Raw genomic sequence first — 72,089 nt, 5'->3', positions numbered from 1 at the left:
GGTAGGAGTGGAATCACTTCTCCAAGTGGAAGTGTGGTGGTGATTGTTGGTGTGTCTTAAAATGAGACCCCTCCCTCATATTTATAGGCACTTGGGGTCAGCCCATGAGGGAAATATTCAGGGAATCTTCTACAACTGTCATTGCAAGGTCGGTAACTGGTGACATGTGGCAGCTGGAGGCGAGTAGAGCTAGTAGGGCTCCGGCCGAACCAAGGGTTCGGCCAACCCCTGGTAACTACCTTAGCCAACCGCCTTTGGCTGGGTGGCTGCCTGGTGGGTCCTCACTTGGGTACGGGGTGCTTTGCAGTGAGTCTTGTCATTTCACTCCCATTTGTGGGCCCTTCAATCCGTGTGCTTGCTCCTGAATGGTTGAGAGTGTGTTTCCTTGCTCCTCAGGTGTGTTTTCTTCTTTAAATGGATATGCATACAAATATTCACAAACACTTGTGGAATTCGTTAGTAATAACTCCTACCACTACTGTTGATGTTCATCTTTTTTGTGTTTATGCAGGAGTCGACGACATAGATTTAGCACTTAAGAGCCATCAACAACACCCCCACACTTAGCCTTTGCTCGACCTCGAGTGAAGGAGAAAACAACTAAGGTGAAACATAACTTTCAAGGTGCGAAGCAAGCATAAGAGATATTCCAAGCCTTACCTTGCACTTGTGGACTTGAAGTGTCTATCATGCCATCTTGGGTAGTTGAGGTATGGAATAATCTTGAATAAAGTCACCTCAACTTCTTGTGTCAAGTAGCTTGGGATTTTTCAATTAGTTTTCAAAACAAACCTTGCTTTTCTATCAGATCGCTCAACGTGTATATGTCCTCACCAAGGCATTTGACCTTGCTTTTCTTCATCCTACTTCTACTGATGGGTATATGTGGAGCTCAAGGTGGGATATGAAGGATAAGGAATACTTGCATCACATATATTGCAAAGTCAAAAACTAGATCCACGGAGAAAAGCAAGTCATACAATCAGATCAAGATGTGCACGTATAAGGATATAGTGGATGGAATGGAAACTCCTTTTTGTATGATCTCTCTCCCTTTGTAAATATTTCTGAGGACATGGCTATCTTTCTTTTTCTTTTTCTTTTTCTTGGACCTTCATGTGTCCAACTTTTTTTTCGATACTGGGACCTTCATGTGTCCAAATTTTTTTGGATAGCCCATGTCTCTTTTGTAATAATAGCTGGAGAGAGAGACCTACACTTATGGTGGAGCATTTATTTTGTGGATTGAATAGATGGTACAATGCTAACTTCCCATAGAAGCATAGCATGGGGAAAATGGTGTCCACGTGAGTCTTGATCATGAAAGCACGAAAAGAATTCTCACAAGGGTCACAACAATTTGACAAAGCTCAATGCAAAGACAAGTAGCATATGCATAAAGTTTTAAAGATAACTCATCATCTGGCTTTGTAGGACTTTGGCAAATCAAAGAGGAGCTTTCAAAAGGCTTTTTCAAGTTTTCAAATAAATTTTCCCAAGCACTTAAACATTAAGAGCAAAGATCATATCATAAACCATATCATACACATCATCTACTTAGATTAGCATGTTGTCCTAAAGATATTTGTTCACAAGCATAAAGACGATAAGCATGGAATAAAACATATGCAAGCCAACCTTAGAAACCATGTAGAGCATGTGGACCGTGTTGATTCATTTTATTTGAGTTTGATTTAGTTGATCAGATTTAGAATTCATTCAAATTCATGAATCAGGGGCAGGGATAAAGAGACACAAACTGACGCGATGGATGAAGATGGGCCTGAGTGGGCTAGCCCTTGGGTTGGCCGAACCATGGGTTCAGCCGAACCCTTGTGGGCTCGGCTCTAGCTCCCCTTTCGTGTACGTGCTGGTGCAACATAGTGTGCTCTATTTGTGGGTGTTTGTACATTGTTTCAGCTCTGGAGAGTCCATGGCTCTCCCCTCCACTTATTTGGTACCTAGCTGTTTCTTCTGAAAGATAAGTAAATAACACAAGGACTCTACTGGGTTGGATGACCAGTGCATTTGTACTTTATTGATATCAAAATGGAGGTGCTTACAATTCTGAACTGGGAAATAAAATGAAAGGAAAATAAATAAACCTATTCTAAAAGTGCCTAAGGGAAAAGGATACAAGGGGCACGTTTATTGAGCTGCATCGTAGAGATCATCGTGCCCCGCGGCCTTGTACAAATGCTTTATCTTAGCGCAAAGACCATGGTGGAGAACTCGGAAGTTGTCCTTAAGTTCTTCTATTTCTAACATTTGTTCCGCTAACACATCGCTAAGCCTCCTATTTTCTAAATGCAAGTCTACGATCATGGAGGTTAGCTGCTTCGTGGGGGCCTTTGGAGATTTCTAATTCTCATCCTGGAATTGGCTCCCCGACCTTCTGATCGGCGGCGGTGAGAGGTGCCGCCTGACCTTGTCACCTCTTGGAGATGTACCAAAGAATTCGGCCAACTCCTTCTCCAAGAGAGTGAGGTTTGGCTTGACTCCCTTTCTGCTTCTGCCATTCGGGGTTCACACTCCAAACACCTCAACGTGAGAGGCTGGCGTTGGCGTCTCCGACGAGTAGGACACTGCATCGGAGCTCCTACGCCCTCCTGCCTTCGATGGCCCCAGGTTGTCAATCTCGTGGGGTGGCTGGAGTCTCGCTGCCTCCTTGGGGTGAATGTTGCCCGTTGACGGCCTTCTGTTAGGGCTCGTCCTGTGTGCCATGACTTTGGTGTCTTCCTTCGTGAAGGTGAGCACGCAGTCAAGTGGGCGGCCGACGTGGCACCAGCCTGGTTAGGCTGAACACCCAGCGGTGCCCCTCACGCCCCCACTTCAACCTTCAGGTGGTATGACGGCCAGGGGTTCGACCTCTAGTGCGTGGACCACCTCCATCACCAGATCGCCGATGGGGGCAATGGCATTCGACGGAGCGATTTTCCCCTTGAGATCAAAGGTCGAGCCCATGTTGGTGAAGGGAATGAGACTTTTGCCAGCCATGGTGGTGAGCAGGGGTTTCTGGTGTGGATCTTGAGATGAGAGTGAAGTGGATTAGGAGAGGAGGAAGATGGGGTTTTAACGAAGTGACTCCTCTCCAGCAACGTCGAACTCAACAGGATTTCAAGGGACGGGTCAAGGAACGTTGGAGGAGCGTCTGCACAAAGGTTGGGAGGCGGCAGCACTCAAAATGGCTCGGCCAAACCTGGGCTCTGCCGGGCCTCCTATTGTGTGTGTGCGTGCGTGCAGTAGAGGGGGAAGCAGAGAGAGTGGACCCAACAACTATATGTGCTGGGACTTTGGTAAAATCTAGGATAGAGCTAGGGTCAATGACATTGACCTTTGCTTAATTTCACCTTATCTAAACCGACATAAATTCCTATAAAGATCGTAGTGGTGGACATACCTTAACGACATACCTTGGTCGTCGCGGGGTAAGAATGCCCCATGTGACGATGGTGTGTTGATGATATGCATTGTGCTTGAGATGGTGATGTTGTCCTCTCGATGCATTCCTCCCTTGCTTCTCTCCATCCTTGTACGCTCTCGTAACCTATAAGGTTAGTGTCCCATTATACCCAAAGGGTAGAACTTCCTTATAGAATTAAATCATTTAAATTTCAAAGTAAGATTATGATCATGGGCATCTCATGATAATCCCTTGCTCAACCACATGTACTCTGCATTGCTCCAGCGTTTGGAATGGATTGGTAAAGTCTTGGCTGCAAGGTTAGTGCACAAATACAACTACAAGCCCTGCATTGATATTATGATAAAGAAGAACCACATCCAACGCGGTGATGAGAAACCCTAAGATGATCGTACGACTCATAGTGCCTTGGCACAACGGACGATAGATCTTGGAGATATCTAGGATGAGCATGATCGTTGTGATGAATCGAGATGAAAACTTCATGCTCATGGAGTAAATGGCTTGATCTCCGGATAGAACAACTCAAGAGCTTTCATGACCCCATAATGAAAGAAAATGTGTAACTCTGTGAGCCCAAGGAACAATCCGAGTTCGGGTCATAAGGGAAATGAGTTTCTTTCAACTTATCCCCTTGTTAGGTAGAGAGCTTCGCATTTCATCAAAGATGAGTGTGGTGGCAAAGAAATTTAGCCTAAGCTTCCAATATAAGTTCATTTGATATGGAGGGTGGACCTAACTTCTATTGGGCATCAATCAAAATCAAGGAATGAGATGTAAGTTTTGAATCACTTGACTTGATTGATATCGATTGGTAATCGAGGATAAGGGTGTGAGTTTGGTTCACTCGATTCGATCGGTATGGCCCCTATGATCCCTTGACCAAAAAGGATAAGTCCTAAGGACTATGATACGGTTGTCAATTTCAAAGCATATTCCTCGGTGTATACGAAACACCTTGGATGTTACCTTGACACGGGAACATGATGGGCTTCCTACAGTTCCTCTTCCAGGAAGTTGTGGTTGAAATAGATGAGTTATTAAGAATGATCCTCCTCTTTCAACCACTCCTTCCTCAACCTTCCTCGAGACATGGTGTCGAGGAAAATTTAGAAGGAAACACCGTAAGGGAATCCGGGTGTAGGATTCGCACGTGTCGAGAAGAAAGCTTGAACTCTGCTAACGATAGTCCTTGGTTGCTCAATGTACTGTCCTCTTGACGGGGCATCATCATGAAGATCAACTGGAGGAGTAGTTTCTCAGATATGCTCCAAGATTTCCTTCCCTTCTATCGGATCCTTAAGTAAGAACGAGCCTTCGGAGAGGGCATCTAGTTGCAGGCCGACATCCTCCAATAATCCTAACCGAGGGCATCAAGTTGCAGGCTAGCGTCCTCCAATAATCCTAATCGGAAGTGTTGTAGCAACACATGGTTGGGTATGGATAAGACTGGGCAAATCTCCGTAAGAGCAGAGAAATGAGCCTATGCTATGCCTAGGATTCATCCTCTTGCTGCTTGAAGCAATGGACCTTGACTCGCAAAGAAGCGATGCGGGATAGAGGGAAGAGGGAGGAGCAAAATCTAGCCCTCAGCTCTTCCTAATTATCAATTGTTGGAGGTATTCCCTAGAGGCAATCATAGAGATCATGATAGCTGATTGTATCCATGATTTGTATATTGTGTTCATTGAATATCCATTAAAGGCTACTTCAATTGATATGCAATTATGTGAATTGTATGTGGAACTCTTTACTTGTATGGTTATTCTAAAAGTTATCCCTAGTCGAAGTTCATGTGTGGACACACATGAATATTAGACTAGTACATGTATTAGTTGATGACTATGTTCCATAAGTCATGGACATGGAGATGTCAAACTAATAATGTAGGCATATGTAGAGACATGTGCTAGGACTGACCCAACGCGAGAAGTAGTTCTCTCTTTACACAACATGTACGCTTTATCCTTGGACTTGAGATTGTCGCATGTACTCAAGATGTGGATCGACTTACTTAGGGGCTATCAAACGCTACACCGTAAGAGGGTAGTTAAAAAGGTAGTTTTCGGGTTTGTCAGGAAGCATGCTGTGAGGCATGGTCAATCAAGATGGGATTTGCCCCTCTCTGATTGAGAGTGATATCTCTGGGCCCCTCGAGTGATCGGACCCGGAAATGCATGGCCATGCTACGTACGGTTAAGAGTTAACCTACAAAGGGATTCCTTATTACAGGATCGATAAAGAGCAGTCGGCTTGAAGCTAGACCAAATATCGTGAGGCAAAGGGAATAGCATGTACATGATGTTGTGACAGTTCGTCTGATATGATGTTCGTGTGCATACAGGAGTTGGCACGTCTTGCTAGAGGCCGCTACCGACTATTGGGCTGAGTAGGAGTGCTCAGGCCATGTTTATACGTATCCGAACCCATAGGGTCACACACTTAAGGGGTTGGAAGCCCAGTTCGGATATGATCCGAGTTGGATTAGGTTTAGAAGTACTAATGGGCCTCGGACCCAGAGGCCCGTCAGGAACCTCTATAAATAGTGGGGTGGGATGCCCTAGGGTTGAATCCCCTTTGGCTGAAAACACATCTGCTGCGCCTCCCACACCCTCACCCCGTTGCAACTTGAGGACCTAGCAGTCTAGCTTGCGACGCTTCTTCCCTGCACGTGTGAATACCTTGGAGGTGTTGCACCTGCAGCACTTGGACGAGCCGCTGACAAGCCACGACGAGCCGCCGACGAGCCACGACGAGCCGACGATGAGCCGCGGCACGAGGACGACCTTGCTGCACGAGGACAAGCTGCTCGACGTCGACATGATCGACTACGTGTTCGACTTCGCTGCCCTGACATGATTCTACATCTTCCGCACCAGTGCGTCGAGTGGTAATCCCGTGATCCATATACGGCAGTTTTCCTGGTTTACGCAGTAGAAAAATTGTGTTTTGCGCTAGCGTAGCCTATCTCGTATCCCAACAGTGGTATCAGAGCCGTAGCTGTTTTGTTATGGATTTGGGATGTGTGCATATGGAGATATGCGAGTTTTCAGATTGATCTATGATCTGGTTTCGTATTCTTGCTGCAATTGTTGTGTAACGATATACTCTACCGGTCGAATTTCCGCCATTGGAGTTAAGTGATACACGTAATGCCAGTTGCAGCGAGTGAAGATCAATGTGATTGATCGAATCGAAACCCAGGTTCATACGCCAAGCGCATGAGATGTGCAATAGTAGATTGGATCTACTACCGGGTCGGAATTTTGCCGTGTGCGTGTGCTTCGGTAAAATAGCCGTAACTTTTTGGTACGATCTCGGATCGAGGCGAATTTTATATGAAAATTGATCTACACAAAAAGTTACACATGATTTTGTCAGTTTTCGACGAAATTAGATTTCCCAAATTCAGCCTCTAAGATGGAGTTTTGGGCCTCTGAAGTTTGGAACGCTAGAACGCCTAACTCTGTTTTGCAGGATGGATGGATCTTGTGATCAGTATGGCCCCTTTGTGTATGTGATGCATGTGTGTAACTCATTTGTGACCTGCGTGTCACGTGTACGGCAACACGGCTGGAGCCATATGTGTTGTCACTTTAATGTATTTAATGATCTGCGTACCAATCTGTAATAATCCAAGCAACTATGTAATCTTCATTAATAGCTATTAGGTGCAATAGCATGTTCTAGTTCTTGGAGGACTCATCACCAGGAGGATGGCGCACATGGAACATGGAGATGGAGATCACCATGGTGAACAGGTTCTATGGAGATGGAGATCACCATAAGAAAACGGGTCATACTGTGTCACAACTGTGTGAATGCTATTCTTTATGTTTTACTTCCTGCATAATGTGATATTAGAAGTAGAAAGATCCCTCGCAAAGTTTGAGTTTGTATGCCCTCCCAACTAAAACTTGCATCGTCCCATGTCTTGTACAATTGGTGGTGGGTCTATGAAATTAGTGTGCCACTAGTTTTCCTTGACTAGACGGGTTTGTGTCGGACACTTACACGCATAAGGGTTGGTTTGCTTAACACGGTTATCTTAACGGTTAAGGACCTTAGGGCATAAAGGTTGGGTGCCGAGACATGGAGATGTCACCCAACAACAGGAGTCATATGTGATATGATTAATAAGAAGTTGCTTACTGATCTACCTTGTTTGCTAGCGGTGATGCTAAAGCTCACTAGTAGACTTGTTAGTTGTGGATTCTGAATCACTAAGTATCAATAGAGGTATATTGATTTCAGTGGGAGTAGATTCTGTTAAATAGTTTAATATGATTTGCTCTATCATGGATACGTTTGTCTTAGTATATTTTGCATTACTTTTATTGTAGATTAAATGGCACCTAGCAACACCACACCATTTGCTTTGCATTCGGTCCTTGAGAAGGACAAGTTGAATGGAACAAACTACTCGGATTGGATCCGTAACCTGAGAATTGTTCTAAGGGCCGAGCAAAAGGAAGATGTTCTAGACAACCCATTACCAGAAGAACTTGCTGATGATGCACCTGCTGCTATTAAGAATGCTTACAAGAAAGCATGTGATGCTAACCTCGAAGTAAGCTGCCTTATGCTTGCTTGCATGGAACCCGAGCTGCAGATGCAGTTCGAAACAAACCATGAGGCACACGATATCATCGTGGCACTTAGAGACATGTTCCAAACACAGGCTAGAACTGAAAGGTTCAATGTGTCTAAGACCTTTGTGGAGAGCAAGCTAGCAGAAGGCGCAGCAGTAGAACTACATGTAATCAAGATGGTTGGTTACACTCAACGGTTGGAGAAGCTAGGCTTCCCACTGGGCCAAGAGTTGGCCACTGATTTCATTCTTTCATCTCTTCCATCTAGCTATGGGAACTTCATCTCGAACTACCATATGCATGGGATGGAGAAGGGTCTGAATGAACTGTGTGGCATACTTAATACAGCAGAGGCTGACATTAAGAAAAGTGCTAGTAGTAGCCATGTCATGCCTATACAGAACAAGCCTAGCTTTAAGAAGAAGGGCAATTCTTGGAAGAAGAAGGGCAAGGCTGCCAAGCCAAACCCAGCGCCCAAGGTTAAAGCTGGACCTGGACCTGCTCCAGACAAAGAGTGCGTTTATTGTCATGAACTTGGTCACTGGAAGAGAAATTGCAAGCAGTACCTAGCTTCATTGAAGAATGGCAGAAGTAAGAGTACTTCCACCTCAGATACGCTTGTTGTTAATGTTATAGACAACATATTTCTCGCTGATACAATTATTAATTCTTGGGTATTTGATACAGGATCGGTTGCTCATATTTGCAATTCGATGCAAGGAATGATAAGAAGTAGAAGCGTTGAAAAGGGAGAAGTTGATTTCCGCATGGGCAATAATGCAAGAGTTGCTGCGTTGATCGTCGGGACGATACAACTCCACCTCCCATCAGGATTTATTATGGAATTGAATAATTGTTATTTTGTTCCTAGTTTAAGTCGAAATATTATGTCTCCTTCATGTTTGATGAAGGATGGTTATTCATTTGCGAGTGAAAACAATGGTTGTGTGATCTCTAAGAATGATATGTTTATGGCTTTTGCACCCATTGTGAATGGATTGTTTGTTTTAAATCTTGATGGTTCACCTGTTTGTAACATAAATGCTAAAAGGCCTCGACCTAATGATTTGAGTACTACCTACATGTGGCATTGTCGTTTGGGTCATATAAGTGAGAAATGCATGAAGAAGCTCCATACTGATGGACTTTTAACTTCGTTTGAATTTGAATCATACGAGACATGTGAGGCTTGCTTACTAGGCAAGATGACAAAGGCACCTTTCACAGGTTTTCTTGAGAGAGCATTAGACTTGTTGGAACTTGTACATACTGATGTATGCGGACCAATGAGCACGACAGCCAGAAGAGGGTACCAATACTTTATAACTTTTACTGATGATTTTAGTAGATATGGATATGTCTACTTGATGAGGCACAAGTCTAAAACCTTTGAAAAGTTCAAGGAATTTCAGAATGCAGTTGAAAATCAGCGTGGCAAGAAAATTAAGGCCTTGCAATCTAATCGTGGAGGCGACTATTTGAGCCACGAATTTAGCAATCATCTGAAGAGTTGCAGAATTGTTCCACAACTTACGCCGCCTGGAACACCTCAGAGAAATGGTGTATCCGAGTGACATAATCGAACTTTGTTAGACATGATTCGATCAATGATGAGCTAGTCGGACCTACCGTTATCATTTTGGGGATACGCTCTAGAAACAACAGCTTTCACACTTAATAGGATACAGTCTAAATCCGTAGTGAAGACACCATATGAGATGTGGACTGGAAAAACTCCCAGTTTGTCTTTTCTTAAGATTTGGGGATGTGAAGTATTTGTCAAGCAACTTCAGTCGGACAAGATTACACTTAAGTCGGATAAGTGCATTTTCGTGGGATATCCAAAGGAAACTTTAGGATACTATTTCTACAACCGATCAGAGGGCAAAGTGTTTGTTGCTCGGAACCGGGTTTTCCTAGAGAAAGAATTTCTCAAAGGGGAAAAGAGTGGAAAGATAGTGCATCTTGAAGAAGTTCGAGATGAGCCGATCGGGCAAGAATCAACGAGTGATGCTAACGTAGCAGAACAAGTTGAGACACCCATGGCAAGAATCAACGAGCCTGCAGCATATGCAGAAGCAATGATGGACCCAGACTCCGAAAAATGGCAGAGTGCCATGCAATCCGAAATAGAGTCCATGGGAGACAATCAAGTTTGGAACTTGGTTGACCCGCCTGATGGTGTTAAAGCCATAGAGTGCAAGTGGATCTATAAGAAGAAAAAGGACATGGATGGAAATGTTCACATCTATAAAGCACGACTTGTCGCAAAAGGTTTTCGACAAGTTCAAGGAGTTGACTACGACAAGACCTTCTCGCCCGTAGTGATGCTTAAGTCCATTCGGATTATTCTAGCTATAGCTGCATATTTCGATTATGAGATGTGGTAGATGGATGTCAAGACAGCTTTCCTGAATGGAAACCTAACTGAGGACGTGTATATGATACAGTCCGAGGGTTTTGTCGATCCGAAAAATGCTAGAAAAGTATGCAAGCTTCAGAGATCCATTTATGGATTGAAGCAAGCATCTAGGAGTTGGAACATTCGTTTTGATGAAGTGGTCAAAGGGTTTAGCTTCACCAAGAACGAAGAAGAGTCTTGTGTTTATAAAAAGGTTAGTGGGAGCTCTGTAGTATTTCTAATCTTATATGTGGATGACGTATTGCTGATTGGAGATAACATTCCTATGCTTGAGTCCGTAAATACTTCATTGAAAAATAGTTTTTCGATGAAGGACTTAGGGAAGCGGCATATATTCTAGGCATTAAGATCTATAGAGATAGATCTAAAAGGCTTATAGGATTAAGCCAAGATACTTACATTGACAAAGTGTTGAAGCGGTTCAGCATGGAAGAGGCGAAGAAAGGGTTCTTGCCGATGTCACATTGCATACATCTCAGCAAGACTTAGTGTCCTTCGACTGATGATGAGCGAGATCGCATGAGTAGAGTGTCATATGCCTCGGCTATTGGATCTATCATGTGTGCAATGATAAGTACTCGCCCAGATGTTTCATATGCGCTAAGTATGACAAGCAGACACCAGTCTGATCTAGATGAGAGTCACTAGACAGCGGTGAAAAACATTCTTAAGTACTTAAGAATGACTAAAGATATGTTTCTCGTCTATGGAGGTGAGGAGGAGCTCGTTGTAACAGGTTACACCGATGCTAGTTTCTAAACCGACAGAGATGATTCAAAGTCACAATCAGGATTTGTGTTCACGCTAAATGGTGGTGCTGTTAGTTGGAAGAGTTCCAAGCAGGAGACGGTGGCCGATTCTACGACAGAAGTTGAGTACATCGTGGCTTCAGAAGTCGCGAAGGAGCGTGTTTAGATAAGGAATTTCCTTATTCAGCTTGGTGTGTTCTCGAATGCGTCCAGCCCATTGAATCTCTACTATGATAACAATGGGGCAATTGCGCAAGCAAAGGAGCCAAGGAATCACCAGAAGAACAAACACGTTATGCGGCGATTTCATCTCATTAGAGACTTCATTAATCGGGGTGAGATCAAGATATGCAAAATACAGACGGATTTGAATATTTCTGATCCGTTGACAAAGCCTCTCCCGCAGTCTAAGCATGATGCGCACATAAGAGCTATGGGTACTAGATATCTTCTAGATTGACTCTAGTGCAAGTGGGAGACTGTTGGAGGTATGCCCTAGAGGCAATCATAGAGATGATGATATCTGATTGTATCCATGATTTGTATATTGTGTTCATTGAATATCCATTAAAGGCTACTTGAATTGATCTGCAATTATGTGAATTGTATGTGGAACTCTTTACTTGTATGGTTATTCTAAAAGTTGTCCCTAGTCGAAGTTCATGTGTGGACACACATTAATATTAGACTAGTACATGTATTAGTTGACGACTATGTTCCACAAGTCATGGACATGGAGATGTCAAACTAATAATGTAGGCATATGTAGAGACATGTGCTAGGACTGACCCAATGCGAGAAGTAGTTCTCTCTTTACACAACATGTACGCTTTGTCCTTAGACTTGAGATTGTCGCATGTACTCAAGATGTGGATCGACTTACTTAGGGGCTATCAAACGCTACACCGTAAGAGGGTAGTTAAAAAGGTAGTTTTCGAGTTTGTTAGGAAGCATGCTGTGAGGCATGGTCAATAAAGATGGGATTTGCCCCTTTCTGATTGAGAGCGATATTTGTGGGCCCCTCGAGTGATCGGATTCGGAAATGCATGGCCATGCTACGTACGGTTAAGAGTTAACCTACGAAGGGATTCCTTATCACAGGATCGAGAAAGAGCGGTCAGCTTGAAGCTAGACCAAATATCGTGAGGCAAAGGGAATAGCATGTACATGATGTTGTGACGGTTCGTCTGATATGATGTTCGTGTGCGTATAGGAGTTGGCACGTCTTGCTAGAGGCCGCTACCGACTATTGGGCTGAGTAGGAGTGCTCGGGCCATGTTTATACGTATCCGAACCCATAGGGTCACACACTTAAGGGGCTGGAAGCCCAATTCGGATATGATCCAAGTTGGATTAGGTTTAGAAGTACTAATGGGCCTCGGACCCAGAGGCTCGTCAGGAACCTCTATAAATAGAGGGGTGGGACGCCCTAGGGTTGAATCCCCTTTGGCTGAAAACACATCTGCCGCGCCTCCCACACCCTTGCCCTGTTGCAACTCGCGGACCTAGCAGTCCGGCTTGCGACGCTTCTTCCCTGCACGTGTGGATACCTTGGAGGTGTTGCACCTGCAGCACTTGGACGAGCCACGACGAGCCACGACAAGCCGACGACGAGCTGCGGCACGAGGATGACCTTGCTGCACGAGGATGAGCTACTGAGCAGCTGCTCGATGTCGACGTGATCGACTACGTGTTCGACTACGCTGATCGACTTCGCTGCCCCGATGCGATTCTACATCTTCCACACCAGTGCTTCGAGTGGTAATCCCATGATCCATATACGGCAGTTTTCCTAGTTTACGCGGTAGAAAAATTTTGTTTTGTGCTAGCGTAGCCTACCTCGTATCCCAACATCAATCACACTCTCCTCTAAACGAAGGTACAGCTTTCTTGCCATCCCTGAGAAGGAGAACAGAAAAAGCTTCCTCTTAAGAGTGTCCTGTGTCAAGCTAGGTAATCTCTAGCAAGAACACCAGTGCTCAAACTCTCGTAGGTGATGGTAGGGGTTCTCATAGCTTAACCCCGAGAAGAAATTTTCCTGTACCAGGTCTATGAGTGAGGGATGAATTTAGTAGCCGGATGAGGAATTAGGTTCCTGAAAGGATGGCTATAAAGACTCAACTCGAAGGGTCGAAAGGTGTGTACGAGGATAACCTTCCATGGGTAGTGGGGGTAGAGGTAGAAACAAAGAAAAGCAAACAGAGACGAGGACCACTAGGTTCCTAGATAAACAACAACTATTCCCCAGCAACGGCGCCAGAAAGCTTGTTGGGTATTTTAATGATGCACGAATGAATCCGCAAGCACACGGATACCATTGTAGCTTTCACCTCAGAGTATTCCAAGGGTATCGAATCTAGTGGTATGTGTGTGTATACCTATGACTCTAGTATCCAAGGACAACCAACCAAAGGTGGGTGAAAGATAGAGAGGATTCCTATGGATAGCGCTAGATAAGTTAAAGGTCGATCTCTTGGGTCAGAATACTTGCTTTAGGCACCGGCTTACCCTGAATGAGTCAAGCGCCTCCGGCCAACAACTCTACGCTATATCTGAACGTGGAGGATTACGAAGGACCAATATGGCTATCACCACCTACGGCGTCCCTCTGCGACCCATGGGATATAAGGCAAATGAAGGATAACCCTCACTAGTGGAAATCGTAGCATTGGTGACGAACGGTTTTCGTCACCATGAAGGCCGAATTCATCACAAAGAATGTTTTGTGATGAATTTGTTATGAATTTCAGTCCGTCAAAAACTAAGCGTCAAGTTTGTACTTCCGTGACAAACTAACCAAAAAGTCATAGAACTAGTTTTTTTTATGATGAAAAAACTTTCATCACAGAAACATTTTTCGTTCTATGACGCGTAGCAAAAACATCACTGAACTTCCAGACCCATGTCTCCCCGTCCACACTAGTAGGTGACATGGTCCGTCCATGCTAGCACGTGACGTGGTCCGGACACGCTGGCACATGACGTGGTTCGTCCACGCTAGCAGGTGACGTGTCGGCCAGCACGTGCGCAAAAAGGACAGCCACGTGGCTAGCTAGCATAAGGCAACGTGTCAAGATGACACAAGTCCACGTGTCATTATTTTATTCAGGAAGATGTCACCATCTCGTGTTGACACGTGTTGTCCTTTCAATTGGTCCACATGTCACTTTCTTACATGTCCACGTGTCATTTTCCTATCTACCCATGTGTCACTGTCCCATTTGTCCACGTGTCCTTTCCCGGTTTGCCCACATGTCATTTTCACATTTGTCCATGTGTCATGTTCCCATTTGTCCACGTGCCCTTTCCCTGTTTGCCCACATGTCTTATTTCTATTGGTCCACATGTCCATTTCTGATTTGTCCACCTGTCATCTTCCTATTGGCCCACATGTTTTTGTTTTATGGTTCCACGTGTCTATTCGTTAGTGTTACACGTGCCATTTTACTATTGATCCACGTGTCATTTCTGATCAGTCCACATTTGCAATTCTATTTATAACGTGTTCTTTTCTTTTCGGCCCACGAGTCAGTTTCTTATTGGACCACCACATTCTGTGTTCTGGATGTTACATGTGTCCATATCATATAGGTCCACGTTCATACAGAACCATTTCATCACAGACACCAAATTATACAGCACATTCACAGAAAGTTCACCACAATGAAGTTACAACCAAATAAGTTCATGACACCACCACAAGTAGTTCACTGACAGTTCAAAACCACATAAGTTCATAACACAAGCACCGGAGGTCACGACGGAATGCCAAGTGCTGACAACAGAGCCACACACATAGGATCAGGGATGAGAAGACATGCCAGGGGTGTTCAAGTTCAAGATCTTCATAAGGATGAACTATCTAGGGGCTGAGAAGTGATACCAAGGGCGTTCAGCAATAGGTTTTGCCCGCATAGTTTGCATTGATGTCTAGAACATCCAAAAATGAACTATTAGTGTACTGATTATAGTAAGAAAATGATTATATTCAGCAATCTGGGAACAAAGGCAGATTTGATAACTGCTACTAAATAGTGTTAAAATAACACACCACTAAAAGATAGGGGCAGCCATGAATGTTAAAACTATGTGATGCATCATGTACACAGAAGTATTGGAGAAAGGACAAAAGTCTGGAAGAAGGATTTGCTAAATGGTTTAAGAATCATGTAAGTTTGGCTGCATAAAGAGAAACCTAATGAACATGCACAGAATTGTAGGAAAACATGTATATTATATGGATGCAGGTGAAATGATCATGTAGAGGTTCGATGGTGGTACGGACTTGTTGAGCATGGCAACCAAGATAAATTAAAACTCAAAACTTCGAGCAAATTAGCTAATTACTGGAAAAGCAAATAAGCACGTACAGGGACTTGTTCTTATTTTGGATGCTTCTTCTTGTTCTGGACCTGATGTACCAAAATGGTGGTCCTGAGTCATTCCGACCGGTCTCTTCACTGCTATTGTTTTCTGCAACTGGTGGCAATTCTTCTTGCACAACATTGGCATCACCACTATTGTTTTCTGCAACTGGTGGCAATTCTTTCTACACAGGCTTTTCACGTGGTCCTGATGTTTGCAACCTTTTTAGTAACCTTGTTGAAACTCCAGGAGTGACATCTGTTGGCAAGATTGACCTTACCCTATTGGAATGTCTACCTCCAGGAGCCATGGAACCACTTGTTTTCCTCTTCTTCACATAGACCTTCCTACACCCAGTCCACACAGGGCCCTATAGATTTCAAAAAGCAGAAGTTGTAAGCATGTGAACAAATTAAAAGCACTTCTAAGCATTGGAGCTGTGTAGTCCCTACATTGGAAATATCTAGTGCTCCTTCTAAGCATTGGAAATATATAGTGCTCCTCCTAAGCATCCCCCACCCCCCGCCAAGATAGAAGATGCACCTCAATTGCTAGGGTTGTCAGCTCCTCTAAGTCTGTATCATTGGGCCTATTCACTGCTGCTTTTTTGCAGCGGCTTCAGCTGCAGCTGCTGCCCAACCGAATGGCTATTTGAGTACCTATAACTTAATAAACTATTCCTTCATTTATATTGGATCCTGCTATCTTTCCTTAATTGATGCAACAATCGAAATGCTACTGTGTGGGCCAAATTAAGAGCTAATGATAAACCTCACTTGTTTTGAAGGTTCTAACACATGTAAACAGATTTGAAGTATTAGTGACCTAGGTTGATTACATATTCGTGATTGGAATTAGAATACAGACCCACTACAACCTCCAACCCTGAACCGTGGATGAATGTGTCACTACCTAGAACAATAGAAGGTAGATGGATTTTACATACCTCTTGCTGCGGGGCGTCGGCATCTGACCATTGCCAATCATCGGGGTAGGTGCTCGTCGAGGATAGTGAGGCTGCTATGATGCGGCGATCATCATCAACGTTGTAGCAGATCTGGTGCGATGAGCATCGTCAAAATAGTAGCAGATCCAGTGTGACGGGCATCATCAAAGGGGTAACAGAATTGGTGCGGTGGTCGTCGTAGATGGGGTAGCAGATCCGGTGCGGTGGTTGTCGTTGATAGGGAAGCAGAGTCAAAGGGGTATCAGATCCGGTGTGGCAGTTATCATCGATAGGGAAGCAAATCTGGTATGGCAGTAGTAGCTGACGGGGAAGCAAATTTGGTGCGGCGGTAGTGGCTGACGGGGAAGCAGCTCTGGTGCACTCAACATCATCGACAAGGTTGAAGCTCCGGCGCCGTGGCCTTTGGTGGAGGGTAGGGGTCGAGTGCCGGCGTGTTGGAGCCTGTTGGCGCAAAGCTGAAAGGCGAGAGGTGGAGGCAGATCTAAGAGAAGGGATAGAGATATGGGGCACGGGGGGAGATTTTCACAAATACCCTTGATGGACGGGGTAGCGGTGTGTCTTTTGCTTGAGGGTACAAGGGACATTTCATGGGAAATGTTTTCAGCTTCGACAGCAGAGTTGGCGCCCGGTGAAAATTTTCGACCGTGATGTCCAATTGACCCATGGACCCCACATGCCGGTGTTCTTAGAATTCCTTAAGAAAAAAACGAGCCTACTGCTCCACGTGGTAGCGCATGATTGGCTGAGAGGCATAAGAACTCGTAAGTAGTCTATCTTTCTCTTTTTAATCCAGAATTTAAACTTGTAACTGGTATTTCTCCCTCATAGGAACTCCAAATTGATGATTCTTGTTCCTAATTTTATCTAAAATGACACTCTTCCATTTAATGGTGTTTGTTTGCAAGATAGGTACTATTTCTAAGATCTTTTACATATCTCTTAGTTTCTTACAGCTAAGTAGAAAAATAAATAAATGATTTTGCATAACAATTGCAAATATAACTTCATATTTTCTAATACTAAGGTAAATATGAGGTTGTGTCCAAATTTGAGGTGTATATGAGTTCAAAACTATTTTGAGGTATGCAAACTTGAAGGATTGACTTAAGTTATAGGAAACTATTTGGGAGATGTATTCATTTGTGAACAATGTATAGCCCCACATTTTTAACCAATTGAATTTTTTCATTTGTGAACAATGTATAGCCCCACTTTATTAAAACCAATTGAATTTTTTATGACAAGCTTATGGACCTCAAATATGTTTCTATGTTAGTTTGTAGAATTTCATGACAAAATTTAGATATGATTATAATTATTTTGTAGTAGCTTAGACTTAGATAGTTGAATTATCCATATCAAATAATTGAATTTTGCATCTATCTCTAGATTTTGGGCTATGATGGTATATATGAGCTTGAATATATTTTGGATGTAAATTTTTTAATCTTATTGGAGGCACCCATAATTCAATTTGAAATACTTTTGAAAATACTTGTAACGATAAATACGATGAATGATTGTGTTAGATGGGTTGAAAAACTTACCGTGGGACTTTTTTACTGAAGCTTGATTCCTCCTAGCCATTCATATGCACACCAACGATTCAGATCGACTATTCGATGCCACGGCCTCCGGCAGTTATTGTACCGCCGCAGACGAAGGTGTAGTTTATACGTCTCTAAATCCCCATTCGTACTTGGCGGAGGCGGCGGCGGTGGCAGGCGGATCCCAGTTGTCGGCGCTAGTGAGGTATCCTGGTGTCCCCGTCGCCTTAGGTGGAGACATCTCCGTGCTCCCCCTGTTCTTGCCACCACTAGTCTGCTGCGTAGGAGTGCGGCATGGAGGCCTCCTCCAGCGGTTCCAAGCCATCCACTCCCTCATTCGTCCTCCAGGAAGCAAGTACCCCTTCCCCAACCACAAAAATCTGATTCCGTAGATAGATCTAAATTTAGTCACATGAATTTAGTTCTTCATCAGTTAGTTTTGAACAGAAGTTTGGATTGATGGATAGAAGTTGGATAACTAATGGGAGAAAACTCACACCTTCCTACACCCATGGAGTGGAGCAGTTCATGGAGTTTGTTAAGCAATGATTCACTGAACACATCCATATACCTTGCCCATCCACCGATGTCTTAACTAGAGTGAATTGGCTCAGGCTGATGTTCATGACCACCTTCTTCTGCTTGGAATGTCAGCTGCGTATACAAGGTGGACTCATCATGGGGAATCCTCAAATGCTACAATTGTTGAGTTTTCAAAGCAGGTGCATGGACATGAATATTATTATGGGTTTGGGTTCGAAGAGAATGAATCTGACCATGATGATGGGATTGATGTCGATGAGCAGGACAATAATGATGAAGAAATGCTAGATCTGGAGATGATAGCAGAATTGTACACAGCTATAGAGGAGAATGGACAGGAGCCAAAATTTACTAGAGTGCTCCAAGATTTGAAGCAGACTCTCTACCTAGGATCTAGGCACTCAAGATTCTCCTTTGTTATGCGGTTGCTCAGTATCAAGTCGCGCTATCGAATCAGCAATACAACATTCAATGCAATATTGAAGCTGATGTCCTTATCATTCCCTCGGTCCCAATTACCTTCAACATATGATGAGGCACAGAAATATATTCGTGAACTGGGCCTTGGACACAACACGATCCATGTGTGCTATAATAACTATGTGTTGTTTAGGAAGTAGTATGCCAAAATGGATGTCTGCCCAAAATGCAATGAATCTAGATGGGAAGATAAGGATGGCTATAAGCGTTTTCCTCATAAGGTTTTGAGGCATTTCCCACTAATCCCAAGGTTGAAGAGGATGTTTTCTTCAAGCCAAATAGCTAAGGACATGCAATGGCACAAGATGAGGAGGGCACCGGTTGATGGCGAAATAAGCCATCCAGCAGATGGAAATGTATGGAGGCACTTCGACAACACATATAAAGAATTTGCAAGGGATGCAAGGAACTTGAGACTTGCCGTCGCTACAGATGCTTTCAATCCATTTGGCAACTTTAGCACGACATATAGCATGTGGCCAGTGCTTGTTATGCCCTTAAATCTTCCACCATTGCAATGTGTCAATCCTATGAACTACTTCATGTCTTACTAATCCCAGGTCAAAGATCTCTAGGAAAGAATTTTGATTTATTCTTGGAGCCTCCTATATAAGAACTTCTTGACCTCTAGAGTAGTGTCAATACACATGATGCTCTCAGATGTTCAAAGTTCAATTTGCGCGTTGCTGTGCTTTGGAGCATAAATGACTATCCAGCATTAAGCACCTTGTCAGATCAAACTACAAAAGGTTATTATGCATGTATCCATTGTGACAAAACCCATTGTCACGGCCACTAAGGAATAAGTTAGGCTACATTGGCCACCGTCGTTACCTTCCAATGAAACATGCTTGGTGAAGAAGCACAACTTTTGATGCGAAGCATGAAAACTAGGAGGCACCTAGAAAGTTCACTGCAGATGAGGTCATTGAGCAACTAGAGAGGGTCAGAAATGTCAGGCCAGGTTTAAATAATGAAGGTAACAAGAGAAAGCATGGAGAGGATGGACAGCGAGTAATTTATAACTGCAAAGCTAGGTGGTGGAAGCTACCCTATTGGAAAGATCTGCTACTGCCCCACAATCTTGATGTGATGCACATAGAGAAAAATATATGTGACAACCTCCTTGGCACATTGCTGAAACTGGAGGGCAAGACAAAAGGACACCATGAATGCTAGGTTAGATTTGGATGATATGGGCATAAGACATCATTGGCACTATTACCAGGATGGTAACGTGGTGAAAAATCCACAAGCTTGCTATGTGTTGTATCCTCCACAACGAAATGTATTTTGTAAGTTCCTCAATGGTGTCAAGTTTCCAGATGGATATGCAGCCAACCTAGGAAGATACATTAGTCCAGATGGTTCAAACGTCCAAGGCAAGCTGAGAACTCATTCTTGCCATGTCCTTCTACAAAGAGTCATACCTACCGGCTTAAGAGGGCTTGTGCGTGATGATGTGTATGAAGCAGTTGCTGAGCTCAGGTTCTTCTTTTTGGGAGCTATGTAGTAGAAATCTGAGGACAAATGTCATGGAACGCCTGAAAAATGAGATCCCACTGATCACATGCAAGCTTGAGAAGATCTTTCCTCCAGCCTTCTTTGATCTGATGGTGCACTTGGCAGTCCATGTACCTGATGAGACACTGCTTAGAGGTCCTGTATAGTATGGCTGGATGTATCCAATTGAATGGCGGCTTGACACATTGAAGAATCTTGTAAGGAACAGGGCTAGGCCTGAAGGATCAATTGCTGAAGCCTACATAGAAAGTGAAGTATTGGCATTTTGTTCTAAGTACACGGACAATGTTGAGACAAGTCCTGAATTTGATGGGCCATTAGATGGTCACACCTCCGTTTTCATGCATGGTGTTAAACTTATTGGAAAGGATAGGGTACAATTCATTAATAAAAAAATCTTTCACAAGCTAGTTTTGTATGTACTAAATAACTATGATAAAGTTGAGCCATATTTGGAGTACGTATCATTTACTTTGTGCCTATTTATATTTATATCTACACACACACACACACACACACACACACACACACACACACATATATATATATATATATATTTACCTCTATTTATTGCTAATGTTTAAACTTTGTCATGTAGCATGCATAGAGAATTGTTTGAGGAAGAAGGGGGACATGATGTTGACAAAAGGCAGGAGAAAGAATTTTCTTCATGGTTTAAGAATCATGTAAGTTAATGGCATATTATCATTTATGGAAGTCACTCACATTACACTAGACTCAACTTTTTATGTTTGTGTAACATCCGCAAAAATCACCACCTTAAATCACCCATTAAAAATTGCTTTCAAAATCTTTTTACCATTGAGCTCCCGGAGATCGAAAATCTTCCCGGCGATTTCGCCGTCCCGGCACCCAAGCTGACAGCCATCATTTTATCCTCGCCAGTAAAATTTTGCCGTGTGCCGGTCGACAGACCGCCGCGCGTGCTCCAACCATGTGATGCAATCGCCGCCGGTTTCCCTTTCTTTTTCTCTTTTTCCCCACCTCTTTTCTTTTTCTTTTTCTCCTTCTCTTCTTCTTCCTTCTTCCTCTTTCTTCTTCCTCCTTCCTTCTTCTCTTTCCTCCTACTTTCTTCTTCCTGGTGCCCACCTACCCGGCACCATAACTTCCCCAGGTGCCCGGCCCCTCCCCCCGGTGCTTGGCCTCCTGGCGCCATACCCCTCGGCCGCCAGCGCCCCCCCAGCCCCCGCGCACCCCGAGGCCCGCGCTGCCCGCGCCGCACGGCGTCGGTCCTGCCAAAACCCCCTCAGGCTGCACGCCTCCCGGCCCCCGCCTCTAGCCCCGCTCCATGCCGCCCCAGCGCCGAGCCCTGCCGCCACCAGAGCCTGCCCGGCCCCCACCACCACCGTCGCGCCTCCTGGCGCCTGCCGCGCGCCACCCGCCGACCCGACCCCCCACATTTGCCGCCGGCTGTCGCCCCTCCACCGGCCTATAAAAGGCCCCAACGCCCCGGCCACCACCACCAAATCCCACCCACTCCACCGAGCAACTGCCCTCCTCCCTACGCCCAAACCACCGCTGCTGCCCATGCACCGCCGCCCCAAGCTCCTGCCGGCCGCCCCTCTCCCATCTCCAAGTGCCCGAGGTAATGGGCAAAATGAGACCCCCTCAACCCCCCCCCCCCCCCACACACACACACACACCTCCCCCCGACCTTCGGCACCGCCGGTGAGGCCCCGGCCGGTCGGCCGCCGCCGGCCCTCGTCTCCTCCCCACTTTCCCTCTCTCTGTTTCCTGGGAGAAGGAGGAAGAAAGCCCCTCCTTTCCGATCTAACCCCCACCTTTCCCCAAATTACAAATAAGCCCTTCCACCACTCTCATACCCCTTTTCGCAGATCTGCCCCTCCACTCCTAAAAATATTTATGGATAGGTCCCTGGTTTCTCGCAAATCAGTTCTAAACCTCCTTTTTAAGCCCCTAATCCATGTTTAACTCGTCATTTCATGCGCCAAACTTCCTCCAATTAATCCCAAATTCGACCACGTCATCCTCCAATATACTTCCGCCGATTCATATCCAAATTTCCCAAAAATACTCATTCTACCTATTTTCCGTTTGCGTTCTCTGTTCGGAGCTCAACGGGTAAAATCTTATTTTCTTTTATTTATTTGTGTGCCCGTTTGTGTGTGCCGTAGATCGCGGAGTACCCGAGGAGGAGCACGAGGAGGAGTTTGACCGTGAGCCCGAGCCCGAGGACCAGCAGCACGAGCCGGAACTCCTGGAAGGATTTGAGGACGGCAAGTCCAATCTTACCCTTTGATGCATATTCAATTCCTAGTTTTTCAAACACAACCCATTGGCCCGTTTTATAAAATGCATATTGTTTTATTGCAAGACATGGTTGGATAGCCACCCCTTGATTGCTATGAATATTCCTTGTTGTCCTATGTTTATCTCTAAATATGACTTGCTCTATTTAGATGATAACTACTGCTAGAATGCTTAGGAATTCGTTACTCAACTTCAATCATGATTACAATGGTTTATTTGGAGAATAAATGTGTGAGTGTTTTCAAATGAGAAAATGGGTTTCCGGGTTCAAAGGCAAGGAATGTGTAGATGAGATGGATGTGTGTTTCTTGTGTGAAATGCCAGAATGTTGGGCTCGTACCTTAGTGGTTGAGCAAAGTTGAGAGATATCCATCTTGTCATGATTAAGGACTGAGTTGATGTGTCATCTTGCCTAATTCAACCATCGTGCAACCACTCGACCGTTGTATGGGCAACGGCTTAGCATAAATCCCACTAGCTAAACTGATAGTCTTCGGGTGTGCTGGTGAGCAACGGGAGCCCATGGAAAAGGAGTAAGATCTTGGTGACTTAGGTCCCGGTTATGGCCTTGTGGATGAGTCGTTAACCCCTTGGGTGCTTCCGTGTTGGCTAGTCAGTCTTAGCTAAGGTGGGTAATGGCTTTGATAGGATCCGCACTGGCACTAAGGTGATCGTGCTGTGGTACCCTACTTGTGGGAAAAGTGTACAACCTCTGCAGAGTTAAAACCTATCCGGGTAGCCGTGTCCACGGCATTGGACGAGTTACGGCTTGGTCACATAACTAGCACTTGGGAATGGATGGTTTCATGGTGTGTGTTGGATTTTGGAAGTGTCCAGCAGTTGTGCCGTGAGCTATGGTGGACGGGGAGTCCGATAGCAATAAAATTTGGATCCTTTGTGTAGGATCAACCCTACTCAATGTTTCGGTTACTAAAGGAAAAGCTTTGCAAAACCCTTTTGGAAAATAAACCCGTGCATGTGTTGAAAATCTAGCTTTATTGCAAATGAACCATAGCCTATCCATGTTATATCCTGTGCATATACTTGATTGTATCCCCCTCCGTGGATGGGGTTGGACTTGTTGAGTACTTTTGTACTCACCCTTGCTTCGTTGCTACAGAGGAAGACCCAGACTTCATCGTCGAGGACTTTGAGTAGGAGGTTGTGTCCGCACCCAACACTGCCTGTGGTGTTGGCCTTCACAAGATGCTTCTACTGCCGTGTAGTCCCGAGTGCTGTCTTTTGACAATCGCTTGGTTAGCCGCTGTTATTTACTTGCTTCTTATCGCTGCGTGGCTTTCACGCCCACTCCCTCGGGAGTTGTACGGTAACTGAATTATCTGTTGAATAAATGTGCTATCAGCCTCCTGGGACTGATATTTGCAACACATTTAGTCTCTACTTATGTGGCGATGCTTCAGTTTGGTTGTAGATCGTGAAGCTGCATAAAGATAAACCTAATGAGGTCAACGAAGGATTGTATGCACTCTCATGTGGTCCTGATCTCCGAGTCAAGATCTGTGCAACTTGCAGTGTCACTGGAGTCCGCTATAGCACTGTTGACGTGAGAAAAACCTAAAGACACAAAATAGTGGAGTCATGATCGAGGGGACACATAGAAGCCAAAAATTGAATTTTATGGTGTCCCAAAAAAAGGTAATTGAGTTGCAATATAACTCTGATCTGGAATTCCCTCGGTCAATGGTTTTATTTCGATGCGATTGCTACAATCTAGAGGGTAGGACTGTAGGCATTAGTGATGATGGACATTTCAAGTTCATCAACATCCAGTCATTTTGGTACAAGTCTGACCCTTTTATCTTGGCGACACAATCAAGAAAGGTATTTTACTTGCAGGACAGTCATTTAGGCAGAGATTGGTGAGTTGTGCAGAAATTTGTACATAGAGCCATGTATAACATGCCTGAAAAGGATGCTGATGTACACCAAGATGATTACTGTTCTGATACAGAGTGTGCATTGCATGAAGGTGATGGTGATGGTGATGCTAATATGCATAGGAAGAGTAGGATGGAAAAGATACAATCATTGAAGCTAATTTAGCAGACCTTCTAAGAAACAAGAAGCAAGTTAACATTTTTGTAGATAGTGGGGATGAAGATGACACTGTCTTGCAGTATTGTAGTGACACTAACGACAATGGCAATGGTGTAGATGATGTGTCCGAAGACGATGATCTATAGGAGTTTCCATTGCTACCCGTGTGTGTTGTGATGATGCCTGTGATTGGACATACAATGGTTATGCTATTGTACTTGAATTCATGTAATGTTGTTGAATTGTTGATGATGATGACTGTTTTATTATATTTTATGCCTAATGTGTTGAAATTACTACTTTTTTTATGGTAACATGAGATCGATCTTCATTAATCACATATATATTTACATTGGCAATATTGCTTGCAAGGTCCGCCAACCAGTTCTAGACATCATCAAGTAAAAGCAATAGAAAAGCAAAAGCTAGACTAATTCACAGTTGCATGTAAAGAGTGAATTAGTTTCCTATTCCAGTTTCCCTTTCGAACAAAACCATTTCGCGGCGAATCCTACAGTCCTTTGTTCCCATCCTTTTGGAACACCGCAGTAGCCGCCTGCACACGGAAGATTGCCGCGCACCAGTGTTGGCACCAGCGGTTCGCCCCACTTGCGCCACGTCATTTGGTGGATCACGTTCATGGCCTGCTCGCGGCACAACTAACACCCCTTGCTGCTCAACATCCTCATCCTTCTTGGTCCGCCGCCGCGACCAGCCGCCACCGTCGCCAGCGATTCTTCCTCGCCCTTGACCCGTCTCATGTATCACCTCATAATGTCATCATCAATGGTGCTGACATTGTGGCTGTAGAGGAAGAGGGTGACAAGATAGGCCACCACATTGTGCCCGCCCGTGGCGGCGCGGGCGAGATCGTCGAGGCACGGCCGAGGGCTGTGGTTTTCCCTGAATACAACTTGTATCCCGGTGAGGAAGCAGGCCTCCGGGTTGCCAATTTGGGTCAGGCTAGCAAGGAGGGCACCGTACCCATCGGGCTGGTTCCACAACATCTCACGTCTGAACCGGTCTAGTGCCATGCGCCGGCCGATGGCGCGGTCACCACACACGCGGTGCATGAACAAGCAGGTCAACTGTAGGCTACGGAGGTCGTCCATGGGCCCCTCCTACGTCGCAGTGAGGTGGCCGACTATCTCAATGGCCACCTCAGTAGGGAGTGCCGCCAGTGATGAGGGGTGCCGCCTTGCCGCCATGATTGCCGGTGTCGACGTTCTGCGATGTGGAGTGCAACGAGGCCACCCGAGAGCTCGCGTGGCAGCATGGATGGAGCTGTGGCGTGTGGACAGCGGCGAGCCAAAGGGCTGGAGAGGCAGAGCGGTGTGACGCATGTTGATTGAGGTGGAGGCGGGGGGGGGGGGGTCGAGCGGGGTGCTACAGTTGGAGTTCTTGAAAACCCCTCTTTGGGAAATGGTGAGGACGACGAGAGGAGTTCTTGAAATCCCCTCTACGAACTGGCGACAACGATGAGGAGTTCTTGAAAACCCCTCTTGGAACTGTCGCCTACTGCCGGGAAGTTAAGGCGGCGCTGTCTCGAGGATGGCAACCATCTTCTTGGTGAGCGTGCGTGGGAACAGGAATCGACACACCCGTGTGTGAGTATTGGAGTGTTCAAAAACAATGCGAGCATGGAGTTAGTTGAAAACACTTCAATAGCATAGTGGTGGATAGCAACTGTCACACCGCCTTTGGCCCGTGTTCGAACCCATGCGGTAGCAAAATTTTTGCTCGCTTTTTAGTGCTCGTTTGGTAGACCTGTTATTCAATGTGGGCTTGTTTCTCTTCCTGGGCTGGATCAAGTGGATCCTGGTGGCTCAATCAAACCTGGACTGGCTCCACAACAATTTCATCTCGGACCTGACTTTGAAATATGCCGAGGCCTTATTATCTGTGGGCACCATCATCACATGTGGCCACGATGTGGACACGTTGGATCAGGCAAGTAGGCCCCATATCTACACGTTGCTGGCATGACTACCTTCTGCACCCACTACGCATATACGTTGACAGCCGGGACCCACCCAACGGAACTAGCATTTAGACTTGGTAGCCACGTCAGCCTGCTGGCCCACACTCGTACACATAGATAGCTGGGTCCCACCTCTCCAGTGGACCCATGTTGACATATTTGACCCACACCCCTGACACATGGACCGTTGGGTCCCAGTCACCACACGTGGCTGCAAGGTAGACATGTTGGATGTTGACGGTCGTTAAGTACCAAATATGATCGTCAATATACTCAAGAATAAAGGAGGATTGGCTTTTTCTTACATGCATATTTGGTTTCGAATATTGTAGTTCCACTTGTCCTTGGAGATTATTTGGTTGTAGGTGAAATAACAAAAAAGGATGGAGAAAGCACCCTCTATGGATCCAAGAAACATGCTTATGACCAATGGGAGGTTGCCACGCGTACATCCCATGGATTGGAGGGCCCACAAACTACCAGAACCACCTCAATCCACTGGATAACGCACACAACTACCATTGGGACCCACCAGGCAATCACTCAAAGAAAGGCAGTTGCGAGGGGGGCCCACAGGGGGTCGGCCGAGCCCATGGTTCGGTTGAACCGCCATTGTCCCCCCTCATCTCCAGCTTCCACGCGGTGATGCCTTAAGTCAGTTAAGGGATATTCCCCGAAGATTTCCTCGGAGAACCGCCTCATGAAGCCTATAAATATGAGGGGAGGGTCTCCATTCTAGGACACACATACCACAAGAGAATCACTCTCTCCCTCTTAGTTTCCAAGTTAGTGTAGTTAGGCTAGAGTAGCTCTCCCAGGTTCCAGGTCTCCTTGGAGTATAGGGTATAGCTCTTGTATCTTTTATTCCTAGGTTAACTTTATTCTATTCAAAGTGTACATCTTCCTTATATAGTGTTGTGCTTGGTTCTTCTATACATGAGTTGGTTATATACCCTTGCTATGTTGATGTGCTAGGCTTATACGCTCGTATGCTAGTCATATACCGTTGCCATCGTAGTATATGCTTATATACTCTCATGTGTGCTTATAGACCTTGTTACATGTTATACCTTGTGTGCATACATATCATGTATATGCCAGTTGATCTATGCTACGGCATCGGTGTTTAGTGGTCATTCCCATGGTGGCTTCAGCCATTGTCATCATAACCAGGATGGTTGGAGTGTTGTTAATAATGCAAGAATGGTGCTTGGATTGCTTAGCTTCATTGGATATGAGTTTGCCCCACAAATTGCTAGGGGTAGCCTGCATGTGGTGACAGCCCTGTTGGTCCACATGTTCGAGTACGCTGTAGGAATTCGTAAATCAGTAGTACTACACCGGCAGACCGGTAGGGTACTGTCTCCCCGTGTGTGCCTAGGTGCATAGGCCTATTCACTATACAATGTATATGTAAGTTATGCTTGTATGATCTATGCAGTATATAGGAAGTACATATGAACCTAGAACTAACTCTTAGACCGTCTCCCTAGCTTAGTTATCTTGAGATGATTCTTGTGTGTGCCACACTAGTTATCTATCATTATCTTACCCCTGTCTTAAGTATTGTCTCTATCCATCTTATGATATACTCATATGCATAACTCTTTTGACCTACCCGCCTTCCTTTGGTAAATACAATGCCATTGAGAATACTCTTGGGTGAAATGCTACCACATTATATCCATGCACTTCCGAATTTAATCGTGATCGTTAAATATAACAACAAGCATTTCTGGCGCCGTTGCTGGGAAGGCACTGGTTAAAAGTTTTTAGTTTGTATATGTTTATATTCATAGTTGGTAGATCATTACTCAAGCAGGCTAACCTTGATATGTCTTCTCTATCTTGATGTGAAGATAGGTAGTGTATGACAAGTTTCAACTTGTCGACTAATTTTACTGAGAATCCGGAGTCACTTATGAGAAGGGTACGACATCATGTTGTTCCTCCTTAGATTACTCTCTCGGCAACCGAACCATCTTCCTTTGCACCATCTACGTCAAACGCTATGGCCTAGAAGATTCTTCGTGAGTACTCTGCTCCCTCAGCCTCTCAGGAATTGAAAGGCCCTAAGGTGGACACGGGGAATGCAAGCTTTGAGATCAAGATGGGTCTCATTACCATTCTGTGGGAAAGCCAATGAGGACGCGAGCGCCGATGTGCAGGAGTTCCTGGAGCTCTACAACACCTTCAGTATTAGAGGGGTGAGTGAAGATGCTATTTGTCTCTGATTGTTCCCGTTTTCTCTTCTCGGGAGAGCGAAGCAATGGTTCTATGCGAGCCGTTCGGAGATCAATATATGGGATAAGTGCTCGGTAGCATTCCTCGTGAAGTTCTTTCCGTTAGGTAAAACCAATGCCCTTCGTGGAAGGATTTTGAGTTTCCAGCAAGCAGCTACTAAATCAATTCCCGAGGTGTGGGAAAGGCTTCAGGAGTACATCATGGCCTGTCCCCACCACGGGATGGATAATTGGCTCATTCTTCAGAACTTCTACAACGGGTTGACTCCGACATCCCGAGGCCATGTTGACGCTGCTGTTGGAGGAGCCTTCTTCTCGCTTACCATTGATACTGCTACAACATTGATCGAGAAGATGATCTCATGTCAAGGGTGGAGTGATGAATGACTCCAACCCTGATAGAGAGGTACGCATACCGTCAAGGAAGCGGACATGCTTACCGCTCAGATGGACCTCCTCATGAAAAGATTGGATGACTACACCAAAGAGAAAGCTGCCATATCCAACACCATCCAAGCTATGGATTCTCACATGACATGTGAGGTTTGTGGAAACACTGGACAGTCGGGGAATAATTGCCCTGAGACTTAGGAGGATGCGTTGTCATGAATGGCAACAACAACAACGGATATCATCTACAAGGAGGCCAAGGATGGAATCAGCAACACCCTTACCAAGAAGGTAATAACGGTAATTATTTCAATCATAACCAACCCTCCTTTAGAGATCTTTTTTTTGGGCAAGCTAAGGTTAATGAAAGTTTTACTAAAAAGTTAGCTACCAACGAGAAAACCTTGGATAGCCTCAACATAATTGTTGGCCTTTCTTCTGCTTTCAAGAACCAACTAAGTTTTAAAAAAATGCTAGAAACCAACTTAGCTCAGCTCGCCGCTGCTGTTCCTTTTGCTGAGATCGGGAAGATCCAGGGTCAACACGAGTCTTCTCATGAAAATGTTAATGCAGTGACCGCCAGATGGGGTAAGCCATCTCAGAGGCCATTTGTTGCTAACCATGCAGCAAAAGCCCATACACCAAGGAAAGAATCATGGGATTAACCAGTAGCTACAAGCAAGGAAGTTCTAGGATATCTGGCGATCAGCTGCTTGATATATGACTACTACATCGAGCAGGCCCTTTGTGAGCTTGGAGCAAGTATCAAATCATGCCAAAGGTAATGTTTGAAAGGTTGAACTACCCTGCTCTTTCCCCCACCATGATGAGGTTGCAGCTAGCCGATTCGACAATCTGATACCGCAAGGAGATAGTGAAGAATCTTTTGGTGAAAGCCCGGGATTCCTACATCCTAGCAGATTTTGTGGTCCTTGATATGGAAGGTGACTTGGGAATGCCGCTTATTCTTGGGCGACCATTCCTAAATGATGCCAAGGCAAGGATCAATGTTGGAGCTGGAGAAATCCACTTCCACATTGGGAGGAAGAACATTATGTTCAAGTTTCAACCAAGGAAGGAGCAATGCTACCTGATCCATCAAGACGATGAGTGGCACGTGAAGTGGACGGAGCCACAGTCCCAATCCAAGAAGCCACCGACCGCACCGATAAAACCTAAGAAGACCAAGAAGGTGTGGCAGAAGATTGAATGAGCGTCTTCATCCACTTCTCAAGGATGGGACACCAAGTAGTAAAACACGACGGAGAAGAGTCCCGCTCAACGGACTCAAAATGGTAAGCCCTTCACCGTAAGGTAAAATTGGTAGTTATCTCATATTTCGCTTCCAAAATTTTTATTTCCCAATCATTTGACTTTTTTCCCAACGCATATTTGATTTTTTTTTCCAACCCACATTTCCATGCTAGAATTTTTCTGACAATTTTTTCCTTTCCATAAAAAAAATTCTGAAAATGATTTGTGAGCTAAAATCCCTTTGAAAAATGTTTTGAGCATTTATGGAGCAAACTTTTGCAGAGGCACCCAGGCATGACGTCATGTAGCCGTTGCGGAGCCTCTGGCCAAGGGGGCAGTCGGTATGGCCCACCAGGGGTCGGCCGATGCCTAGGTTCAGCCAAACCAGGAGCAACAGCTCCTGGGTCCCATCTACGCCAACGGCTAGTAGCAGTTGAGCACGGTCGGGATCTGACTGTTTGCCACCATTGCTCTATAAATAGAGGCCGAGAGGGGGTGATCTTCACCCATTCAACACATTTCATTCACTCTCTCCGTCTCTACTCTTTGGTCTTGGGTTTTCTTGGAAGTTTTGCTCAAAGTTGAGTGCAAGAAATCTCTCTTTCTTGATTTCTTTGCTGAAAGATTGGCCAAGCATTGTAGGAGCAACTTCAAGTAAGAATTTCATTCGATTACGCTAACCTGTTCCAAGTTGCTCTTGTGTTTCCTTTGTCTTCAGTGGCAAGCATGGAGTGGGTTGCTGGTGCATTTAGGAGGATGATGGGTTCAAGCTCGTCCTGTTCATGGGCTAGTGTGAGATCTCCTCATTCCTCTGAACCAACACCGAGCCCGACCTCGATGGACTATGAAGAAGAGCAAGCCGAACCACAAGTTGAAGCCATGGAGGTGGACGCAAGTGATGCCCTCTACCTCGACTTGCAAGGCAACCGAGAGAAGCAAGCCTATGCTATCCTCAAGGACCAGGCCTTCGATCACACAAAGGCCTATGACCCGAAACTTCTAGAGAAAATAGGTATGGATATGGACTTCGCCTCCTTTTGGTCTGCTATTGAGTGTGATGAGTTTTCGCCCGTTGGGGAGTTTGGTTCTCAGCCCCTCACCATCCAATTTTTTTGCACTCTTCGGGAGGTGATGGATGGTGTTTCTTTCCAACTTTTCGGGATGGAATACCATTTTACTTGGAAATAATTTAGCTGTCACCTTGGTTTTGGTCCTCGTTGTGCTGTTTCTCTTAACAAAGATTGCCGTGGTTTTTCTCGATATAGTTTTTGGGGGTGAAATCTCTAGTCAGATTGTCCAAGGCAAATTTGCACCTCGGTGCAATGACATTCATAATCTAACTTTTCGCTTGATGCACAAGTGGTTGGCCATCACTCTATTTCCAAGAGAGGATGTTAGGCCCGTGCACAACGATGAGTTGATGATTTTATATACCATGGTCAAAAAGATCAAGATCACCCCCATCAAGGCAATGGTTCGGCAATGGCTTAAGAATTTTAGGATGACGGGTCCTATTGAGTGTACTTCTTTGATCACCCGCGTCGCTTCGAAGATCGGGGCTCTAGATGGGAATACTATTCCCTTCCACCAGCACCATATGCTTTTCACGGTTATATGCCACCTCCTTTTCAGGGACCCTCACCACATGCTCCATTGTCTGCTCAGTTCAGCTACTTGCCACAGCCATAGAGAAGTGTGTGCATCATAGGCGCATATATACAAAGAAATTTAGAAGATACGAGTACTGTGAGGCAAGCCACTGACAGAATTGAGGGCAGCAACATAACAATCACCTACAAGTTTGGCATGCTAGGATTGTGCCTTCACATCAGTACCAAGGTGGAGCGCAGGAGCACTACGAGCAGGGGTATCACGAGTACCAATAGCAAGGAGACGCGCCGCAGGAAGAGCCACATTATGACCCACCGCAAGATAACCTAGACTAGAGACCGAAGGGGACGAATAAAAACGCACATGTGTGGTTTGAGTTTTCTTTTCCTTTCTTTTTATTTATTTCAGCATGTGTGTTGGGTGTGCATATATTTTCTCTTTTACTTTTCTGTTAAATTTTCTCTTTATTTCCGGTTTGTATGTTTCACCATGCCATGCTTCATAAAATATGCATCACCTGAACATAATGATATGTGATTAATTATGATGGTTTAAGTTCTTGTCATGTTGAAAAATGATAATCGTTGCTGCTTTGTTTAATTTTTGTACTTCGTTATTGCACCATTGATTATACACACATGTAATCATAGATACATTAAATTAAAAATTATATATACATGAAATCGTAGAACAACCATGAAATAAATGAAACTTATCCTAACTGCTCGCACATTAAAACAACACTTGTCTAGTAGGAAAAGAAAACTGACAATCTAGTAAATAAACACATGATTGAAAATATACACTTGTACAATTTATTACATGAAATTATAAATAGGTATACATGGAATCATATATACAATAAAACTTATACAATTTATTACATGAAACTAACATGAAATAATTTACATGAAAGAAATACACATGAAACCATACACTCTACTAATTTTCTATAACTTACTATGCATTCATACCATGGTTTTTCTTTATCTTCTAAATTTTTCTTGGGTTTGCTAGACATGTCCTTCACATAGAAAACCTGATGCACATCATTGGCAATGACAAATGGTTCATCATTGTATCTAGTCTTGGTTGGGTCCACTATTGTCATTCCATACTAATCTTTCGTTACGCCACCTCCAGTTAGTTTCACCCATTGACAACGAAACAGAGGGATGTTCAGCGGTCCATATTCGAGTTCCCTGATATCCTCTATGAAACCATAATACGAGTCCTTGCTCCTGTTGTTATCTATGGCATCTATACGGACACTACTATTTTGGCTGGTGCTTTTTTGGTCTTGGGCTCTCGTGTAAAATGTATAACCATTTATCTCGTAACCTTTGAATTTAATGATTGTCCTAGAAGGTCCCCTCGCTAACCAAGCAAGTTGTTCATGAATCGCGAAGTACCCATAAGGTGTTGACGTACCTATAGAATATGTTTGTGTTCCTCAATATACGGAGCCACAAATGATGGTTGTTGCAGAACCGTAAAGTGTGCTTTATGGAACAAATCACTATCATTGCTCAAACTTGATTTCCTTCCAAGGGTGCCCATTCCCCGTAGCCTCCCTTCGTGGCGTGATGTTGGGACCTCAATCAAATTAATTGAGTTAATAAAATCAACACAAAACTCAATGACCTCCCATGTTCCATATGCCTTGGCGATGCTTCCTTCTGGACGAGCACGATTAAGAACATAGTTTTTTAGACTGACATGAACCTCTCGAAAGGCCACATATTGTGCAGGAATACTGGACAAAGAATAGTTTGACTAGGTGAACCAGGAGGTGCGTCATAATATTGAAGAAGGATGGTGGAAATACCAACTCAAAGCTGACAAGATATTGTACCACATCGTTCTGTAGCTTTAGTAGCTTGGTTGGATCAATTAGCTTCTACAAAATCGCATTGAGAAAGGCGCGTAGCTTTACCAGCATCAATCGTACATTCTCTGGTAGAATACCCCTCAGTGCAACCGGAAGCAACTGGGTCATCAACATGTGGCAGTCACGAACCTTTAGATTTATGAACTTCTTTTCTTTCATATTTATTATTCCTTTTATATTCAAGGAGTACCCAGACGAAACCTTGATACTATTCATGCAGTCAAACATGTTATCCTTCTCTTCCTTGCTGAGAGTGTAACTGGCAGGATATAAGTAGTACTGTCCTTTATCTCTCTTTTTCGAATGTAGGTCATCTCATTGCTTCATACGTTTCAGGTCCTATCGTGTTTCCAATGTATCTTTTGAGTTCCTATAGCAACCCATGAAGCCTAACACATTCACACAAAGATTCTTCGTCAGGTGCAACATGTCTATTGCGTTGCGGACCTCTAGGATTTCCTAATAAGGTAGCTCCCAAAATATAGACTTCTTCTTCCATATGAGTGCACATCCATTATCATCGTTCGGAACAGGTTCGTTACCAAGACCCTTTCCAAAGACTACCCTTACATCCTTTATCATCTTAAATACATACTTTCCATATAGTGTGCAGGTTTTTTACGATGGTCTGGTGCCCCTTTGAAATGCATCCCTTTCTTTCTTAATGAGTGGTAAGAAGGAAGAAATCGACGATGATCCATATACACGACCTTCCTATGGTGCTTTAAATACATGTTGTCTGTGTTGTCTAAACAGTAGGTGCAGGTTCGATATCCCTTGTTTGTCTATCCTGAAAGGTTAATCAGCACGGGCCAATCATTGATGGTTATGAAAAACAATGCTCGTAGGTCAAATCTCTCTTGTTTATCCTCATTCCACACACGTACACCTTCTTCCTTCTAGAGTAGTAAAAGTTCATCAACCAACGGTCTTAGGTACACGTCAATGTCGTTTCCAGGTTGTTTTGGGACTTAGATAAGCACCATCATCATAATGAACTTTCACTTCATGCACAGCCAAGAAGGAAGGTTGAACATACAAAGGGTCACAGGCCAAGTACTATGACCACTACTCAACTCATAGAATGGATTGAATCCATCAGTACTTAAACCAAATCTTGTGTTCCTTGCATCACTTTCAAAGTCCGGGAATGATCTATCAATTGATCTTCACTGGGCCCCATCCACGGGGTGTCGAAGCATTTCATCTTGCTTACGTTCTTTTTTGTGCCATTGCATCAACTTAGCATTCGCCTTGTTTCTGAACAAATACTTCAAACGTGGTATTATAGGGAAATACCACATCACCTTCGCAGGAACTCTCTTCTTGGGAGGCTATCCTCAACATCACCAGGATCATCTTACCTGATCTTATACCATAACGCTCCACACACAGGACAAACATCCAATTTCTCGTATTCATCACCACAATAGAGGATACAGTTATTAGGGCATGCGTGTATCTTCTGAACCTCCAATCCCAGAGGGCAAACAACCTGTTTAGCTTCATTTGACATGGATGAAAATTCATTATTCTTGTGAAGCATGTTCTTTACAATTTTCAATATCCTCTTAAATGGCTTATCGGACATACCATTTTTTGCCTTCCATTGTAGTATTTTCAGTGTGGTACCCAGTTTTTTATGCCCTGCTTGCAATCTGAGTACAATAATTTTTTATGATCATCTATCATGCACTGCAACTTTTCTGATTCCTTCTCAGTTTTGCAGTCTTTCTGTGCATCCCGTAGCACCTGACCAAGATCATCAATAGGGTCGTCTTCGGCAAACCCTTCTTTATCAGCCTCGCCCATTGTAATATCTGCAAAAGTTTGGCCTGCAGCCCAGTCCGAAATGTTGATATCATACTCCTCTTTTTCGCCGTCTTCCATTATAATCCCTCTTTCGCCGTGCTTGGTCCAATCCAAATAGTTAAACAAGTGGCTGTGAAGAGTCCCCCAGGAAGAGTAGTCCTTCTTATTACTGCATTGGAAGCATGGAGAACATATGAAGTCCTTCTCTGGCTTGTTGGCTTTGGCCACTTTGAGAAAATAATGCAAGCCATGAACAAACTCCTTGATCCGTCTATCCGCATTATACATCCATCTGCATTGTATTACATGATAAATGGACATAGGTCTTCGTATTAGATAAAGAACTTGATCAATATTGATAATTTACGCCAATCAATCTTCATAAAGATAAAAACAATTCACATGAAAATTACACCAATCAACATTCATATCATTCACTAGGTTGACATAATAATGCTAGAATTTTGGAACAAAACAATAAAGATATATATACACTAAAGATTACAGACGCTCCATAGTGGACTTCATGTAGTCAATAATCCTAAAATAATGGTACAATATAATAGAATGTTTGCCCTCCAAGCCATCTCTACACATGACTCAACCTTCTACGAAGTCTATGGAGAGTCACCTCCGCTCCTCCAGTACCAGAAAATAATGGTACAACAGAAGATCATCGAGTCCACATACTCGGGCTGAATATCATAAAAGAATGTTGAAATAATTGTCCAAATGTCTTTGGAGGAAGTGCCACATTTTCATAATAGAAGTATGGTGGCACACAATAGCCTGTCCAGGCAAAAGATATGTTCACTGAGCATAGTCCATTTGGGCAAGCGAAAACCAACCAAAAGCCAATGGGTCAAGGTCAGTGAACAGATCTCTACCTGAGCAGGCTATCGGGCCACCATACTTCTATTACGAGAATGTGGCTCCAAAAGGCGTTTGGAAAACTATTTCAAGATTTTTTTTATGATATTCAGCTCGAGTTTGTGGACTCGAAGTTCTTTTGTTCTATCATTATTTTTGGATTCTTGACTCTGTGAAATCCACTATGGAGCGTTTGTAGTCTTTAGTGTATCTTTGTTGTCCTGTTCCACAATTGTAGCATTAAGTTGATCGGTGTAATTTTCATATCACTCTAATTTAACATGCAAACTATCCAAAAAATTGTAGCAATAATCAAATTTTATTTCTTACACCTACAATTTATTTACCTTAATTTTATTGCAATGACTCAATATTAAAAATATATTTACTCTATTTTTTCTCGTACCTAACATTGATCAACATATTTATCTAATATGAATCATATATAACAAGCAAGCTATCCATCAAATTCTAGCTCAAAAATATGTATAAATAAAAAATCCTCTCCATTCTCCCTCATTCTAAAAAACTTATTTTTTCTATCTCTAAAGGATAAAACAAAGCATAATAATAATAAATGAAGGGAGGATGAAGTAGTTAACCTTTACAAGACATTGGATGAGTGAAATCCCCACGAAAATGAGGGAAAAAATCGGGCAGCACCTCCCGAAGCTTGCTTGCTCACCATGGAGAAGGAGCTCGAAGCTCTCGGTCTGAGTGGCTTAGGCTCGGGGAGGAAAAAGCTGACTTTTATAGGTGAGGCATTTAGTCCCGGTCGGTAACACCAACCTGAACTAAAGACCCCCCCTTAGTCCCGGTTGGAATTACCAACCGGGATTAAACGCCCCACCAGATTCTTTCGTCCCACTAGCCGTTACAACCGGGACTAAAGGGCGCTCTTTAATCCCGGTTGATATTACCAATCGGGACTAAAGCTCTCGTCATCAGTGGCTGTCGGTGGTGGCCATTTCACCCGGGACTAAAGACCCTTTAGTCCCGGGTCCAAAAATAAGCGGGACTAAAAACGCTGGATGGAAGGTCTCTTCTCTACCAGTGATAGTGGCATGCTGGTGCATTTGGACACATAGAAATTCTATCATTTTTTATGGCGGTGCTCTTTCTTTCAATCGTTGGAAGAGAGTTTTCAAAGAGGAGTTTGCTCTTATTATTCACCGAGCCAAGCTCTCCTTGAAACTGGAGTTACATAAGTGGTTTTATAATTTCGTATAATTTTTCTTAGCCTTTTGTTTTTTTGCACTGCGGGCTTGTAACCTATACATAAACTCTTTACCCTTTATATATAAAAAATTTTAGTAGGGATCTCCCCGCTGTTTGGTCAAAAAAAAAACTCTCTATAGCCCGACCGGAGGTCAGAACCGCAAGTCCGAGCCCTGCCTGACTTCTACTAGGACTCGGATTGATCTGATCAAGCCGGTTGTACAGCCATCGAGCAATTCGATCTCCCACCCACCCCGTCTCCTATACAGGCTGCACAATGCAGCCACTATTTACCAGAAGGCTATGTCGAGTACAATCCGATTAAGATGGAATCGAGGACCTCAACAACTACTCGGATTCGAATGAGGAGATACCTTTCTCAGGCCTGTAGCAAGGCTTGGTTATGACATCAACTCCACAAAGGAAGATTCGTCTACTAGCCCGACATGAAACCAGCTGCACTTGCCAAGAACGACGAGTAATGCATCATCGTCTGCCTCGGCGGTCTGCCATTCCAAATTGGAGCCCCTCTATCAACTATCCTTGAAGAAGGCAGGAGTACCATCGTCATCACCTCTAGCTCTAATAGCTACTCATCTGAACGCGAGGTCTTCATCGTTGAAAGCTCAAATCGAAGGATCCACATGTTGGAAGATATCTCCGAGGATGAGCTCCTTGGAGCCGCTCATGTTGGAAGATATCTCCGAGGATGAGCTCCGCCGCTCATCCTCGGAGATATCTTCCGAACACTCTATTACAAACTTTCCTAAATTCTCAAATCTTATAGGATTGTAAATATCATACAACTCCATTCCTATATTTTCCTATTCCTACATTTTGAGATTCCTCAGTTCCAAAGAGGCCCCTATCTCTATATATCTTGGTATTTGGTTAATCAAAGCTTAAAACGAATTATACCTAGTAAAACGGGTTATTAGGCTTAAAGCGAAAAAATCGATTTCGCTGGTTTCGGGTTCACTCCCATTAGTTCGGTTCGGCTGTTCGCTTCCGGTTTATTTTGCCCACTCCAACGCGTCGCTGGCTGCTGGGCGTTCACCGGGCCCCTTCGTCTATTTCTTCCTAAAAAATCTATTTCTTTCTCCCGTTCCCCTCTCTCTCTCTCTCGCGTCTCGTGGTTTGCTTTCCTGGCGACGAGGACCAGGCGAGCAGCGGCGCCCTTCTCCACCTCTTCCCCGGGCCATTCGCCGGCGACGAGCACCAACCAGGTATGCCCGCCCCTTCTCTTCCCTTCCTGCCGGTCGAATCGGAGCACCCCGCACACCCTAGCGTAAGCTATTTGTATTCGGATCTGACCCAGGTATAAGTATATCCATGTATTATACCTGCTATAACTTCGAATCTTGTGCAAAAATTATCGGCTGTGCACTCATGTCCTGTACTTGGTCCGCCCTGGGGCCTGGGCACCGTCTGGGTTGCGTAGTAGCTGCAATGCTCAAGTCAAACAATATCAATGAACGAGTCAACTTGCCAATGCACAATCTTCTATCCATCGTTCCCAAGCTTGCACAAAATCGAGAAGGAATCTTACTTGCAATCTTGCATATACTAGCATAGCAGTTATCTCCTGTCCCCCATCATTCACCATTGTTGTAAGTGATACTGTCAAAAATAATGATCAATGGTGGGAAAGATATTGGGAATCGGTTGCCAGGCCAGGTGACGGAATCGAACGTGCTATATGTTGGCTTGGACAGAGCCATTCCTTGTGAAGGGCTTGAGGTGATGACCGATAGTGCTGTAGTTTTGGTTGTGACAGCTGCTATTTGCTCCGTAAAACTGGCCATAATATGCTACCAATTTGTTCCCTGTATTGTAAACACGGGTTTGGTTTCATGGTTGCCCACATTCGGCGCACTAGGTCAATCACTTCATGATTGCTAAAAAAACAAGCCATATGTTGATGATAACAAAGGGGAGAAAGGATCCTTGATGCATCTAGATGGTTCTATTTTTTCTAATTGGAAAGAAGCCATGTGTTGCCATGAGACATGCATGTATCCAGGGCCCTGGTTTACATTGGATGGGAAAAGTCTCCACCACTTCAAATTTATAGTTCTAACTAGTAACTTCAGTAATTTTGTCTTGTTCATATCTGAATACGACGAGAGAAAATTGAGTATCCTTGTAGTGTTCACACTAGTTAGAACCGATGCTACTGTATTCTTAGAAGATTATTTCTTACCCTCTTCATTTGAAAGTTCTGTTAAAGTAGTACGCTTCACATCCATTGTAGATAGTGATATATGTGTTTTGGGTATTCATCTTTCTTCTTACAGCTAAAGAGGATGATGACTAAATATGGAACAAGCAATCTTCTTCTATATTCAATTAGCTATGTTTCGCTCACTTTTGCAGACAAACATGCGTCTTTCAATGTTTACTGGCCTATTGAAAATTTGAGATGAGTTTACTAGTCTATTGAAAAATTTTGCAACGAGTGAGCTAACTGTCTTCAGTTTCTGTCTTTTAGTGTGTTCATGTAAGCAGACATGGTGATACAGATACTATAGCATACATCGGAATGACTAGACAATCATTCTATTGTATATGGGAAAGGTTGCTAGCTATTTCAAATGTATAACAGTATAAGTGTATGCTGTAGTGTGTATACATGTTCTTCAGAAAATCAAAAATATGTCTACAGGATATGGCTCACCGTATGTTTGGATTATATCAAGAATGAAAGCATACAGTTTTTTATTCACTGATTTGTTAACGTAGTATGACATTCTCACCAATTAGGCTAGTTTTGCATCAACTGTCATTCAGAGATTTTCAGATGATTTATCTTTGTAATTGTACCTCATTAGACACTGGTTAGATCAGTGAGATTCATTTGAAAAATGTATTCCCTTGAAGTATATTTACACACTGCTGTTTCAAATTTTCAATTGTAACTGTCATGCACAGAACATTCTCTGATTAATTTAGTATACAATGAGTAAATTCCAGATTATCCACTTAGGATGATAGTTGACATCAAACTCAATAGACACGTGGGGTATGACAGCATGTACTTTCCTTGTTCACATAAATGCCATTGTTAATATGTTTATACCTTGCCTGCAACTATATCTTTCTTTCTGACATTATTTGCAATTTTGCATACATTTTTTTACTTTCTAATTGAAAAGTTTAAGAAGCTGTGTAATGATTTACCTAACTTCAGCAGATTTCTGCATAAATTTTTCACGAGCTTCATTCACTTTTCATCAGTTGGAAGTTAAGAAACTTCAAGCATGAGGTCAGTACTCCTAGTTCATCTCTGAGTTCCAAGTAGACAGACAGTTTTTGGGGTCTCATGCATATTGACCTATTTCCATATTTCTTCTCAGTATTCTTAAGTTTCAATATAACCGATTTATAAATAGTATCAGCAAAAACATCTGCAAGTTCTAAGGCATATTATCATCTACATGTGAAATATGACATGCTAATTCTCTTTTCTCTCTTTCATGATCTACTTAAGCAACACTGCTCTTTTGTGTACCTATGAACACTTCATTCTTATTATTAGACTGTGCCACTGTTCACAACATACATCGGGCATACAATTGTAGCAGGGGAGATTTAGATATAACTTGCATGCTTACTGGACTTGCACGTATATGATCATTTCATCTCAAAATGTTTATCCATTTTGGAATCAAGTTTATATTTATTGCGATGTTTTTACTGTCTACACCAACCTCCATATCGCAAAAGCGTGTATATAGTGTTTGGTTTGTTATCACTATTTCTTTTCCCTTATGTTCGGTGCTTCCCTTGCCTGTATGCATGGCGAGCTAGATAATTATTATGAAATTTAGAGGATTGTTTGTTAGAACTTTGGTTGCAGCCTGGTTCTTATGTCCAATTAAGATTGATTGTGCTGCCGATGTTTTTCAATCGATGAAATCAGCTGCATTTCTTGAAGTAAATTGTATTTTCACTTGAATGCAATTTTAATTCGAAATGACTTGCTAATGTGGTTTCTACTTTGTGAATGGTTGAGGTTTTTTTTTTTGATAAAGAATGGTTGAGTTTAGACCTGAGATGATGGAAGCAATACTAGTTTTCAGTATTGTAGGTAAACAATACTTTCTTGATCCACACTGCTTTTGCTAGGTTTTAAAACAACTAAAATGCACGGGCGTTCCTCAAACTTGTCACAAGATGATCTACAGCCATAAACATGCAGATTGCATAAGCACATCCTTAAACTTGTCTCGGGGTGCCATCTAGGTCCATAAACTTGCAGATTTCATATGCGCGCCCTTAAACTTGTCTCGGGGTGCCATCTAGGACCATCAACTTGCAAAAACATCCGTAGGAGTCTGATCTCAAGAATCGATGACTTAGATTGAAGAACCGATAGCTCAGATTCAATCCGAGCTGTTGGTTCTTGGGATCAGACGATCTCAATCATCGGTTCTTAATATCGGACTCCCATGGGTGTTTTTGCAAGTTCATGGACCTAGATGGTACCCTGAGACAAGTTCGAGGACGCGCATATGCAATTTGCAAGTTCATGGACCTAGATGGCACCGTGAGAAAAGTTCAGGGATGCACTTATACAATCTGCAAGTTCAAGGACCTAGATGGCACCTCGTGACAAGTTTGAGGACCGCTAGTGTATTTTACTCTTTTCAAACCTTACATTTAAAGCTGGATGGATCAGTAGAGCTGATATGTAAAATAGCTTATGTTGAAATTTGAAAATAAAAATGCTTGATTGACTCTCTTGTTTGTTGTAGTCTTGTGATGGCACTCCAGAATTGAGCTTAATTCTTGTTACTTTGACATAGCACAAGCATGATATAGCCTAATTGTTGGTTTGTTATGGTTATTTTCTTGAATTAGCTCATGTTGCTTGTCACCATTTTCTGTAGCTCTGGCCGTGTGAAGTGGAATGAGGACAATTTGTATGAGATTGAGTCAAACAAACCAGTGAGGCAGAAGATAACAGAGCCAAAGACGCCTTATCACCCTATGATAGATGATGACGGTACATATATTGCTACCTGTGTTGCATAATTTGAGTACTCTAGTGTGCACACAATGATCTGGGGTCACTGCTTGCTTTCTAGGGTCCCTATCGCCAACACGTGCTTTTGACAAATGTCTCGATGAGACTGTCCAGGCTGAAGCTATATTGATGGCCTTAAATGGCGTGGCTTCTTCAAGCAATAGCAGTTCAAAGGATGATGGTTGGGCATCCTCAGATGATGAGACAGATGCTGTGGAACAAGAGGATGGTTAGTTTCTTGTGCAACTGCTATATTTTATCCTGCTTGCAGCACCATGCTTAAAATTTTCTGTTGATTTTTGATAGTGTATTAAATGGCAAATTAAAGTTTTATTAGTATAAAGCATATATTCATTTTGTCTATGTGAACCACACGAAAATAATCAGTCTTAAAGATGGCACATGTTTAGTTGGTTAATTTTTTAGTGGAACTGCACAATTCGATTCTGTTGTAGTAACTTCCTTTAGTTCATAATTGATCCAGCTCATGACTACTCAAGACACCTACCTAACTCCAGTTTTGTAGATATTTGGCACTGTTCTTGTTCATGCAAAACGACCAATTAAAGAAAAGAGTAGGCAAGACATATGTCATCTTAGAAACCAACACATATGTAGGGCAAATACTATGTCATTATCTTTATAATGGGTTATTTATTGTTACTTGCTCTATACTTGGAATTAGGGATGCGTGCGTGTAGTTCTGGGTCACTCGTTCATTTCTATCCCATTTCAGTTCAATTAAATGAGTTTGGTTTGGCCGACCCAGAGAAAACAAAAGTTGCATCTGTACATGGAATACATAATTATCATCATGTACTCCCTGATGTTTCCGGTGGGGTCTTTTTGTAAAACTATTGGAACGTACAGTGATATCTTGGGTTTCATGTAGACCCAGAAGCTGACACATCAAGATTGAGTTTCAAGGAGCATCGCCGTGCACACTACGATGAGTACCGCAAAGTTAAGGAACTGATGCGCACTGGTTCCCTTGTTGAGGATGAGGCCGATGAGAATAGCAGGGTTGATAACAGCAGCGAAGGCAAGAGTGTGGGAAAAGGTGCAGCAGTCGAGGACAGGAAACCTTCAGAGCAAATATGAGAGTTGAGATGGTCCTGTTTCGTCTGTTGTTCACTTAGGAAAGCCTATCATGGCGGCTGAAGCACACAGTTTGCCAAAGTATGTTGCAGCATGCTTGGCATGTTTTAGATCTGTGGTTTCAAGTCGGGTGGTTTTCTGTAAGCAAAGCAGTTACTCCATTTTGTTTTGAGATGCAGGTGTGCCTAAAATGGCTTTGATGACTGAAAATGCTATTTGAGTTGGCTGCTTGCTCGTGGTTTTCTGTAAGCAAAGCAGTTACTCCTCTTTTAAATCAACGAATATGTTGTGGCAGGAGCGAACAGCTTGATGCTGAACTCAGTAATGTGATCATAATGAATGATTGTTTCTATTAGTGAAATTGTGACCAAGGTCTAATTTGATATAATCAGGTGGATGTCATGAGATACGCAGGTGTAGTTTTAGAGAACTTTTCGACAGTCTGTAGAACTACCTGTTCTGGAAGTGACAAATAGTAAAATAGGCATCTTATTAGACTGATTTGGCCAATCTAAAGTCGTTGCACTAGATTTTCCTTAAAATGTTGCGGTATGATGTTTTTCTTAGACGGAATAGAGCACCAATTCAACACCGTCCCAAAATTGTTGCTTTTCCGGAATCTGTTTCGGCACTACTACAACACCGTCCCAACATTCAAGTTCAGTGATCTAGTCCAAGTCATTATTCACTTTGAAATGCAACAAGTTCTTGTTTGCTCTCTGCAATCCTGTACCATGCTAATTGACAACGGACACATTTCTAACACTTACCGATAATGCCTGTGAACGAAGTAAAACTCTCCACTTGTGGTTCGGAGGCCTTTGCAAAATTTGTGGCCCGGAGGTCCTGGGTTCGAACCAGCCTCAATTTTGCAAGGGTAAAGACTGTTTAGGAATTTCCTTCCCCAGACCCCACCTTGTGTGGGTGCTTTAACCTCTTCTGGTGAAAAAAAGAGCAGTACCGGGCTATTTCTACCACTTATACTAATTCAAGCAGATTTCAGTATCCTAGTTCCGGAATCGAAGAGCACCCTAGGTTTCCCAATCCAATTGACATTAAACAAACAGAAAGAATGTCTTTATCTGAGCGATCTCAATTCTGTTGTTATTTTTTACCCAATGACGGTAACGAAATTGTGTTAGTTCTGGTTTTTTTGCAGCTACTGGGGATTGATCTAAGAACATCAAGACAAAGTGTACTTTCGTTACATCAACTCATTTCTATTTGGTTGATGATCCTACATTCGTGCGCCCTGAATTTAGTTATTATCAGCTATTCTAGATTTATCACTGCTAGGGAAAGCCCTTCAGTACCGGTTCCTAACCCCTCTTTAGTACTGGTTGTGTAACCGGTATTGCTACTTCGGTATTAAAGGGGGACCTTCAGTACCGGGTCAAATAACATGTATTAAAGGGGTATTAAAAAAATAAAAAATAAATCCCACCACAAGCCCCCGCCACCCAGCCCCTAACAGCCCCCACTGCCCCCTCCCTCCCGCCGCCGCTGCTGCCGCCACCGCCCTCCCGCCGCCGCCGTCCTCACACAGCCCTCCGCCACCCTCCCGCAACCCTTCACCGGCCTCCCGCCCGGCCCCCGCCACCCTCTCGCCGCAAGTGGAAGATAGGGAGAGGAAGATAGGAAGATAGAGAGAGAGGAAGATAGGGACGAAGATAGAAGATAGAGAGAGGACGGAGACACAGGAGTGGGTGGGGGGAGATGGGTAAGGCGTGGGGCGACGGGTGGAGCCCTTCAGTACCGGTTGGAGGCTCCAACCGGTACTAAAAGTCATGCATTAGTACCATGTGGAGCCTTCACCCGGTACTAATGTGCCTAAGGGCCTTTAGTACTGGGTGGAGGGCCCACCCAGTACTAATGGGTGACCTTTAGTACCGGTTGGAGCCCCCAACCAGTACTAAAGGGGGTCACGGGGGCTTCCTTGGGAACTATCCGTTGGACAAAAACCAACCGGTACTAAGGGCTAGGACCAATGCTCAGTTTTCTAGTAGTGTATCCTGTGCTGTTATTACTAGCTGCTGCCTGCAACATTTTTTTTGTGTGCGCCAATGTCAGTGAAGTTACTGCCTCTTGAGATATCCTGAGATAAAAACAGGAGGAAGGAAAGCAATGCAGCCTGATCCTAAAGTAGGCTTGCCACTAGGTATCCATCCTCTCTCCCCAAATTCACACCCACTTCAAATGGGGAGGATATGTGTAGAAAATTATATACTTATTAGAAATGGAGAGGGTATAATTAATTATTTGGATATGTATATATATGTAGCACAAGTTAATTATCCATTGGATATGGGTGGGATTGGGGAGGGTAATGAGTGGATAATAATTATTTGGATTTGGGTGTGAATAAGAATGGGCATAGGTCAGTTCGAACCGATGGATCATCGATCTGCTCCGCGAAAACAAGTATAATGGGGCTTCAATTTAATAAGGAGTAAGCAATGGTTCAATTCGCAGAGAACCTAAGGATTGACTGGATCAACCCTTACTTCACCGTGCGCTGCTAGCCCACCATGTTTTGTTGGGCGCCCAGCCGCCATGCATACTTTCTCATCCGGCATGTCGTCCTTCATAGCCATGTGCAAGGAGAAGGAGCTTCCCTTCCACTCACAAGTCGATTTTAGTGGTCGGTGGTCCTCGCCGATGGTCGGAAGTATGTGATCGGAGGGGCGGCGTCGATAGCCGACGGTGGTGGCGGCTGAGAAAACTCAAATCCCCGGCTGCCCGTGGCTTGTATGGGGCTCGGAGATGCTCGAGGGTGTACCCGTGGAGGTGGGTTAGTTGTGGGCAGAGGTGATTTGGAGATGGGTGTCATAACCCCATACTGGACTTGAGGCCATGTAAGTGTGTGGGCCATGGGCCATGTGCGTATGGGCCGAGCCTGTGTAAGTAGCTATGTATGCACCATGTGCCAGTGAGCAAGGAGACATGAAAGACTAAACCTAAACTCCTCCAACCCTATCTCTATTCTTCTTCCTCCCCAAGCCACCACCGCCGACAACACAATCTCTGTCCGAAGCTCGCTAGTGCGCTGCCAGCATAGTGTAGGACCATCACATCTGGCACCAGAGCCGTTGATTTGGTGCCTCCTCCAAATAATTACCCCCACAAATCACCACCAAATTCGCCCCCCCCGCCAGCCCGAGTCTGCCGCCATCACAACCTCGACCACGAGGGAAGAAGCCCTGGGCATCAACGCTCACCTACCTGATGACAACCGCTGAAGAGAAGATGGACTTCCTCATCAAGGAGGTGAAGGCAATCCAAATGAATCAACTGAAGGTCACAACGACTGTTGACGGGCTCAACAATGGAGCATCGGCGCCGACAAATTTGCCGTGGAGATGAGTAAAGAAATCAAAGATCTCACATCACACATGAAGGCATTGGAAGCACTCATGTCTGCTCCTCCGCCACAGGCCCCTTCGCGCGAGGAAGAGGGGCGGGCCAAGGGCCACCGTATCGAAACAAGTCACCAGGGTGCCGATGTTGGGGCTCTGTTCCCCATCACACCCTGGTCAAGGGTGAGAATCAACATCCCAAACTCAATTACACTGTTGATACACCTGAGGCTAGTGATAGAAGAACCAATCCTATTGCACAACATCATCAGCACAACCGTGATTACAAGCTACCCATATTCACTGGTGAGCACTCAAGAGTGTGGAGAGACAAGTGTGAAAAATACTTTGCCATATTTAATGTTCTAGTGCATCTTTGGGCCCCCTTTGCCACCATAAATTTCAAATCAAATGCATCCTTGTGGTTACAAACATATGAAGCACAACACATCATAGATAGCTGGCCTGATCTTTGTGTTGCTGTTGAGCAAAAGTCTGGTAGGGACCTATATCATAATTACATGAGACCTCTTGTCCATTAGGCAAACCAGTGATGTTTTAGAATATGCCAATCACTTTGAGCAAGCCAAACATAGAGTTCTTGTCCATAACAAGGAGATTGATGAGATATTTTTTGTGCAAAAGGTCTTGGATGGGCTTAATCACAATATTAGCAATGCCCTACAATTACATAAACTTTGAACTGTTGATGTTGTGTTGTCCCTTGCACTCATGCAGGAGGATATGCTGGAAGCGGCGAGCCGGAGATATTCCTCAAGATCAAGGGAGGCAAGGCTATCATCTAGAACTTCAACACCACCAGTGCAGCAACCATTTGCTGTAGGTGTTCTCGGCTAAGCACCAAGTGGCAACAAGCAACAAGGCAAACCAAGATGGGATGACAAGGTTTCAGCACGACGAGCAGCAAGAAGAGCCAAAGGCCTATTCATGAAGTGTGGTGAACCATATTCGCCCCAGCATCAATGTCCTAAACAAATACCACTGCATGTATTAGAAGAATTGTTAGAAGTGATGGAAATCAATAACTCGAAGGATGAGGCAAGTGACATTGGTGACCAAGGCAATGATGAGAAAATACTAGCAATATCATATTTCGTTGCAGAAGGAATCCAAGGCAAGAAAACAATGAGACTCCAAGGTCTGATACAGAACCAAGAGATTTTGATACTTATTGATTCTGGAAGCTCAAGTACTTTCATCAGAGAAGAGTTGGTTAGACAGTTGGGTCTATCTATGACAAAGATCACTGCCATGATAGTCATAGTGGCAGATGGTGGCAAGATGAGCTGTGACTGGAAGGTTAGAGGGTTGCAGTGGTGGACTCAAGGTCACACATTTGTATCATATGCCAAAGTGCTCCCAATCATATGCAATGATCTCATTGTAGGTGCTGATTGACTGGAGCAACACAGCCCTATGTGGGGTTATTGGAAGGAGAAGAAAATGAGATTCACTTACAAAGGGACTTGCATCACTCTAAGGGGGATCAAGGATTGTACGTCCAAATGCCCGAAGCTCAAGCTAAGGAAGTTCAAAGGGTTGTTGAGGAAATGAGGTATTGCTCAAATGGTTCAATTAAACTAGGTGGCCTCCGCACCTGTCAAGAACCAAATTCTTGCAGAAGTCCAACAACTGATCTAAGACCATGAGTCGCTATTCAAGAAGCCCATAGGGTTACCGCCGCAAAGGGAGTTCGACCATCACATACCACTAATTTCAGGAGTAAAACTTGTCAACATCAAGCCTTACAGATACAATCCCATGCAGAAAGATAAGATAGAGAGACAGGTGAAGGAAATGCTGATGAATGGAGTTATTCAGCCAAGTGCAAGTCCCTTTGCATCACCAGTTTTGCTAGTCAAGAAGAAGGATGGCTCATGGCAGTTTTGCATTGATTTCAGACAGCTCAACGCCACCACAGTCAAGAATAAGTTGATGAACTATTAGATGAGCTCCATGGAGTCAAATAGTTCACAAAGTTGGATATGAGTTTGGGACATCATCAAATAAGATTGGTTCTAGACGAAGAACATAAGACAACATTCAAAACACACCATGGCCATTGGGAGTTCAAAGTTATGCCCTTTGACCTAACCAATGCACCAACCACCTTTCAAGCCATCATGAACACCATCTGTGCACCAATGCTAAGGAAAGGAGTCCTAGTGTTTATGGATGACATCTTGGTGTACAGCAAATCCATGGGAGAACTACTACGATGAAGTAGTATCCCCGTGCAGCTTCTCTGATGCAGCAGCACCCCCGTGAACAAGGACCTTTTGTCGTCTACCCATCATTGCTTCAACCTTTATCTCCAAGAGATTTGGGCGTGGATTTTTTGGTCGGCATGCCTCTGAGGTTGTGCTTGTCCTTCGTGCTCGGACACTAAGGATTGTTTCAAAGAGATAACCTCTTTTTTCTTGACCATTGGACCGATTATCCTAATCGCTTCAATGCTCGGGGGCTACTCCTACGGAGTGCGTCTTGCGACGCCTTCCGCACCCATCGCTTTGACCTGCTGGATGTGAGCATCCATCAAACTCGGTGCTCATCTTCGCTCTACCGCTGGCCCTGCGCTCGCTCGGATTTCATTAGTTTGAGCACCGCACAGCCTCTCCGTCACCATGACATCATCACAACTTCAGCCGACCTAAATTCAAGCTTTGCTGTGACGAACTCAAGTTCCTGTTCGCCTACATATTGCTCAGGAGCTTGAGGGATATGGGTACCCCATAGGTCCCCACCGACCAGGATGCTAACCGGACTTGACAAGTGGGCCTGCCCGACCAGGGCGTGCAGGCCGAGGACATGAAGTTATTTAGAGTGCACGTCAAGGCAACTAGACTGTCCAAATCTATCCGGATATCATGGGATGCGTATTGTAATCCGACTTAGATTACCTTCCATGTAATACTGAGTATATTAGATTCAAACCGACTTGTAACTCTTGGTCGTTAGACTATATAAGGCGGCCAAGGGCGCCCCCTAAGAGCAATGAACAACAGATCATCAGATCAATCTTGAGTAATAGAATCCACCAAAACACAGGACGTATGGTATTACTCCTCAGAGGCCCGAACCTGTCTAAATCCCTCGTGTCCCCTTCGTGTTCTCGCGATCACCTTCGAGTTCTTGGTCTTGCAACCACCCTCATCTACAAATCAACCACCTGGGTAACCCCCAGGTGGATTGCGGGGCTCATAACTCCAACAGTATCCTTTTCTCTTAGTATAATCTTTAGGCTCTAAGGTTGGATCCACCACTAGATGTGTCTTGTGTCCCATGACGATGAAGTTTTCGCCTCAATAGCACTTGACGAAAGTGAAAAAGATCTCTAGTCTAGTGGTTAAAACTCCTGAGTAACATCTAATAGGTATGGGTTTGACTCTTTGTGGGAGTGAATTAAACGGATCTGAAATAAATTATATAAAAAACATGTTGGGTTTCCAAATATCACTTAACAAAGTCAGAAGATGAAATTTGATACTGCCAGCCTAGGACCTTAGGCATCTCTTCCAACAAGTGGCGATGAAGTTTGTCAAAACAAAATGCTATTTTGTTGTCTCCTTAATTGAAGAATTCTTTCTTGCACTTGTCCGTTCCTGGACCACACTTTACTGTGCCTCTATTTTGCCTTTGTTTGAAATCTGTTAAAGTCAGATGTAGTGCTAATATAATGGAGTATTGTCAACTTGTGTTTTCTCTCCAAACTCGTTAGAATTAGGGAGAAAAATTGTCAAATATCAGATTTATTTTGTTTAAAACAACATTCAACTATATTCAACATTTGGAAATACCTAGTCGAACACTTTGCGTGATAGTATTGAAATATTCTAGATTTTTATCTTAGTTTTAGAAAATGCGGAATCTAGTCGGGAAACTAAAGAAAGACAGAATGTTGAGTCTAATACATTAAGGTTAATCACAATTCACAACTGTACAATATTTTTGTATGAAAATGTAAAAATAGTATATCTATAAAATATTGAATCATGTTGTTCAAAAAAAATGTTGAAAGACACAAAATCATAAATGCAACTATTTAATCATTACGGATAGAAGGGAAAATATAAGAGAAAATAAATACAAAAATTTAAAACTGGGTCACGAACTGGGATCACCTTTGTGAGTAACCAGGCCGAATGTCCAAAAAAAAAAAGAGTAACCAGGCCGAATTCCCTTTTGGGCCGCACTCCTAAGTAGGCCCTGTCCGTTTTGCTGTCACTATTTTCTACTGCGATGGGTACAGAGGGTGTGTTTGGTTGGGCCGTGGCTTTTGAAAAAGCTACTGTGAGCTATAGAAAAGCAGCTGTGTCAAAAGCAGGAGACCGTTTGGTTGGAGCAGTTGTGAATCTGTAGGCTGTGTAAGAAATATCTGTAATGCCCCTGAAGGTCTTATGATCAGTTTATATACAAATTGCTTGTAACAAAATAATGTGTTCACTAATTCGCATGTAAATGACTATTTTAGAAAAGAAAAAAAATAAATTTTCTATATTTTTCATCCATCAAAGTAAATATCCATCAAAATTTCAAAAGGCTTATCCAGCGATGATGGTGCTGAGGGCGCAGACATCATCGAGTAGGGCCTGTGGAGATGGCCGCTCGGAGCTCCAAGGCCAGGACGACGAGAGGAAGGTACGCACCGGGCCACCGTGGAGGGGCTCTCCCGCGTCGCCTCGACCCGGAGAAGAAGGTTCGCTCCGAGCAGCCATGGAGGAAAGCGAAGCGGGCTGCCGACGGGTCGTCGTGGAGGAGGAGGTCCTCAAACTACATAGCGCATATCTGCTAAGCTAGCTGTAGAGGACCTGCATTCGTTTCCCCCATGGCCAAGCCAACGAGTCCTGCGCTCGTTCATGCCCCTCTTGTTGGGGATCCAACTGAATTAACTCAGATTACTTGAAGAGATTGGTGGAATTGGTCATGATGAGGTCAGGTGACTGATCAATTTGTGTCGCATATAGACTGGGAGCTCGAATTTTGGAGAATGGAGGAAATGACGAGACCAGCTTGAGGAGCTCGATTCATGATATGCAAGCGCTCGATTTTGACAATAGCAACTAGATTTTGACGATTCGCGGCACTAGTGGCCGAATTAGTGCGTCAAGAACTCCATTGCGAAGATTCGGCGCTCGTCTGCGGCGGCCTGGCGGGGCATCGATTCGGTGTTAATCTCGTCTCGGAGGGGAACCGCGAGAGCAGGGGTGGCAGATCGCCACCGCCTCCTCCTCCTCCGCGGCATTCCCCGGCGGACCGGCCGGCGAGGATCGCTCGTCCCCGTCCCTCGAGTATGTCGTACACCTCGCGAATAACCCCGGGAGCCAGCGCTCCCTGCGCGCGTCGTTGCGCATGGCCCAGAATGACGGCTCGCGCGAGGCCGCCGCGACGCGCTCCCACTCGTCGCCGGCGAGGTTGCTCCAGTGCTTCCGGGTGGGTGCGGGTGAGGGTGACGGGAAGGGGTCACGGACGGGAACAGAGAGGAGGAAAAATTAAATCGGTATCCTCCAGCTGTAGGTGGATAATTTCTTTATTTAAAAGGAGCCGAAACCTGCTTTTGGATTTGTATTAAAGTGAAAGTTGCTTTTAGGCAAAAGCACATATTTCTTTTTACCCTTTTGGTTGGCTTTTATTTGCAAAAGTAGGTTGGAAAGCCCAACCAAAGACACCCAGAATATAATCTGGATAAGACATTTGGATAATTTTGTAGGGATCAGGATAGTTGACTATGATCTTGTTAGTTTTCTTTTCTTCGTTTTATAGATAGTTAGATAATAGTAGCACAACAAATTATATCCTACCCTTTGTGACGGAAGGTAGAGCATTAAACCTACATAGTGACATAAAGAGCGCGCATTAATCACAATCCCCTCGGTCATCCTAGAGTTTATGTTAGGCCATGGAAGTTTATGCAAGGTCTTTATGAGGAGAGAGAAGGGAAAGTTTCATTACATGTGAGAGGAGTTTCATACCCATAACACTCAACAGTTCCTAATATTGGTAACAGTACAATGAAACCATGTACCGAGACTAGCCTTAGTAGTCTAAGTCAGTCATCATCATTAGAAGAAACATCGTAATACAGAACGCCTTCGTGGAGTTTCATAATAGTGTTCTCAACCAAGAACAAAGCCTGTACTGTACAAGTATTGTAAAATATGAAAACTACAAGTTGAAAACATCATCATAAATCATAATATAGGTCGCTCTTTATGGTCCCAACTTCAAAGTCTCAAAGATACGGTAAGCTGTGGATGGAAGAAATACCAACCACTAGCATTCACTCTCCCTCTTGCACATAAATGCCTATCCACCCTAGAAAATAGAGAAACACGGCATATGTCTATTAATTAACTGAAAACGACCCCCAGGTTGAAGCCTAAATTATCAGAACCGCTTTTCGGTCCATCATCGACTGGATCAAGTTTTGATTTGATACCGGCATTCCTAGCTTATATATGTTGAACTGACTATATTTACTTATTATTATAGATAATGGAAAGTGTTCTGGCCTTTGCATCTTCCCGTGCATACATCCCCAGTTAATCATATTTACTGGTAGAATTTGTATGTCTTGGCTGTCAAAATGATCTGCCGGAGCCCTCCAATCGGCGACAACACCAGCAGCAGCACTCCAATGACAATGCAGATCTGAAGAACATGGGGGCATAGAGGTCAATCTTAGCAGAGGCATTCTACTGAATGCAGAAACAGAGGCTTCAGATCTGAAGGCATTAGTTCTTACCCAGTTGGTGAACCATGAGAGGCCGAATCTTTTGGGCTTGTAGACTGCGAGCCACATGATGCAGGGAAGCTGGAAGAAACAAGGAAGATTTGGTCAGGTTACAATGCTAGACCTGATTTTACTTCTACTGATCAACAGGACTTGATCACATTGATGGTTATAAGACATTGCGATATTCAAAAAGTTACATTGTTGCAGCAGGAAAGAAAATGGGAGCTTACAAAATAAGTTGTCGGTGCGAAGGCTAATCCACCAAAGAAACTGAGCAATCCACCAAAGAAGGGGAAGCTGATACCAATGAACATTGTGAACGCTGCACAGGTTGCAACTAGTCAGTCTTGTTTTTTACAGTGTCAGATGGATCCCCTTTGGTGAGCACACCTTCAGAGTTCAGATAGAGGCATTACCAACATAGAAAGTGCGTGAAACAAGACGAAGTCTTAGGCTTGGAGCGAACCGCAGCTTTTTCACCAGCACTGACTCCATCATGTCGAATACCGGCATTGCGTAAACCTGTGCCAACAACAAGATTCAGTTCAAAGATGATATATGGAGTGTACGTAGTTTCATGTACCAGACGAAGACATGTACGTACCTGGTAACTGCCAATGACATGGACAACAACAAACATGTTAGCGGCGGCAATGAGCCACTTAGGCTTGTTAAGTGTGATGAGGATGTTGTCGTCGACACTGTTGCCGAAGGCCCAGTACCCAACGAATGTGACAGGGAAGTAGCACATTGCTACAATTATGTAGGCAACGAGCGCGCCCTTCCACATGGCATGCTTAGATGGCTTCTCCGGTGTCGAAGGGATGGTAGCCTGAATCTCCAGCACCACGTTGTGCCCTGAATATGCAAATGCCACATCACCTAGACCGCCTAGGATGCCGAACACCTTCCCTGGTGTCGTAGTCGCGCGCAGGCCATAGTCCACGTTCGCCTCCCTCCCCTTGTCCAAGGATGCTCCCCACGCAATAGTCGAGTAACTAGCACAAGTGTTCATATCAATGATAATGAATTCGGGCTAGCTATATCCAGTTTTCAGATATTTACCTGATTGACATGATGGCAGCAGCGAGGGAGACGGCGGAGATGGAGTTGAAGTTGGGGAGCTGGGAGAGGACGAAGTGGACGGAGGCAAAGATCATGATGAAGTAGGAGAGCTTGATGTCCTTGCACTTGCCGTCGCAGATGACGTCGTGGAACTTCTTGAGGGACTGGCCGCCGGTGACCATGTAGATGATGTTGAGGCTCACCTCCACCACCAGCTGCTGCGGCACGACGATCCAGAGGCCCAGCTTCTCGCCGAAGACGTGCTGCCCGAGCTCGTGGTACCGGTCGAACCGCTTCCCTGGCACCATCTCGTGCATCTCCACCATCTGCCACAGCGTGTACAGCGTGATGATCCATGACAAGATCATCACAGCGATGCCAGGGCCCCTGAGAATTGAATCATCTTAGTCGGTCAAAAGTCAAACAAATCAGGCGACTGAATTTTTTCGTATGCATCAGTCGCATTTATTCCTAATTATTAGATCCAGACCCAAGTGAACTGAATCAACTGCTTGATGAGTTAAAAACAGATCAAAAATATTTTCAGGAGAACTTTGTAAGAGTTGACTTAGTATGTTGAGGTGGGTAGTCGCCGTGAAAGAAAGAAAAGGTTCTTGACATGACAGTAGTTACCAGCCGAGCTCGGACATGGCGTAGGGGAGGCCGAGGACGCCGGCGCCGACCATGGCGGTGACATTGTGGAAGGCGGAGTACCACCACTTGGCGTTCCTGGACCCGTTGATAGGAAGCCAGTCCTCGATCGCCTTCTCCTGTGCGGTCTTGCCATCCTGTGAGTTTTTTGGCAATTAGTTGTGATTAGTTGCCCGGACGCCCATCAATTGGAGCAAGGATTGCAAGCTGCATGGTTTGATTGGAAAGCTCGAGTTCGTCGACATTCTGTTGTCCCAAAAATCTTAAATTTCTGATAGCGATCTAGCAGTTTCCTGGCGAATTTATGCAGAGATAGAGAAAGAGATGGAGTGCGTGTGTGCTTGGTGGAGGCACGTACCTTCGCAGGAGAATAGCTCTCTGGTGCTTGGGTCCCCATGGCTGATGGATGGCAGAGCCTTCAGCAATGGAGATGGAGAAGGAGTGGAGGCGGCAAGCAGGTAAGGCTCCTCTTCTTTATTGGGCGCAGATCGAAGAAGAGAAGCTACTTGCCGATCATGCGGTGAATCTCCAGCCAGAACCCAGATCATACGGTTGCCGAGGACGACGACCCGGCCAGGTCGTCCGATCTCACAAAGATCTCGCGGCCACGGTCAGTCTCGCGACTAATATCTTTCCGGACCTCGCGGAGTTAATTTTTTTCCTTCCTTTTCTTTTAACAGCATGTGGAGTAAGAGTTTTTATTTTTAACGGCTCGTGGAGGTTGTTGTGGCTGATGTACCTTCCCGCCCGAAATACGCGCCGAGGAAATAGAATTTAATCGATGGACTCGGAGTCCTAGCTAGGTTGAATAGCACGCGATGTCTTGTTGTTTTTGAGCTCACATGCATGTGCCGATCTTAAGACTGAAATTTGGAAGCACGGGACAGTAAACACCTGCACGGCTCAGTGCGCCGTCGTCGTCCTCGTTTCGTCGCCGGAAATTGCATTGCATACGCTGCACTTTGACAAGTCGTGATACTGCGTACGTGTCGCCTTCGCGAGTTAAGAAAAGTCAACATAAGCGCATCAAGAGATTCCACGTTTGACTGGCAACCTCAATCACGCATCTCGATAGCGACTGGCGGACTGAATGACTGATTAACAAATCTCCTGATTTTACTCGACCTTGGAATAGAATATGAGTAACACCATACTAGAGCAAGTGAGATTATGTCGTCTAATAGACAGTCCCGTCCATGTCATGATATGTAAAGTTAAGTCTGACTCATGTATGCTGAGATAGTTGGTAAAATACCAGATATTAATGTAAAGTATTATATGATTAGGCTATTATATATAGTTAGCAAACTGATAGTACGATAATAATATAAACTCGTTGTTAGCTCTATTATGTTACAGTATCCACGTTGTGAACGCACACAACGAAGCGTCGTCGCAGCTAGCCGGAACAGCGACGGTTTGGTGGACTAGGCGACGGCGTGCGGTGGAGGGTGGACTTGTGGGTGCCGACGAAACGAGGCCTGCTCCATCCCTGGGATCATCGACGACTTGACTCTCGTGGGCTGTGCTCTTGCTGTTGTCCTGTTATTGGGGCCGCACATGGCCTATCAAGTTGAATAATACAGTACAAGGACAGGTCGGCAGCTAGCCCGCCGAGCACGCGGATGTGTTAGTTATACAAGTCCCTCCCTCTCCTCCGTTGATTTTGTTTCGGAGGAAAATTAAAGTTTGGTCGACAAGTCTCGAGCTTATACTATTTTTTTCAAACAAAGTACAAACGTGTACTTTCGAACGTTTAAAAAAAGCTTTCCTGGGACAAATTAAGCCGAGAGAGATAAGAACAAGAATGATATTCAATGCTTTATTATACTAACACAGATGTATGTGGGCGACACGCGTGATGCGTGACGATATGGAAAACCGTAGAATTCAATTGATCGAACTCTCTTTTTTTTTTATCTAATTGATCGTTGCAAACTTGCAACTCTCTTTTGACGTATGAAAATCATAGTTATTAGGCTTTAGAGTTATATAAGACTAGCAGAAATGACCGTGCGTTGTTACATATTTACTTGCTCTCATATTATTATTCGCTTGTTCTTAATATGTTGGCTTCGCTTCACAATATGTTGGTACGTTATCCCTAATAGTCCTCCCATTACAAGTATAGTAGTAGAAGATATTTGTGGGTTGTTTCATGGAAATACAAAAAATCATCGCTTAACCTTCACTCCATCCATTCATTCGATTTCTCCCATACTCTTCATTATCCAGCCAGTTGCTGCCTCTTCGTCCATCGGCACCACCCGCATCTTGCCCCATCCTCGCCGTCGCCTAGGTGTTGTGCATCTTGCCGTCCTCGCCGTCGCCCAAGCAAGCCTTCGTCCTCCTCGTGCCTAGCCTCGTTCCTGCTTCGAGCAGTAGGCCACAGCGCCTCTAGCCACCATAAGCAGGAGTGCGTCCTCCTTTTCTTCTCGTTTCCTTCCACCTCCCTTCTATAATCCACTCCAAATCGTTCCAATCAACTGCAAAATCGAGCCCCCAATTGCTAGTTGCTCCCCCTCCCTAGTGCCATGCCCTCGCTGGCACATGGCTCTACTTGGTTGGGTGCAAGGAGGCACTCGGCTCCTTGTTTCCTTTCTCCTTCCTCCTCCTCCTTCAACCCTTAGGTCCAGGTGGTGGGTAGGGCGTGCAACCCGAGGGAGCAGCTACCTGCTAGGACGAGCGGCAGTAGTGCGTGGTGAGTGCGGGAAGGATTGGTCACACGAGCGATGGAGTGGTGGCGCGCGTCCCGCGCCGCCGCTGGCAAGGCCATAGATGTAGTATTTTCAGTGCATTTCTAGGCAATGTCAAGGCCAAGTTTGAAGAATCACTTGTAGACCTTTATTGAGCAGTAACTGAATGCATCCTAAGGTAAGCAAGCTGAATCACAGGACCAGCAGCACCAAGACAGAATAAATAGACAAAAGCAATTGGACCACGGCCCAACTGAATCAACACCCACAGCCACAGCTCAAACAATGAAACTGCGCTAGCATGTTTCTCTCACCCAAGGCGAAACTGGCAATTTTCACCAGCCACCTGCATGCTATAATTAGATGTGCATCCAACACTGAAATCTACTCAACGCACCCCTTCCTAAGCCAAGCACACCTGCTGCTACTAGCATTAATTGCTGACATTTAACTTAATTTGGCACCGCCGATCAGGAACTTTGGGAATGGAATGTTCCCTGAGCATACTAACCAGAGTAGACCTCAAGTCAGGCTGCACCCACACGCGGACTGGAATCCGCTGCCGTTGGGGTAGCAGCAGCAGCGCCATCGATAGCTGGGCAACGGGGCACCGCCGCGCTGAGGATAGGAGAGCGGGAGCGGAGGGGGGGAGAGAGAGGATAGGGGCGGTCTGTACCTTGGCGAGACTCGGCCCCGCGCCGGGCAGTGAGTGGTGTGGTGGCACGGGAGCCGTAGCCGGCCCCACGACGACGCGGCAAGGAGGAGCGACACGGCACGCGTGAGGGCCCGCATCGGGAGGAGGAAGAGGAGAGGGAGGCTACCACTGCCGGAGGTGCAACAAGCGAGCAAGAAGGCGGCGGCGGTGGCGGAAAGGGGGTGCAGAGAGGCACGTCCACCACCAACCTGCGTGGGCTCTCCCTCGCTTCCCTCGCGCAACAGCCTTTGCTGGACCTCAAGTCAATTGTAGTAAAGTTTGGGGATCTTTTTGTAAAATTATCAAGAACTATTGCGATGACTGCGGGTTGGTTACGAAAAAGTTGAGGGACTTTTTTTCAAAAAAGTCCATGACGGTTGGAAGAAATAACCACACTTTAATATTAGGTATAGATTAGAAGCATGTATTTTCAGGAAGAGATTATATGTTTTATACATATGGTTTCTGTTCTCTGATTTTAGCAAAAGAAAAAACGTGTGTGGAAAAGGGCTATTATTGCTGCTCTCATCTGGCCACTTTACCTCCTATGACGTTCCAAACATGCGATCTGTAATAAACAAGCTAAAAATCTCTATCATAACGAGTACTCCATCTATTCCAAATTATAGGTCATTTTATTTTTTTAGATTTATAGACTTTATTATGCACTTAGATGTACCCTATATCTAGATGCATAATAATATGTATCTAGAAAAGGTAAAAAGATCGAGGGGTACCTCTTGATAACCAATCACCGTTGAAAAACGAAACCTATTTTTAGCGCTTAAAAGAACACGCGGGAAAGGAATGTTCATTTATGAAGCAACTGGGTGGTGTTTGGACATACCCCCACTAGCTTTCCTTATCACATATAGCCATCACCAAGGCCGGTGCAGATTGGCGGCATTTCATCGCTACGACAGAGAGAACCCCTTGTACATCTTGAATCCAAGCAAGTCGGCATCCCTCACTGTGCCCTTGTTAGCTCGACACTTTGTCACAAGGGAAACAAATGGGGAGCCAGATCATAAACCAAGTTATTGTGCAACCATCTGCCTATCTAGAACAACATGTTGGTGCCACTGCCCACATTGGTCACTACAGCTACCAAAAATAAGGTCCTGACATATGCATGCATAGAGATTGAAAACAGCTAGCACCCATGGTTTACCAGGGTCAATTTAATTTTGTGCAGCCACAACCATCTCATTTGCAAAGCCTAACCAAGGGGAGATCATGAATGCCCAATCCTCCCAACTCCTTTGGCCAGCATCATTTAGGCGCTGCAATCAAGCATGGACCTGGATTAGCTTCTTTCCTTCCTCTCCATATATAAGAAGCCCCAGCAAATCTTTGTCAACCGCCTTGATGGCCCAAGGATGAAGATCCATGGCAATTGCGAGATAGACCACCATACTTGTTATGGACGACGTATGGAGATATGAAGTAAAGAATCAAACCACAAAGAAGACACACGATTTACGTGGAAAACCCCTTCGATGTGAAGGGGAAAAACCACGGGCACCAGCCGGCAACAATCTCACTATCTCAAGAGTTTAGGGTTACACGCCTGTGGCGGCTTACAAGAGAATCTCAAAGTCTCTGCGAAACCTTAGTAAGGGTGTATGTATATATAGTACCGAAACCCTAGACAGGGTGTACCGACCCTTGGTCCCGGGCGAGGGTGAAACTCCGCCTCGCCCGACCCTTGAGTCCTTGGTCCGGGGTCGGATGCACCCGACCCCTTGAGGATGGATCTCCGCCTCGACCGACCCTGAGTCCTGGGTCCTGGGGTCGGATGCGTCTGACCCCTTGAAGGTGGAACTCCGCCTTGCCTGACCCCGAGTGAGGCTCCGTCTCGCCCGACCCCGAGTAAGGCTCCGTCTCGCCCGACCCTGAGTCCTGGGGTCGGGAATGTCCGACCCCTGAGCGGGATGCTCCGGCCTATCTTCTGGAGTGAATTTGGATCAACTCCAACAAACTCCACCTTGAGACAAATTCATCTTGTATCATAAATCAACCCTTCATCCTAAACATAACAAAGATAGAAAAACACTGGTGCCAACAATAGTCTCTTGGACTATCCAATTAAACCAACTAAGCTTGAGCACAGCTCAAACTTAGCAACAGGAACAGGCTTTGTCATCATATCAGCAGGATTATCATGAGTACTGATCTTGCATACCTTCAGCTTACCTTCTTCAATCACATCACGCACAAAATGATACTTGATATCAATGTGCTTAGTTCTTTCATGGAACATCTGGTCTTTAGTGAGGTAAATTGCACTTTGACTATCACAGTGCAAACTTATGCAAGATTCAACTCCACAAAGTTCAGCGTACAAACCTTTCAACCAAATTAATTCTTTGCACGCTTCACAAATAGCCATATATTCTGCTTCAGTAGTAGACAAAGCAACAACCGACTGTAAAGTAGCCCTCCAACTCACAGCACAACTGCCAACAGTGAACACATAACCTGTAAGTGATCTTCGCCTGTCCAGATCAGCAGCATAATCTGAGTCCACATAGCCAATAAGACCCTCATCAGTTCTTCCAAACTTTAAACAGGAATCTGTTGTGCCTTTGAGGTACCTGAAAATCCACTGAACTGCCCTCCAATGTTCTTTGCCGGGATTAGACATATATCTACTAACAAGACTCATAGCATATGGCAAATCTGGACGAGAGCAAACCATGGCATACATCAAAGACCCAACACCACTAGAATAAGGAACCTTTGACATGTATTTAATCTTTGCATCTATACTAGGACACTAAGCAGCTGACAACTTAAAGTGAGGTGCAATAGGAGTACTGACAGCCTTAGCATCTTGCATGTTGAAACGCTGAAGAACTTTCTTGATATAATTTTGTTGACTAAGAAATAGCAAACCAGATTTTCAGTCTCTACTAATTTCCATACCAAGAATTTTCTTAGCACTACCAAGATCTTTCATATCAAAACCGCTACTCAATAGCTTCTTTAACTTATTGATTTCATTCTTACTCTTGGCAGCAATCAGCATATCATCAACATATAACAGCAAGTATATAGGTGATCCATTAACATGCTTGATATAAACACAGCTATCATACTTAGATCTTTTAAAACTGTGTGATAACATAAATGAATCAAACCTCTTGTTCCACTGTCGAGGGGACTGTTTCAAACCATACAAGGATCTCTTCAACTTGCACACATATTTTTCCTTGCCAGGCACTATGAAACCTTCTGGTTGGTCCATGTATATGTCCTCCTCAAGCTCTCCATGCAGAAACACAGTCTTCACATCTAACTGCTCAAGCTCAAGATCATGTGAAGCAACAATACTAAGGAAAGTGTGAATTGAACTGTGTTTTACCAGAGCCAGCAACCTATAAAGAAGCTATTCATTGTAGTCAACACCCGGAATTTGGCTGTAGCCTTTAGCAACTAACCTTGCCTTATACTTTGGAGGCTCGCTTGGAGATAAACCCTCCTTTCTCTTGAAGATCCATTTGCAGCAGATGGCCTTCTTATTCTTAGGCAAAGGTACAAGCTCCCATGTACTGTTCTTCTCAAGAGATTGCATCTCCTCATGCATAGCCGAAATCCAATTCTCAGTATCACGACAATGAATAGCTTCTTTATAGGTTGCTGGCTCATGAACATTCTCCACCTGTTCAGCACAACTCAAAGCATGGTAAGACAAATTACACTCTTCAATAAGACGATTAGGAGGTGCAACTGTCCGTTTGGACTTGCGTTGAGCAATGGGTAAATCCTTCTCTGACTGCAAAATAGAAGGAGTTTGCTGAACATCATCATGAGCATCGTCCGACCTCAAGGGGTCGGGTGCATCCGACCCCGGGACCAAGGGGTCAGGCGCAGCAGCAACATCCGACCTCGGGACCAAGGGGTCGGGCGCATCCGACCCCGGGACCAAGGGGTCGGGCGCATCAGCAACATCATGGACATTCTCCACCTGTATGCGCATACGCTGCAACTCCTTTTTTGGAACGTGATCTGAGGGCAAACTATCAGTAAACATCACAGATTCATTGAAAACAACACTCCTGCTCATAAAAGTCTTTCCTGTTTTCGGGTTCCACAATTTATAGCCTTTGACACCCGAACTATAACCAAGGAAAAGACACTTGACAGCCCTAGGCTCTAATTTTCCATGATCAACATGAGCATAAGCAGTGCATCCAAAAACTTTCAACTGTGAATAATCAGCAGGCGTACCAGACCATACCTCAATGGGAGTTCTTTTATTTAGTGGAATAGAAGGCGACCTGTTTATCAAGTAACAGGCAGTATTAGCAGCTTCAGCCCAAAAATGCTTGCTCATCCTAGCATTAGACAGCATGCAACGGGCCTTGGATATGATGGTTCTGTTCATGCGTTCGGCCACACCATTCTGTTGTGGAGGATGGGGTATGGTGTGATGCCTAACAATGCCTTCCGATCTGCAATAATCATTAAATTCACGCGAACAAAATTCTCCACCATTATCAGTACGAAGCAATTTCACCTTGCTTTCAGTTTGCCTTTCAATCATGACTTTCCAGTCCTTAAAAGCAGCAAAGGTATCATCTTTCTGTTTCAGAAAATAAGGCCAAACCCTTCTAGAGTAATCATCAATAATTGTAAGCATGTAACGAGCACCACCAAGTGAGGACTTACGGGAAGGACCACATAAACCAGCATGAATATAATCAAGAGTACCTTTAGTGGTGTGAACAGAAGTATTGAAACATACCCTTTTATGCTTCCCGAAAATACAATGCTCACAAAACTTCATTTTACTCGAAGTGCAGCCATCCAGTAGGTTTCTCTTCATCAATTCTGCCATACCATGGTGACTCATATGTCCCAGACGCATATGCCAAAGATTAGTTTTACTAGGTTCCTCATTAGTAACAGCAGCAACAGCGGAATCAGAACGAGGTAAAGTACACCCTCTAAGGACATATAACTTTGCAGAATTAAGATCACCTTTCAAGCAGACAAGAGTACCTTTTGATACCTTCAGAACACCATCTGAACCGGAATATTTGTAACCTTCTGCATCAAGTGTGCTCAATGAGATAAGATTTCTGGACATCCCTGGTATATATCTGACATTTTTCAGAGTGCGTGTCATGCCATCATCAGTCTTGATCTGAACTGATCCAATCCCCACAATGTCACACGGGCTATTATCTCCCATCCGCACAACATCCCCTTTTTGCACAGGCTTATACGAGCTAAACCAATTTCTGTTAGTGCAAATATGAAATGAACATGCGGAATCAAGAATCCATTCATCATGACCAGCAACACAACCGGCAAATACTACCAGACAATCTCCAGATTCTTCATCAGACACGGCAGCAGCAACAGAGACCTTACCAGCCGACTTGTTTTTCTTCTTCTCCTTATTCTGTACTTTTCTGCAATCCTCAACAGTATGATTTGTCAGCTTGCAATAAACACTCTCCGGCACCATGTTAACAGCCACATCACCGACTTCTTGGTCGGTCACGGCTATTTCCCCAGAAACAGCCTCGTCTTCACCAAGCGCCGTATCCACAGCCTTCACAAATCAAGACAAGATTCGGCACATCAATAACGAGTTCAAATCCATCAGTAACAGAGATGTTACCGACTACATACCTTGGTACCCCGAGACTTCTCAGGGGTTGAAGTAGACTTAGCCGCAGACATTTTGCGGACTACTCTGCGTCTTTTAAGAGGAGGAGAAGGCTCGTCCTCCGACTCCTCGACGACAGCTTCCGACTCTTCTTCCGACTGCGCCAAGTAGCCGGCAAGAACTCGGAACTTCAAAACGACAAATCGGTATCAGCAGCAAGAATCACAAGTCATAGAAGAACAAGTCAGGAGGAAAACACTTACCACTTCTGGCTCGTACCAGGCGTCATACTGATGAAGGGCTGCAGGGATTACTGGTACTCCCTGATAGTTCCTAAAAAACTTAGCCAGCAGTGCCTCTACGTCATCATTGGATATGTCCTCATCGGACATACACGATGGATCCTTCAGACCTATGTACTCACTTCCCGAGTGAGCACGTTGTTGGAGCGGTTGAACCCTTCTCTTCAGGAAGCTGGCCGCCACGTTGATCCCAGTCAAACCGAGTGCCTTCAACTTGATGATCTACTGCATCAGGTGATCGAGCTCAGGGGTGTCCTTGGGCTCGCTCACCCAGCTCTCCGCATGCTTAGGCGCGTGACCAATCACCACAGGCAAGCGGGGTTCATGGTTCCCAATGTAGAACCACCTTTTCTTCCACTCCCCATGGGAGTCGGTCAGATTATACTCAATATACGTACCCGAGTTCCTAAGCTAGAACCCGGCACCTCCAAAGACTTCCGTCCGCTGAGCACTCGGCTGAGGCTTACAACGGAACAGCTTCCTAAACAACTCGAGACTTGGAGGTACTCCCAGGTAAACTTCGCACAGGTGTACAAAAATAGACATGTGCAGTACACCATTGGGATTCAAGTGGACAAGCTGGAGTTTATAGTACTCAAGAATACCTCTGAAGAAATCGGAGGTGGGCACCACCAATCCCCTTTCCACAAAATGTGCAAGCATCACCGTCTCGGCAGGATGTTCCTCAAACTGCCACGCATTGGGAAACGTGGGGCGCCACTCAAGAATCTCCTTCGGTTGAAGGAGCTTCGCATCAACTAGCGCCTGGACAGCTTCCTCCTTCATCACCGAGTGTTGCCAAGTTGCTCCAGGCGGCGGCGGCGCAGTTTGGTTCGTCGGCCCCACCTTCGGCGCCGGCAGCACCAAATCCTTCCCCTTCTTGGATTTGACCATGCCGGTCGCCGAAGCCTTGCCCTGGATCTTCTCGGGTTTCTTGCCCATCTTGTTGGTGCGCATTCAACGGACTCAACCTCAAAGGGCTCACACTCAGATCTTTCTCAAAAAGTGGCAATGGCGGCGGCGGCGTCGCTAGCGGCGGCAAAACACAGAGCGGAGGCGTAGAAAAGGAAGAAAAGGGATCCGATTACCATACGGCGTAACAGCAACCGAAAGGGGGTCTTCCAGTTTTATCTCCGCCGGCTCCAGTTTCCATGCGTCAGTTGCGCAACGGACAGATTAATTGCGTATCAATCGCCTTAAACATCCAACGGCTAGTCTATTCAACGAACTGCTGACCACTTCAACGACAGAAATCGCCTAAGTGCTTGGGGGCTGTGGGTACCGTACCCGTTGGTCAGTTTTTTCTTTTCAAGATCTCCAAGGGTAAAATGGGCAAAAGCTGGTTTGACCCTAAGCCTGATTCTTCGACTCAACCTAAGGCTCGGGGGCTACTCCATATGGAGTGCGATTGACATCGCACTACCATATAAAATTACTCAGGAACAGAGACAACTCGAAGAAAGCAAAACGAGTACCTTCCAGCCACGCGACAGTACTCGAGCACTTCAGTCTGCAAAACTATTCGGATAGTGCCCGCAGTGCCCAAGATTGTGGCGCACGACTACAAAGTACTCGGGGGCTTGTCGGGCATACTCTCTAGGTCCACGAGTAGGCCTTGGACGGCCCACCAAGGGACGTACTCGGACAAGATCAGAACAAGGATAGGCGTATCCTTCTCGGACTAGTCTTGTATGTTTATGGAAAAACTACTCAGGCCAAATACCGAGTAGAACTCTGTAATAGTACCCGACTAGGACTCAGACTTGTAACCCTACCCTCCCGCGTATATAAGGCCGGGCAGGGACCCCCCTCAAGACATCTATCTCTCTCAAGATCAATACAAACCAACACACAGGACGTAGGGTATTACGCGATCTAGCGGCTCGAACCTGTCTAAATCGTGTACCTTGCATCACCATTGATTCCTTGATTCTCGACGACCCTTACCGCACAAAAGACCACCTAGGGTAACCCCTAGGCGGGTTGCCGATCTAAAATACCGACACCCCCTCCCTCCCTCCCTCCAGGAGGCCGCTGCCGACCCAGCCCCTCCTTCCCCCTCCACCGGCCCCCTCTCTCCCTCCCCGACCTCCCCTCTCCTCCCCCCTCCGCTCGCCCCTCACCTCATGCCTGAGGCGAGGAGTGGTGGCGGGGCGAGGCGAGGTGGCGGCGGCCATCGGGGCACGGAGCGGCCGGCGGGATGCGAGGCCAGGGGCAGCGGGATGCGGCAACGAGACCCGGCGGATGGAGCGGCGGTGGGATCCGATGGATGGAGCGGTGGCGGCAGGATGCGGGGCTGGGGGTGGTGGAATGCGGGGCGGCGGCGGTGGGATGCGGGCTGGGGGTGGCGGGATGTGGGCTGGGGGCGGCGGGATGCGAGTGGCGGCGGGAGGCAAGCGGTGGCTGGGGGCAAGGGCGGGGCTCGGGCTCAGGGGGGGGGGTAGAGTGCGCTTGGGATCAGGCTTGGGCTGGCGGGGTGCGGCTCGGGCGGGGTGGGATTTCTTTTTTTTAATATTTTAATACCCCTTTAGTACCAGTTATTTGAACCGGTAAGAGCCTCTCTTTAGTACCAAACTAATAGTACCGGTTGCGCAACCGGTACTAAAGGGGTTCCCAACCGGTACACAAGGCCATTTCCCTAATAGTGTGGGGAGCCAACATGGCTGCGCAGGGAGCACCACACTTGCGGTGTAGTAGCCTCGGCGCGGACTACGTCCGCGGCGATTGAGGATTTGGCAGACCATGTCCCTAGTCGGAGATGGCGTGGAGGTGGACATGGTGCCGGCGGTCGCCATGGCTCCTATCCATCCATGAGGAGGATAGACATGGCAGCAGCTCCAGGTGGAGATGTCGGTCTCTTCTATTTCTCATGGTAAGAAGATCTTAGCTTTCTTACGTCCATCGATACTTTGTTTGGCACATGGATTCCAAATCAGTGAGCCGAACCTCCTGGATTCCATGTGGGCCGATGAACAACTAATGAGACATCAGTCCTGGAGATTGCTCGGCCATTTCTTAGACTATCTTGACGATCTGCATCGGTTTAATGGAAGGAAGACGAAAGCTCCAACGCCCCCAGCACACGCGCTTGTGGTGGTGTCGGTGTGCAGGGAGGATGCGTGGCGGGCCACGCTCCTTATGGTAGTAGATTTGGTGCCATGGGGGACGTGGTTCTTTAGCAAGTTCTTTGGCAGAGGAGCCCCACTGATGTGTTTCTGCCATGAATGGGAAATTGAGTACCGTTTGGAAGCTGATCTGCCTATCAGGTACACTCTTGATTAATTGGCACCTTCTTCGCTAGATTTACTTTTATGAGATAAGGGTTGCGTGCTGATTAGGGTGCAATAGCTGAAGCATGAAAAGCAGAGCCTGGGCAGGAGATGAGGAATAAGAGCAATCAAAGCATTTCTGAACTAGTCCAAATGGCGTGAGATTAGACATGTGTTGTGTGTGGTATATGTTACATTCTAAACTAGTCCATCAGTTCAAAATTATAAGTCATGATGGCCTTTTTAAGTTCGTAGTTTTTGCTATAAACTTAAATATACACCATATTTAGATATATAGAAAAATGTATACCTAAAAATAACAAAATAAACAACCTACGAGTTGAAACGAAAGGAGTAATTTGTAATGTCATGAAGACTACTGATTTATATTTTCCTGTGTTCCATTTCCCTAATCGCATCCTCTTTTACGTAAACCATGTAAGTTCACAGATCATTTGGAACTCAACATGGTTTAACTTTATTAATCCAATTTATGGTGGTGCTGATTCAGAAAATCAAATACCTTTCCTAGAAACGGATATAAAAACTGATGCAACTCCTAGATGCACAGAAGTCTGTGAACTTATAGTGCAATTATTAATGGGTTGAATGAGTTGGTTATGTTCATGTACCTATGAAATGATTATCCTTATTTAATATAATTTTATTTTATCAGATTCTTTTAAAACACGTGCATTTCACTAGTATCATCCATGAAAGAAAATTAAATTTGAAATTCAAGATGTGCATCAGTGATGGCGTTGAAAATTTATGCCCCTCTGTGCTTTATGCGTTGACCATGTTTAATGCAGCAATGGAGTTAAGACCCATAGTTTCATCATTAAAAAGAAAGGTTTTGTGCTAATTTGTGCTAAAGAAGAGAAAGACTCGTACCAATTGGTGCATCTTGCGTTACAGCATCACGTTGTGTACGTTACGACTCGGCCAAGGGCCAACTGACCGGACCGAAGATGAACAAATCCCCACCGTACCCGCTCCCTCCCAAAACCGATCGATCACCACGACGGAGGGCGTGAACCCTACACAGGGAGTGCTGCCTTCCTACCGCGCCGCCACACAAGAAGGGGTGGAGCCGTCGCTGGTCGAGGGCAAGAAAGCGGCGACGTCGCGGAGGCAGGAAGATGAAAAGAAACAGGACGAAGCGGAGGTACATAGGCGACGAGGAGGAGGCGCCGGCGGTGGCAGCCTCTGCTTCAGCTGCCATGGAGGAGGAGGAGGTGACGTCCCCTCCAGTCGCCGCATCAAAGGATCGTGCCTCCCTTGCCTTCAGTTCTCCCCTCCGAACGCCGCGTACTACTTCGTCGAGCCTTGTTTACCCAAAGGCGCCTAACGTCCATGAAAGTGCAGAGAAAATTGTTCTCGGAGCGGCAAAGTTTGTTCTCGGGCTGTCGTCGTATATCAATGGTATGTTACTGAAACAATGCTCTGGCTTCCTGATCGACTGGAGCGAGAACAGTAAGTTGGCAACTGTTTTCACATCTGCACGTCTCATCTGCTCGAGTTCGACATGGAACGAGTGATCAGGCGAACAAGAATATGCTCCAGACGCCGAGGTACGTGTTCATTTGGATGATGATGTAGCTCAGAAGGGCCAACTGATGTACTATCACAAGCACTACGGCTTTGCGCTGATCGGTGTACATATGGATCAGCCGGATCTATTAGCTTCCTTTAGCAGTGAAGAAGTGAGGCTTGCTCAGGATGTTTTTGTACTCGGTAGAGATGAAAAAACTTATCTGCGGATAAGCAATGGAAGAGTGAATTACGCAGGACCAAGCTTGTATGCACGCTATCATTACATGTACATCAAAGGCGGTGAATCCCATGGCTGCTGCACCGGAGGGCCGGTCGTAGATTTCAATGGAGTGGTTATGGGAATGGAAAACCGTAATGGTCTTATACCTTGTTCAATTTTAAACAAGTGCTTGCATCTTTGGAGGAGGTTGGGCTGCATACCTCGGCTTCGCCTTGGACTGAAGCTTTCAGCCATAAAGTTCCTTGGCATTTGTCCTCAGGTGGAGAAGATATATCGTATGAGCAATATTGTTGATACTGGTCTAATTGTTGAAGAGGTGTCGGCAGGATCTATTGCTGAGAAACATGGTGTCAGAAAGGGTGATATTGTTAAGTCTTTGAACGGGCGATGTGTTGATACTACAGCCGCGTTGGAACACATGCTACTCAGCATATGTGTCGATCATTTTGACAAAGGACATGGGCTTGACTCTAGCATGGATGTAACGGTTGGCATGTTCTTCACTGGCGGAGGTGTCCATGGCACTATAAAGTTCACAGCAATTGCGTCCAACGGTGTGGAAATTTTTGCTAAGGGAACAGATACTGTATCTGATAACGAAGATCATAATCCTACCTCAATGTCACCTGACGAAGCTAATGAAGATGATATTTGGTGAAAACAGTACGAGTTACTGGTCCTCTACGGCTCTACCTTTTCCTTTGTGTGATTATCTGTTAAAGTCAGTAATACTGATACCTGTTAGTGAACTGGGATCAACTTTCAGGTTTTTTTTCTCTTCACTCCAAACCTGTTAGCTAGTTATATTCTTGCAAAATCATGACCTAAGTCCATGTTGCACTCAATTGGGCCTTGGCTAATGTTTATCTTTTTTTTTTAATTTATCCTCATGTACACATGGTCCTGGGGCTGTTGGCAAAATTGAACAGAATATGCATATGGTCATGTGGGGTTGCTTATTTCCATGTGCGTTCATTAAAAGCCAACAAGAAAAAGGGAATTTCCATGTGGGTTTGATCATTTCCCTGTGGATTCTTTAAAAGTCGACAAGGAAATTATAATTTCCCTGTGTGTGCCGGGAAAACCCACGGGGAAATTGGGCATACACAGGGAAATTCCATTTTCTAGTCATGCCTGACAAGAGCATTTAAGCTCTAACTATTTCAAGCAGCAGCTCATAACTTCATTAGCTTCATCCATCCTATATGGTTCTTTTTTTTGAGGACATCCTATATGGTTCTCATATAGTCAAAAGGACCCAATTTGATGAGCCATAGAAACAAGCGCCGTAGCAATTTTAGATTTCTGTTGAAATGCCAGATGCCTCATGGCACGCCCATATCAAGTAATTGTGTGACGTTCCCATATGCCAAATGCAGAGAGACGTACGTTCATCTTTGATTTTACAAAGTTTTTCCTTGTATCCAAGAATGCTTGAATTGTTCAGATATCCTCCCATCCTAACTAGTGTCAGAAAATTCCCCCAGAAAGTTTTTTTGTTGATGGACATTATGCAGCAATACAAAATTTGTGGAACTGAGT

The 72,089-nt window shown here is 44.8% G+C and overlaps 2 protein-coding genes across 3 annotated transcripts; one reads left to right on the top strand and one right to left on the bottom strand.

The window, feature by feature from the left end:
• The first annotated feature begins 39,281 nt into the window (after window positions 1–39,281).
• LOC117860612 (protein phosphatase inhibitor 2) lies at window positions 39,282–44,715 on the top strand. 2 transcript variants are annotated; one of them, XM_034743949.2, is made up of 5 exons: window positions 39,282–39,459; window positions 41,427–41,498; window positions 43,126–43,241; window positions 43,324–43,491; window positions 44,155–44,715. In XM_034743949.2, the coding sequence occupies exons 2-5, from the start codon at window positions 41,494–41,496 to the stop codon at window positions 44,361–44,363; spliced, it is 498 nt and encodes a 165-aa protein (XP_034599840.1). In that variant the 5' UTR covers window positions 39,282–39,459; window positions 41,427–41,493; the 3' UTR covers window positions 44,364–44,715. The 2 variants fall into 2 exon arrangements, with proteins under 2 accessions (XP_034599840.1, XP_034599842.1); XM_034743951.2 differs by having other exon boundaries at window positions 41,424–41,498.
• A 9,096-nt stretch (window positions 44,716–53,811) lies between these two features.
• LOC117861509 (lysine histidine transporter 1) lies at window positions 53,812–56,906 on the bottom strand. Its single transcript, XM_034745079.2, has 8 exons — window positions 56,545–56,906; window positions 56,169–56,323; window positions 55,536–55,922; window positions 55,075–55,468; window positions 54,887–54,992; window positions 54,701–54,792; window positions 54,480–54,548; window positions 53,812–54,385 (listed from the first exon to the last, which is right to left on the bottom strand). The coding sequence occupies exons 1-8, from the start codon at window positions 56,581–56,583 to the stop codon at window positions 54,287–54,289; spliced, it is 1,341 nt and encodes a 446-aa protein (XP_034600970.1). The 5' UTR covers window positions 56,584–56,906; the 3' UTR covers window positions 53,812–54,286.
• Window positions 56,907–72,089: the final 15,183 nt, after the last annotated feature.

The sequence above is a fragment of the Setaria viridis genome, chromosome 6 (genome assembly GCF_005286985.2).
Source record: "Setaria viridis chromosome 6, Setaria_viridis_v4.0, whole genome shotgun sequence".
Taxonomy (NCBI): domain Eukaryota; kingdom Viridiplantae; phylum Streptophyta; class Magnoliopsida; order Poales; family Poaceae; genus Setaria; species Setaria viridis.
This window is presented reverse-complemented; position numbering and strand designations above follow the sequence as displayed.

Coding starts and splice junctions, on each gene's coding strand:
- LOC117860612 (XM_034743949.2), top strand. Junction 43,242..43,323: donor CCCTATGATAGATGATGACG/GTACATATATTG, acceptor CTTGCTTTCTAG/GGTCCCTATCGCCAACACGT. Junction 43,492..44,154: donor TGCTGTGGAACAAGAGGATG/GTTAGTTTCTTG, acceptor GGTTTCATGTAG/ACCCAGAAGCTGACACATCA.
- LOC117861509 (XM_034745079.2), bottom strand. CDS start 56,583: ATGGGGACCCAAGCACCAGAGAGCTATTCTCCTGCGAAG. Junction 56,324..56,544: donor AGAGCTATTCTCCTGCGAAG/GTACGTGCCTCC, acceptor AAAAACTCACAG/GATGGCAAGACCGCACAGGA. Junction 54,549..54,700: donor TCGCACCGACAACTTATTTT/GTAAGCTCCCAT, acceptor TGTTTCTTCCAG/CTTCCCTGCATCATGTGGCT.